This window comes from Equus quagga, chromosome 13 (assembly GCF_021613505.1).
Source record: "Equus quagga isolate Etosha38 chromosome 13, UCLA_HA_Equagga_1.0, whole genome shotgun sequence".
Classification (NCBI taxonomy): domain Eukaryota; kingdom Metazoa; phylum Chordata; class Mammalia; order Perissodactyla; family Equidae; genus Equus; species Equus quagga.
Window position 1 is genome coordinate 83,708,384 of NC_060279.1, and position 71,915 is coordinate 83,780,298.

Consider the following 71,915-nt stretch of genomic DNA (forward strand, 5'->3'; position numbering starts at 1 on the left):
CATATGGTGTAAATGCTGCTTGTTTGTGGCCCACATGTTGAGTAGCAAGACCAAACACCTACTGAATGTGACACTCTCTGCCATGAAGCCCAGGAATCTGCAATGATTAAATGGTGCCAGATGATTCTAATCCAAAGTAACTGAAAGCAGCCCCTACATTGAATAACTTATCTAGTGCCCACCCCCCAAAGTAAAGGGTGGTAAAAGTGTGTGTGGTTGTTGCTGTAGGTTTAGGTCCAGTTGCAGAATCTGGACGTGAACACTGCAGCATGTGCTTCCCTCCACGACTGACCCAGTAGTAAAGGAAATAATGCCCCATTCTATATCACATGTTATCTCTGTGTTAAGTTTCTGATGTGGCTTAAAGAAAGGTACACAGTTAATGTGGATTATATGAGCTTACTGGAATGTGTAATGCACTAAAATCAAGATGCCACACCAGACCTACCAGACTCCCAGCCCAGCCTCACTGGAGGCACCAAGTCTTCCTCACCCTCTGTCTCATCCCTGAGCCTCTTACAAGGGGTGATAGAATCAGTGGTGGCTGTGTTGGTGGAAATATAATGCACATGCTTTGGTGCATATCCCAGTCCACAATATCACTGTGAAATTTGCTTTCACTCCTTGCAAACTTGCATTTGGGGTGGTGAGACCTGATCTAGATATTTTTGTTCTTGAAAAACTCTGCTCAGAGTGTCACACAACCCAGCATATTGTATTGAGCCAGGTCATGAAGGACATCATTGGTTGTCAGTCTAGAGGGCTACGTGCTGAGGCTCAAGTTGGCTCCACCCTTAAGGTCACATTAGGACAAGCAGCCTGTGCCCTGATCTGATAAGGCAGGTCTAGTTGGAGATGGCAGCATCCACAAAGCCATTCATATCCTTGAATCCCTCTACGTTTGAGCACTACCCCATGAAAGTCCTGGTCCAAATTGCTGCCAAAGGGCATTTGTGTCTGGTTCCAACATCCAACTCTCAGTCCTGTTGAACTGAGGGGAGCCCAGGTCATATAACCCGAAGCTGAAGCTCTCAGCATGCTTTCTTGCGTCTGTTTGATACACCCACATCTCAGCCTCCTCAGGTCATCAGAAATGATGAGGTGAGCATTGGCTGTGCCACATTCAAGGTCATATCCATTGTGGAGATGAAGGATGTGTTTTCACAAATGGACGGACCCATGGCCCAAATAGCCCTGTTTCATTTTAGCCCTATTTTATTACTGTTCTCCCTGCAGACGATAAAACTTTTCCACACAAATTTTTCTTGAACTCCTCAATAAGGACTAAATTCATGACCCACAATAACACAGATTCTGCTTCACAATAGTTAACTAGTTAATTGGTAAACATTTTTGAACAAAGGATGGAAGCAATATAGAACATAGGAGAAAGAATCATTTTTGAAATACTGAATTTTGGTTTCCTTTTTCTTTCTATGTTTTGCCCAAATACCTTTCCCAAATCAACCTCTTGGTTACAGTATTGGAATTACAGATATGTTTTTTTTTTTTTCTGACCCCATAGGGCTAAGAGAAAAAACAAGATTATGTCAGGTGTCTTTTTTTTTGTTTTTGTTTTTTTGAGGAAGATTAGCCTGGAGCAAACATCTGCTGCCAATCCTCCTCTTTTTGCTGAGGAAGACTGGCCCTGAGCTAACATCCATGCCCATCTTCCTCCATTTCATATGTGGGACACCTACCACAGCATGGCTTGCCAAGCATTGCCATGTCTGAACCTGGGATCCAAACCGGCGGACCCTGCGCCACCGAAGTGAACTTGTGAACTTAACTGCTGTGCCACCAGGCTGGCCCCTATGTCAGCTGTCTTGTAAGACAATCAAGAACAGATTCAGAGGTACGTCCCCCATTCTGCAAGCGACGCGCTTCACCTTGGACACAGGAAGGGAACATTTGAGGGTGTTGTTTCCTGAAACTCTTTCACCTTAACAATGTGAAGAGTCAATGTGCCCTGATTACATGCCTTTCCTATTGCAGAGCAATGAGCACACAAATATAAAGGCGACACGGTCAAAACCTAAAGATGTTTGAAAAGCAGGTTGGAATAAAAGACTGAAATCATCCTTGGCCCTGAGCTGAGGTGAAGAAGGGGCCAGACTCATGAGGGCACTCAGTCCTCCTACTGGCCCACCTGGCTGGAACATTAATCTGGAGCAGAGCTGGGAAATATAAGACCTTGGGTGGCACACAATTTCCCATCTTCCTCAGCAACAATACGTAGAGACCGAATAGAGGGCCCACAAGTAATTTTGAATTTTCTAAGACTCATTAGATGGGAAAAGGAAAAAGCAAAATAAATTTAAATAATATATGCTATGTAAGTCAGTACATCCAAAATATTATCCTTTCTACATGTGTCAGCAGCCACGTTTCAAACGTTCAACAGCCTTATGGAGCAGCGCCTCGCATATTGGACACCACAGAAATTTGGATTGGACAGTGCCTTCCAGAACACCCCAGGCAGTAACTTGATCTTTGAAAATAATGAAATAGTCCAATTCTTCAATCTGGGTATCACAATTTAAATCTATGCTCACTCCTGCTATAGGACCCAATCAGTCCGTAAAAATTTCATATGCATAGTTGCTATTCTGTCAGTAACAGTTTAATTATGGATGTCAACATTCTCCGTCTGGCTATCTCCTAGCCAGTTTTTAGAACTCTGAGAACATTTTTTTAAACAAGGTTATTAGAGCTCTCGTCTGCTCCTGTCGAGTCCTCCTCTGCCCTCCACGTGCTTGCACAATGAGTTTGGCTCTGGGATGTGGGGCTCATATTTGGAGAGTTCCTCTCCCATGACATTATTCACATCCTTCTGCTCCCTTTTATTTTGATTTAATTCTGGTACAAAGTAAAATGTTAAACCCTAAAAAGGTATTTTCAAGTTAACTGAAATACATTATATTGGCTTCCAGTGGTTCCTATTTGAAGGATGATTTTGTCCCCGCTTGAGAACACTTGACAACATCTGGAGACATTTTTGGTTTTCACAACTTGGAGTAAAGGGGATGCTACTGGAATCTAGTGGGTAGAGACCACGGATGCCATTAAACATCCTATGACTCACAAGACAGCTCCCACAACAAAGAATCTTCCACCCCAAAATGTCAATAGTGCCAAGGTGGGCAGACCCTGGGTTAGATAACACCCATTGGGTCTCTGTAGGATAACTGGGGTGTTATGAGAGGTCTTAATCCTATATTGAGGGATTAACATCTATCCCTAGGAAATATAGTCACAGACTCAGTTGCTGACAGAAGGAATAAAAATCTTCTCATATTTAGATCATGAAACATAACCAGAGCTGCTCAGAAATGTTCTCTAAAGCCTCACTCAATGGACAGGATAATTTCTACCAAAGCCTTTTCCTCCATGATTGCAAAGATTATTCTCAGAAGTTTGTTTACTTCTTGAGAAAATACTAGAAACTGTCCTAAGACCACCTGAAAGCATGCAGAACAATAACCTTCCTTTTGAAACATTTTCTCAACACTATAACATATGTAAAGACACATGAAAATTTCAATAAACCATATCCTCTGTGTTTTCTGAAAGCCTAAAACTCATATCTTTTTAGATCTTAAAGAATCTATCATGGTTACATCGAAATGAGTATTTTTCACAAAATTGAGTTGTTTAAAAGTTCAGGATGAATGGTCCACAAATACATAAAAAGTAATATTAATGAAGTAAAAGGTGAGAAATAATTTTATGTATAAAATAAATTACCTCTCACAGGTGAAAACAACATTAATAATTATTGGACATAAGAAATGCTTCATGAGCTATGCAAACCACAAAAAAAGGAATTTCTCGTAATGGAATTAATTTTTACTTGAAAGAAAATCTTGCATAAGAATATAACACAGAGGCCAGTCCTGTGGCCGAGTGGTTAAGTTCAAGCGCTCTGCTTCAGCAGCCCAGGGTTTTGCCAGTTTGGGTCCTCGGCGTGGACCTGGCACTGCCCATCCAGCCATGTTGAAATGGCGCCCCACACAGCAGAACTAGAAGGACGTACAACTAGAATGTACTACTGTATGCTGGGGGATTGGGAGAGAAGAAAAAAAAAAACAGAACAAGATTGGCAACAGATGTTAGCTCAGGGCCATTTTTTTTTTTTTAAAATGTGCTTATATATAACACAATTGGAAACACTAATTTCTAAAATAACATTCTTAAAATTATCTGTACATAATGAAAGAGATTTAAAAGTCCAATTTGAGGCTATTGTTAAAACAAAGGAACAGTTACACATGGTGATTCCTACATGATGTTACCATCAGTATAGCCATGAATTGAAAAATTATTTCTGCAAATTAGTAACCAAAATCCAAAAGGATTGGATTTTACTATTGACATAATATTTTTGTCATTTTAGTATTCATTTCTCAAGAGAGGACCTTATGCCAGAGATAGAGTGAAAGCAATTCAAGCTTCTCTTCAGAGTATTCCTTAGAGTTTCAGACTTCTAAGACATTTCAAATGTAAAAATTCTAAGAATAAGATTTTATTTAAGGATATTACTGAAGACCAAGATATTATTTAAGCAGAGTCACATAATACTACTGGAGACACACGATATGTATTAAATTATGAAAGATGCACTTTCAGTAAAGTCAGGGGGACATGGTGTCCTGACACCTGGAGGAGCTGAATGTTGAGTTAACTCTACAAGTTGCAGCTGCCATGACCTTGAACAGAGTGTGGAATGAGAGCAGAGCAGCTCCAGTCACTGGATCCCTGGGTTCCATGATACCCCTGCAGGGAGGGACAAGAGGTGGTGAATCTGTCCACATTAGGTGGGATATTGAAATGCAGGGTCCCTCAAACATAGGAGACTCAAGACACTGCACCCTAATGACAGTGAGCAAGGAGAGTGTACCACTGCCCAGGAGAAGGCAGGCAGCTCTTCTATGTCCAAAGTTCCAGCTGGAAACAAAGACTATAGGTAACCAACACTCAAGGTCAGCTCCTCCAGTGAGTGGGCTGGGAAACCTAACTTGCCCTTTTCTTCTCCTTAATGGAAGACTTTCTGACCCAAGATATTACCATACATGACTTTCCAGGCTGAGGATATTTCGACAGAATTTCATAGGAGCAGATGAAATCACATAAGTTGGCCTTTCCAATCACAAGCGTCACCAGTTTTTCCCAAAGAGAATATAAGCCCTGCTCATGTTCAGCTCAAAATAAACAAATGGAAAACTCAACAGGAATCAGTCCTTCATGAGTAAGAGTTAATGAAACCAGAAGCGTGAGAATGGATACTCCCAGAAACGTGAAAACATTCTAGAAAGACTGTAAAATAATTTAATTTAAAATAATAAAGAATCCTAAAATTTGTATGGAACAACAAAAGACCCTGAAGCCAAAGCAACCCTGAGAAAAAAGAACAAAACTAGAGATATCACACTCCCTGATTTCAAAATATACTACAAGCCATAGTAACCAAAACAGCATGGTACTGGCACAAAAACAGACACACAGATCAATGGAACAGAATCGAGAGCCCAGAAATAAACCCACACATCTATGGACAGCTAATATTCAACAAGGGAGCCAAGAGCATACGGGGAGAAAGGAGAGTCTCTTCAATAAATGGTGTTGGGAAAACTGGACAGCCACGGGCAAAAGAATGAAAGTAGACCATTCCCTTACACCATGCACAAAAATCAACTGAAAATGGATTAAAGACTTGAATGTAAGACCCGAAACCATGAAACTTCTAGAAAAGAACATAGGCAGTACGCTCTTTGACATCAGTCTTAGCAGCATATTTTCAAGTACCATGTCTGACCGGGCAAGGGAAACAAAAGGAAAAATGAGCAAATGGGACTACATCAAACTACAAAGCTTCTGCACAGCAAAAGAAACCATCAACAAAACGAAAAGACTACGTAACATTTGGGAGAAGATATTTGCAAACCACATGTCAGATAAGGGGTTAATATCCAAAATATACAAAGAAATCATACAGCTCAACAACAAAAAAACCAACAACCCGATTAAAAAATGGGCAAAAGATCTGCACAGAGATTTCTCCAAAGAAGATATATGGATGGCCAACAGGCATGTGAAAAGATGCTCAACATCGTTAGCTAGCAGGGAAATGCAAATCAAAACTACAATGAGGTATCACCTTACTCCAATCAGAATGGCTATAATTAACAAGACAGGAAACAGCAAGTGTTGGAGAGGATGTGGAGAGAAGAGAACCCTTGTACAGTGCTGGTGGGAGTGCAAACTGGTGCAGCCACTATGGAAAGCAGTATGGAGATTCCTCAGAGAATTAAGAACAGATCTACCATATGATCCAGCTATCCCACTGCTGGGTATTTATCCAGAGAACTTGATGATGCAAAGGCATAAAGATACTTGCACCCCTATGTTCATTGCAGCATTATACTCAATAGCCAAGACTTGGAAGCAACCTAGGTGCCCATCAAGGGACGAATGGATAAAGAAGATGTGGTATTTCTACACAATAGAATACTACTCAGCCGCAAGAAGTGATGAAATCTGGCCATCATTTGTGACAACATGGATGGTCATTGAGGGTATTATGCTGAGTGAAATCAGTCAGAGGGAGAAAGTCAAATACCATATGATCTCACTCATAAGTAGAAGATAAAATCAACGACAAACAAACACATAGCAATGGAGATTGGATTAGTGGTTACCATGGGGGAAGGGGGATTGAAGGGCAAAAGGGGTAATTAGGCTCACATGTGAGGGGCTGGACTATAATTAGTTTTTGGGTGGTAAACATGATGTAATCTACACAGAATTCAAAACATATTACGATGTACCTCGGAAAGCTATATAATGTTATAATCCAACACTACTGCAATTAAAAAAATAAAATAAAATAAAATAATAAGGAATAAAAATGTCACACAAATATGTATGTGTGGTTTTCAATTCCCCTTAATATGACAGACTTAGAAGCTCCTGCTGATCCTCTGCTTTGGATGTGAAATGATAGGGGTATCCAGCAAACAGCGGCCAAAGATTACTATGGAATGATTCTTTAAAAACCTATTTAACTTAATCACCTAAATCTAATCTAACCCCAACAACCCCAAACCAATCCCCATCATCTCCCAATTTTTTATTTGATCCCCTAAACTGTGATCACTCATGAGTCATTTAAAACCACCAGGGAGAATTTTTGAACACGTTTTAAAAGAAATTTATCTCATTTTATAGATGAGGTGATACAAGGGAAATAGTAATATTATAAGAATATATTTTATCTTAGATTTTGTAACTCACAAAAGCAGAGCCTTCACTGGCCGACTGATTGTCAGGGAACAGTTTGGGGGTTTATTTATCAAAATTCTCAAGAGAGATCTTCACATTTGTGGAGAAGTGCCTGTGGTCTAGCGAATGTGATTTTAGGACAGACTTCTGAGTAGCTTTAATTAATTTTTTTGATCAAAATGGGAGATTTTACTTTCATGATCAAAAGCTATTTGAAACTACTCCCATTTGGTTTAGGAGGATTAATAATGACAACAAATTTTTTTGAAGGGTCAATCTTCAAGTTCTTATCAAGTGATATAATATTCAAGATCTTATCTAGAATGATAATACGGCAATGCTTTGTTGATATTAGTTTTAAAATAACACTTTCAAGATGCAATTATCTGCTTTGTTTGCGGTAACTGTTTCCTGGTGTGAGATAAATCTCACTAATGTCTGATTAAATCAAAAACTGATTGGATTAAAGAGGAGACTGGGACGTGAGTGAGCCCCAGCAGTCTGCAGTGTTTAAAAGCTCCCAAGTGATTTTAATCCACAGTGAACGTGGGCAGTGGATGTTCCCCATGCCGCAAGCCCCAGGCGAAGGGTAGTAAAGCGCATGCGGTTGTGTCTGTAAGTGTAGGTCCTGCTGCAGACTCTGCACCTGAGCCCTGCAGCCTGTGCTTCCCTCCCTGACCCGGAACTCAGAGAATCATGCCTGATTCAGTCTCACAGCTCCGAGGTAAGGCGAATCATCACGGCTCAGCTGCAGGTTTAACATGCTCAGGTCAGGATGCTAGAGCAGACCTCCCAGGCTCATTGGAGGGTGCCAAGCCCTTGCTCACCTGGTCTCTCTTCCCTCGGTCTCCTATAACAGTGATGTAATCAGTGGTGGACGTGTTGGGTGTGAATGGGGTTTGAGGGGTGAGCTTTGGTAGGTGTTCAAGTCTGCAACGTCATTGTGAAAGAAAAAAATTCCTTTGTTTTTTAAGTGATTTTACTTCTTGCTCCATGCAAACTTGAATTAGGGATGGTGAAACCTGTCCCAGAAACTTGATGTGTCTTGACAATTTCTCTGTGACAGTCAGAAAGTCTGAGCATCTCCCAGAGAGGCGTGCTATAATGAAACCATGTAAAGTAATTGGTCTTTGGTCCAGAGGGTTGATTTCTGAGACTCCACTGGCTTCGTGCACATGGGCATGTTAGGACAGTCAGCTCTATGTACCCACCTTCATAATTAGGGTTCTTTGGAGATGTTGTCAATATGCACGTCATTCTTCTCCAATTCACCTGCCCCTCTGAGCACTGCTCCATTGAGTTCTGGGTCTAAGTTATTCCCAAGATCCCAGCACATCCCTACTTATGTCCATGGGAATCCCTTTCTCTGCCTTGACTGTCCAGAGTTACCCATCTCATCTCAGGACTTCTAGAATTTCTTTATAATATTTTATTACAACTCTAGGAAAGAAAAAATAGGTCTTCAATGCAATTGCCTATTCAACAATAGTAAATGAGGAAAGTAATTGCAAAAGAAGAAAAAAGAAAAGAAAAACTTCAATATTTCAATATTATTCTGCAATAAGTAAAACATTTTCCATCGTTCAAAGTATTTATTCACTGTCTATATTTTGACAAAATCTATGTTACTTTGTCTACATTGAGAAGAAAACGATAGTTATGATCTCTTTTTTCCTGTATGTTATGTACTAAAGAGAAGAAAGATAATCAAACAACTTGATATAAAGAGAACATGTGATGAATAAGAAGGACTTGGTTCTGTTATAATCATTCATTCTATGTATAAAATGTGATTTCATCAAGGGACCAGGGAAGTTTGTCCAGGAAAGCTCTGATTGGGGAAGAAGTGTATAGTTGAAGAAGGAAAGTGAAGAGATATTTGGGCCTTTGCAGCAGACATGAACAGTGGTGTACAGTGTATGTACATGCTGATGTGCTTATGTTTCTCCCACAGCAAATGTGACATTCGATGTTTACACAGCCAAAAACCTCACCATTGCTGAGGACCAGAGGCATATCCGCTGTGGTTATTTCAAACAGAAACAGAGGATCCCTTGCTAACAGATCCTTCTATGCATTTTTGTCCTGGGCCCTCCTTGTTTCAGATCTGGCTGCCTTTACTGGGAGGCGGACCTGCTGATAAGAAAGAACGGCATGTGGCATTTGCAGGGAATCCGTTAATTGACAAGGGGTAATTAAACTGTCTTCAGAATTTGGCTTCTGGACTGTGGGTTTTAGCAATGGATATCTCTTCTCAGCCAGCACTGTGCCTTTGACCATTCTCTTGGTGAGAGCTTGTTTATGTGAAATAGGGATTTTCCTCGATATGGATATTGGGATCATCTCCTTTCATCACATTAGTGATGGATCCCATGTTTTGATATTCACTAAAATTTCTGCTGCGGAGCCTCTGCGTCCATCTTTTGCTTCTGCAAATCCATCTAAGAATGATGAGCGCTTCACAAGAATCTATCCTGTGATGAAACCAGGCACTGCTAGTGCTAGGACTTCCAATGAGTCCTGGGCAAGGGAACCTCTGACTGCAGAAACGTTCATAGAAAATTCCCGTGTGCTCATCACTTTAGCTAGGAAGGTTTCTACTTGCTACACATATGGTACAAAAGTATAGCAGAAAAATATGGAAGAGTTCATGAATCATGAACACAAATTAATTATTTATTAGAGAAAATTTAATATCCAATATTTAGTATTGTCATGGTTGTTTCCTTTAGGACGTGTCTACATTTCTATTCCAATTAATATGTTCTGAACTTTCAGATCAACTTTCAAATGTTTTCCTTTTTATTTTCGGTAGGATCAACTTAGTGTGTAATGAAGGTTATCAATTAAATACAAATTTGAATATAACCCAACTGATTAATTGATTTTTCTATATGATACAGAAATAAGACCTATATAAACTGTAAAAGTGTATGTGTTTATATATTCAGTTTCACACAACTGAAAAACATTCATTTTAAGAGCACATTGAACATTCACCAGGAAGACATATTTGGCTGTAAGACAGAACTCGTTAATTTTCAAGTTGATATAATATACACTTTGTTCTTTAATGGTGACAGAATTGAACTAGAAATCATAACATAAAGATATCTGGGAAGTCCCCAGGTGTGAGACAATTAAATAGCAAGCTTCTACATAAAACAAAGATAAAAAATTAAATTATAAGGGGAACTAGAAAATATCATGAATTGAATGAAAATAAAAGCATTGCTTATCAAGATATGTAGAAGCAGTTAAAGCTTTGATGAAAATGTACGGCATGAAAAACACAAGGAAGCATGAAATTACCACCATCAGTTATGGAAGCTCCCACTTTGTTAGCAAACTTAGAACAATGCACCTGAGTAAACAGAAGGAAATACATAATAAAGACCATGGTGGCAATCAATAAAATAGAAAATAGATGAATATTAGATAAAGTCAAGAAACCTAAAGTTGTTTTCTATCAGATCAAAGAAATCGATAAATCTTTATTTACAGTGAGAGAGAGAACACACATTACTTGTAGGATGAGGAAAGAAGAGACATCACTACAGATTCTATAGATTTTAAAAGGAGAAGAAGAGAAAATAAGAGGGAAGTGCCTACAGCTATTGCAAAATATTATAAAAGGTACAGGACGGCCCTCCACAACAAAAAGTACTCCAGTCCAAAATGACCATATTGTTAAGGTTTAGAAACCCAACCTTATGAATGATATATCATTTCTCTGTTGCAACTTTGAAGATTTTCCCTTCACATTTGGCCTTTATTAGGATGACTATGATAACTTCCAGATATAGTTGTCTTTACTTTTTTAGTTAGGTTTTGTTGAGCTTCTTGGATTAGTAGATTGATGTTTTTACCAGAATTGAGAAGTTTTCAGCCCACAGTTGTTCAATCAATTTCTGCCCTTTTTTCTGTCTACACTTTCCATGATTCTAATTACATGTATGCTGTAGGCTTCGTATTGTCCCACAGACCTTTTTTTTTTCTGGTGAGGAAGATTGTCACTGAGCTAACATCTGTGCCAATCTTCCTCTGTTTTGTATGTGGGGCGCTGCTGCAGCATGGCTTGATGAGTGGTGTGTAGGTCCATGCCCAGGATCTGAAACCACGTGCCCCAGGCTGCTGAATCGTAGCACACAAACTTAACCACTACACCACTGGGCCACTCCCCCTACAGACCAGTTTTAATCTTTATTCAATCTTTATGTTTTTAAACAATTGTAGCAATGTACAAATAATATGAAATTTATCACCTTAACTATTTTAACTATACAATTCAATGTATTCTTGTGCAACCATCACTTGATCCATCTCCAGGACTCTTTTTGTCTTGCAAAACTGAAACTCTGTCCTCATTAGACAATAACTGTCCACACCCCCTATTCCCAGTCCCTGGTAACCACCATTCTTCTTTTTATCTATATAAATTGGAATATTCTAAGTAACTTATAAAAGAGGATAATAGATCGTCTTTTTGAGACTGGCTTATTTCACATAGCTTAATACCTTCAAGTTTCATCCTTGTTGTAACATGAGTCAAAATTTCTTTGCTTATTAAAGCTGAATGATATCTATTGTATGGATATACCACATTTACAAATAACTCTTCAAGACTTTGCTTTCAATTCCTTCAGGTGCATACTCAGAAGTCTGATTGCTGGATAATATGGAAATTCTACTTTTAATTTTTTACAAACTGCAATACTGTTTTCCACAGCAGTAGCTCTCTCTTCCATTCCCACCAACAGTGCACAAGGGATCGAATTTCTCCACAGCTTGGCAAACACCTATTCTTTTCTGGGTTTTGTTAATAACACTCACCCTAATGTGTGTGAGCTGATATTGCCTCACAGTTGTGATTTGCATTTACCTAATAATTAGTCATGGTAAGCATCTTTTCAAGTGCTGCTTGGCCATTTGCATATCTTCTTTGGAAAAATGTCTATTCAAGTCTTTTACCTATTTTTGAATTGAATTGCTAATTTTGTTGTTAAGTATTAGTAGTTCTGTGTTTATTCTAGACATTAATCGACCTGTCCACCTGAAGCCTGCTCCAGCTTGCTCCCCATGACATCTGCCCCTGGCCACTCTCAGATTAGGGAAGCTGAGCACAACTACTCCAGACCTGGATCATGATAGGGCTTCATCGGTCCCTCATAGGCCAGTGAGGATGCTGAGACTTGAGGCAGCAGAATGCCTAAAAGATAAGACTCTGGGATCAACAGAAAGATGCCTGGATTCCGACTCCTCTCCTTCTTTCTCCTGACACTGAAACTCATGAGTTCCTTCTCTTCTCAGAAAAATGCTGCTAAGAGAAGCACGTAATAATCTGAGAATGTATCTAGCACACATAAAGGATTCAACAAATAAGTGTTGTAAGACCTCCTACCTCTCTACTCCCTGGATGACTCCCTGCCTGGTTCAGGGATCTGCTCAGTCCACACCTGTTAGAATCCTTCTCTTACAGCCCAGCCCTAGGGGAGTTGAGATTTCTGGATGGTAAAAGAAGTTATTGAGAGTAAGTGATGCTCTCAGAAAGAAACTGTAAGGCATGGAGAATGGTAGATAGGGCAGAAGCAGCAGCTTAATCAAGAAGGTGGTTTTCAGCTGAAGCCTGATCTCTGCCTAATCTCACAGGGGCTCTGAAGTGGGAATGAAAACACAGTTGTCCCACCTGAAAGCAAGAGGTATGGACTTTAGCCACTCCCAATATTAGCCCCCTGCCCCTATTTCAGTCCAACATTTCCTGCAGGCCATGGGGTAAAGTGAGGGTAACCTCCCAGGATTTCCACATGAGCCAGCGGCTGTCAGTCCAGTGCAGTTCTTTAGAGACTGGTGAGTCTGTCACTGCAGGTGGGCTGAGTGTGTCATCCAAGTAGAGGGGATCTGAGTGCAGATCCAACCGCATCCACCAGGGTGGCATTTTTTACATTTATATTTTGTTCACGCGTTCAAATGATCACTATTTTCCTCTATTGCATGGACTTAATGATGCTTAGTTAAGTTTAGGTGTGCAGTTGGAGTGAGGAAATTTGAAGTGATTAATTGGAACATTCCTTAAGGCAACACAAAGAGATGATGAAGCAGTCATACCATGAGCCTCTCCCCTATTGTTCGTTCCCCTTTGAATGCATTGATTACTTTATGCAGATATCCCCCTATGAATGCATCATATCTTTAACAGTAACACTAAACTATCCCCAGTTAGTGTAAAATCACCATTTAAAAATTCTCCAGGGGAAGGGACTGTGAGGGGACATAGATGGAACTAGGTCTTCCCAAGGTAAACGATGTTTGAAAGTAGACAAGGTGTTCCTGAGGTGTGTATATTGGGTTGTGTTCTATTTGGCTATGGTTTTGTGTGCTTGAAAAAGTCCATTAAACCTTGTAATTTTAGGGGGTAATCCTTCATCAGTGCTCTTTGAAATCATTAATACTCAAAATAAAATAAAATAAATTGTGTGAATGAAACAAAACCTTACAGAATCAATCCTGAAATTTGAGGAGAAATCCCCCAAGGGACAAGGAGTTGTGGGCAGCAGACTCCTTGGGCCACGTATTCTCTATCATACACACTTCATGATGCCATTGTGATGTGGAAGCATTCTAGGGGCATTATTGTGCTACAATAAAACTTGATTTAACAAAACAGCAGCAAATCTGGGGCCTTAGTTTTGGGACAACTGCGTCAGAGTGTTTTGTGATGTGTTGGTGGGTTTCCCTTCTATACAGCAAAGGGCATGTTGCACAAACTGGAATGAAGGCAGTGCTGGGTCCCTCATGGCAGTGAGGATGGTGCTGGAGACAAACCAGGAGATAGTAGGCATCTGAAAATAGAGAGCAGACAGTCTGAAGGAAAGAAAGCATTTTGATTTTATGGGGAATGTGACATAGAGGGGGCACCAGAAGAACCCAGTGGACTTGAACTGAGTCCACTCTTATGGAATTTCTTATTCACTTCTCAGATTTCTACAAATACTAGATATAACGAGAAAGGTCCTAGGAATGGAGTGATTTATTAATTCAGCAAGTGCTGTCTGAGGTCAACTCAATGCCAGGCACAGTGTGTGCACTCAGGGACCCTGGACTGAATGCTCTGACCTGGGAGCAGTAGGCAGACTCTGATTTTTATACACAGGCTGGAGAAGTGACACTGTCTTCCTCTTCTTTAATTAACATGGCTTGACAGACACTGTAAGATGGGGAATTGCTTTTCTCCCATTGACTTCTTCAATCTCTCCGGTTCTGCTAGGCGTTTTGCTGCAGACTGGTGGGTCCAGCTTTGGAGTTTGAAGGGTTTCTGAATCTGCCCAGCAATGTCCAATAGAAATGGAACATGACCCACACGTGTAATTATAATTTTATTTTCTAGTAGCCACATTAAAGAAAGTGAAATGAAACAGATTAAATTATTCTTATACAATAGGTATTGTCATTTCAAGCTGTAATCAGTTCTGAAAAGTTCTGAGAAAGATTCTTTACATTCTTTCCAATTTATTACACCTTGGGAATCCAGCATGTATTTTATACCCAAAGCATCTGTGTGTTCAGTGGAGCCCATGTCAGGTGCTCAGCAGCCACATGTGACTGAGGGCCACCACACTGGACAGCCCAGACCTAAACCCTTTCACCACCTCAGCTAAAAGCTTTACAATGAATCATGTCTTTCAATTCAACCAACATTTTCAGATATTGGAACCAGTGTCATGAGTATTTCTGCTTGCATGTTCATTACCTAGTCGTAGGGATGGCACATAGTATGTCCACAGTATCTCCACATGTTTAGTGACAAGGCTTCATGATGAATATGAATAATTGCTCAACATATTAAAACCATCATCATGCACATTTCTTCCCAGACAGAGTCCATGGTTGGCCACTTTAAGAAGCAGTAGTTGTCCTGTTTGCTGGTACATCTTGAACACCCCATGTACCTGAAATGTGGATGTGTCTGCTGCCTCTGGTGCACCAATTCACTGCAGAAGGAGGCCAGTGGGCAGGGTTTGCTGTGCCACTTCTTCTCCGTGGTCTCTCAGAAGAAGGACATCAGGACAATTTGCCAGCTGAAGGCATTCGCTTCCAGGATCCAATTGTCAATGGAAATTTCCAATTATTGACTGATAATTCCAACGATCAATTATGAAGAATTAAATATTGTCTCTCTATATTTCCTAATCAGTGCTTTCTCCTAATCCCTGTCTATGTGTCCAGGAATGCTTCTATCCAGTGATCATCACAGTAAACTTGAGAGGAAGCTCCAGAGATTTCCCATATATCCCCTGACCCTACACACCCCTAGCTGATCTAAAGAGTTGACACATCCTAACCATGATCCCATCCTGCTTGTGTTGTCATTGTTGTTGCCATTGTTGAAAATGGTGAGCTCATTCTAAAAATAACATGAAAATGCAAAAAATATAGGGTATCCAAACCAATCCAGAATAACAACTAATTGAATGACTTGACGTAATTAACATACATAGGATTCAGGGATGTCTTTTCATTTATTTTGTGAATTTTCCCCTTACTACTTTGCCCAATTTTCACTTTGGTTCTTCGCCTTTTCTTGATTTTAAAGAATTCTGAAACTATCCATTTATCTATCCTATGTATTACTTTCCACTGAATCCTATCTGTATGTCCAGAAAAGCTTCTTCCCAGGGAAAACCCTCAAAAAAAGGACAGCCTCGTTGTCCAATGAGGGACAAGTGAGCAGTGCTCTCTGGGTGACTAAGGAAACGTGTCATGATGTCTTGTGGGGTCATGTGGACTTTAGGAAAACCCAGAGATTCTGATGTGGGTAGGAGTAGCTTCAAATGGAATATTCTCCAGGCTTAGAAGTTGTGGGTCATAAGTAGCAAGAACTGTGGTATTGAAGTTAAGGGAGAGACCAGATTCCACATCAAATGGAGATGATCAGTATGAGGCAGTCATGGGTGTCAGCCTGATTTTGGAATCATGAAAGTCTCGAGGAAAATGCTCATTTGGAAATATTGTATAATTGTGTGTTAAATAGTGTAAAAGGAAGCCTGATCCAACCTCAAGTTTCAATTCCACCACAGATCACAACCTTGACTCTGAACTTAGGTTCTTCCACAGGGAACATAGAAAACTTTCTCTGCCTACTGTTCAGCTGCTCATTAGGATCTTCTCATTAATTACCAAGCATTACCATTAGTCACCAGAAGTGGCTGGTTGTGATTTGCAAGGGGGATCAAGTTGGCTCCCTATTGGATATGCCCCAGACTCTCCATGCAGACAGTGTCAGCGATACTGCTGATGTCATGATAATGACATTTCTGTGGGGAGATCAGGTCCAGAAACTCTGTGCCTATAACTATGGACTCAGATTCCCTGGACTTCTCCTGAGTGGCACTTCCTTGCACAGGGCTCTGGAGCAAAGTCCAGTCAGGTGAGTGCTTCCTGTTGTTCAATCTCAGGGCAAAAACCAGCAGAGCAGGGCTCTCCAACAGGAGAGGAACTCAGAACTGGGTTTGTGCAGTGACACTGCGGAGGACAGGGGCTAACCCTGTCCCCACCTAAGCAGCCCCAGCCAGGCTTTGGCTGGGCTGGTGGCTGGTGGGCACGTGCTGGGGAGTGTCTCAGGGTGGGACCACAATAGTGAGGTTCACTGAAGATCTCTGTGTGCTAGAGTCCCGGATGATGACAGAAAAGAGGATGAGGACCTGTTTGGAGACTGAGCCAGGTTTGGATGACCAGAACCTCTGAATTCCTCGCCCATGGACAAAAGGGTCTGCTTATTTTCTCAGACCTAACAGATTTTCAGGTTCGGGTGTGAATACAGATGGAAAATTGATGTGCACGTTTGGGTTGTAACTTCAAAATCCTGAAGCATAACATAGGCCCATTGACACAAACATACGTGTGCAAACAGATATTCTCAGAGAAAAAGTCTGTGGTATAATGACATTATGATATTATGACTATTTTTTTCCTTTCTGAAATCCTACTTTGGTAGCGCGCAGTTGTCTCATTATTCCTCCGAAGACTGTTTCTTTGTGTGTTCTCTATTGTGCGCACATAAGTGTTGCTTCGTGTGTGTGTGTGAGGCAGCAAGGGGAGTGGGAAAAAATGTTACTGAGATGAACTCTAATTTTCAAGTCTCAAAAATCATTTGACTTGTGAAACATACCTGATCTAGTCTTTGCTTTTTACATTTTATTTTCCTTTGCTCATATCCCTGGTAGTGACAGGTAATCCAAACAAAGAAACAAATAGTATCTACCATCACCAGGGTTTCTGTTAGTACTAATTCTATGAACACAATATGAGAACTACCTTTGTCCTAGCCATTGCCATCAACAGTTAACATGAACGCACATCGTGTGTTCATGCCAGGCTTTAGACCTCTTCTCTGTATTAAGGCCTCCTGTACATTTTTAAAGGAGAAGATGGAGGCACAGAATGGTAAACACAATTCCCCAGGTTGAACTAGGCCAATAAGTGGGTGATCTTGACTCACAATAAGAGCTGTCTGGTCCCGAGGCTGGAATTGTAACGACCTACCCCATGCCTTTACCACAGTCCTATCAATGTCCTATATTACAAATGATGGAACAAAGTTTTGAGAACTCATGGGGGTGTTCTAATGTCCCAGCACTAGTGAGTGGGGAGTTAAAAAAAGAACCAGATCTGTTGAATCCCAAGCTGCTGGTTATAAGCTATTCATTGTGCTGCTTCCTGCATTGTTGGCATAGTAGTTTCATAAGTTGGATCCGATTTTCCTGAAGAGGAAGGAATTTTGGAAACTCTGGGCTTTTGTTCCAAATTCTCGTCTCCTTTCCTGTACCTGACAATGGCTTCTGAATCCTACAGGAATAATAAAGATTATTGCCTCTGGAAGACCTGACTCTTTTAACCAGAATATGTCAATCTTTGTGTTGTATCTGATGGAAGCTTGCTACTCATCCATAAGGGCTCAGATCAGACTTTATTCTGACACCATAGGTGCTATGGGTGATTTTGAACTCAGATAGCTAGACTGACTCTCCTTTGTAAAATCTGGAACAAAGTAAAGAGCCTGACAAGATGTAGGAACCCCAAATCAAATGAAGATATAAAACAATCTGCTGTGGACTGGGTCTTAGGATCATAGTGTTTGTTTCTTGGTGTGGACTGAGGAGGGCTGGAGACTACTCAGAAAAAGATCTTCATACCTGATTTTTCAGCCTGTTCAGGTCTGTGGACTTACTAATAGTTAAAATTCCTTGGCCATTTTGGAGCTTTTCTATATTGAATAGACTATATAAGGTCATTTGAGGGTCATCTTGAATATTCAGAAGGCTACTGATTTTTTGGCAGGTATTTGGATCCAGTCACGATGATGAATAATGTTAAGAGTTCTCAAAAGTTAATTGATTATCTCGTGATTTTAATGTGTTGGATAACCTTAAAATTTGAACATTAGTTTGCATTTTTCCATTTCATTATCTTAGGTTAATGTGTTATTATGCCTGACAGGATGATTGTGAATTCTGAGAGGGGTACAGTGCACCTGTCTCCTTTCACTTATTCATTAAGTACACATTTATTTAACACTTATTTTGTGTCAATCATATTTTGGGACAATACTGCATTGGTTCCTAAGTTCATGATGTCTTACATTCTGGTGAGGAGTCAGAATATAAGAGTAAATAAAAATAAATACAAAATAATCATGATGAAAAGTAAACTATTGTCAGGTGTGTGATCCCCAGGTTGAGTCTTTCTGTGGAGTATGACAGTGCCTCCCTTTTCAGGAGAAGAAAAGGCCAAGAATCCTTTTATAAGGTTGTATAACTAAGAAGAGTCCTGCTGCCTGCACAGTCATAGCCTTCTCTTCACTCCAGGCCACTCAGAAGCTATCTTCATGTCTTTTCTGAAAGGTTTCCTAAGCACCACAGGGGACGTGGCTCTGAAAACCATCATCCTTTCTCTGTTCGGGATTGGAGCTCCAGCCAATGTTGTTCTCTTCTTCCATAATGTCTCTCCAATCTTGCTCGGCCAGAGGCAGAGGCCCACACACACAATTCTCACCCACATGGCCATGGCCAATGTCTTGGTTCTTCTTTGCACCGGGATTCCCCACATGATGACAGCTTTTGTCCTAAGGAAACCGCTCTCCAGTCTTGGGTGTAAGCTTGTCTATTACATCCGCCAAGTGGCTTGCAGCACCTCCTTGTGCTCCACTTGTGTCCTGAGCACCTATCAGTTCTTCACTCTCGTCCCTGAGAGAGTGATGTGGATGATGCTCAGAGGAAGAGCCCCCAAGTTCATTGGTCCTTTCTGTTGCAACTGCTGGATGTTCAGTTTCTTAATAAATATTTACATTCCTGTAAAAGTCACTGGTCCACAGGACATGGGAAATGACACTGACACCCAAGGGAAGTGGTTCTGTTCATCCTCAAATCCCAATGCAAGCATTGTCATCTTGTGGTCTGTCTCTGATGCCATGTTTATTGGCCTCATGATCTGGGCCAGTGGCTCCATGGTGCTTCTGCTCCACAGACACCACCAGAGAGTGCAGCATATTCACACTCGAAACACCTATCAGAAATACTCCCCAGAGACCAGAGCTGCCTACACCATCCTGACGCTGGTGGTCACTTTTGTCATCTTCTACATGCTGAATTCCATTTTTACTTTTTACATCACTGCCTTTTTAGATTCTCGTCTATGGTTGATGCAGACCTCTAGTGTTTTGGTTTCTTGTTTTCCCACTCTCAGCCCCTTCCTGCTGATCATTAGGGATCCTACAACTCCAAGGTTTTGCTCTTTAATTGTTAGATATCGTGGTTAATGTAATAAATATGTAGAAGACAGCTTCAATAATAACCATAATTACTTTATGCAGTACTCATTTACTGAGTACCAGTTTTTTACGTAAAATCCACAAATATCTTGGAAGGTTGATCTTATTCTAGTGCTGCATTGATAGTCTATAGATGAAATCATGACGTCAAAAAAGATCCACACCATTATTGAAGAAACCTCTACTGCTACAGCCATCTGAAGGAGTTATCCTTTCTTCAGGAATATTTGAAGTGTTTCTGTAAATTATATCTCAGTGTGGGTATTGCTAACATATATAACATAACTAATACACACTGGCACATAATCCAATATTGGCCCAGATAAATATTACTGCAGAGAGAGTAGAGATTTTATTTCAAGGATGAAAGTAAGAAACCTAGAAAATGGAGAAGGTATTTTTTCTACATTATTGTGTTACTATATTTCACTCATATTTCTCCAATATGCTGTAGTGTTACAGAGAAAAATCAATGTTGGCCAGTGGGTTGCTTTGCCTTTAAACCTGGATTTTCTTTACACAGTTGACCCTTGGTGAAGTTTATTGATTGAAAAGATGACGTCATGTGAATGAGCATGCAGAGCTACCATCTTGGTATTTGTCAGTTGGATGTTTAGTTCATCATTGAAACACAGAAACTGGGCACTTTGTTTTCTCTTTGTCCTATCTGCTTTTGTCTGTTTTTCTTTTGCCTTCTTTTGGGACAGTCTGGAAATTTAAATTCCATATTTAAAATTAATGATGTTAAGATATAACTTATTTTTAGTGGTTTTTGTAACCACTATAAAATGGATTTCCAAAGTATTATATTCAAGTTAAAACTACTGTTGACCATTTCAGAGAATATGTAAGAATCATACATTAGCAGAATTCTGTATACCTTCTCACATGCTTCATGAAATTTAATTCATATATTGTAATTCTATATGTTCTTACTCACAATAAATGATAATATTTTTGCTGCCATGAACCACTTGTCTTATCTAGAAAATAAGAAATGCAAAGAAAGTATAGATTATGCGAGTATCCATGATACCTACTTCTTCCAATTATACTTCATTTCTGTGTGTTTTATTCTCATATAATATTTCTTCACTGTGAAGAAATTTCTTCACTTTCTGGAGGCAGGTTTTCTCTAGATGAATTGTCTCAATGTTTATCTAAAAATATTTTTATTTCACTTGCTGTTTTTCCTGTTAAATTGTACATCTTAAACACACTAATGTGATTTCCCCTATAGCAGAGACACACTCCTAGACAGGAAATATCCTGCCCTCGATTGAGAAAACCAATGTAGATACAACACCACTGCTATGTTCTTTCTAAAATGACCACAATATGTTGTCCTTACAATTAAAAAAATCTATTTGTTTATCTTTCCATCAGAGCATACAAATGGACCTCTGGGCTCCAAGAGATCTTGGATTGCTCATCATATTTATTTCTTTCATGAATTCAGTAACACATAAGTTTTCTTTGATCTTTTCTACTGTCTTTCTAGTCTCTATTTCATTTCCCTCTGCTCTGATTTTTGCGATTTCCTTCTTCTGCTAACTTGGGACTTAGTTTTTTTTTTGTTTTAGTTCCTTAAGGTATAAAGCTAGGTTGAGATTTTTTTTTCTTAATGTAGACATTTATTGCTATAAACTTCCCTCTTAGAACAACTTTTGCTGAATCCCGTATCAGTAAGTTATGTATCCATTTTCATTTGTGTCAAGATATTTTTAATTTTCTTCTTTGACCCTTTGGTCGTTCAGGAGTCTGTTCTTTAATTTCTACATGTCTGTGAATTTTCCAGCTTTCCTGCTGGTACTGATTTCCAGTTTTCTATCATTGAGGTTGGAAAAGATGCTTGATAGGATTTCAATCTTCTTAACTCTGTTAAGACTTGTTTGGGACTGAGCATAAGGTCTCTCCTGGTGAATGTTCCATGTGCACTTGAGAAGAATGTGTTTGCGCTCCTGTTGGGTGGAATGATCAAGATACACGTTTTAGGTCCAAGTGGTCTAAACTGTAGTTCAAGTTCAATGTTTCCTTATTTACTTTCTGTCTGTATGGTCTATCCATTGTTAAAGAGGGGTATTGCAGTTCCCTGCTATTATCTTGTTGCCGTCTATTTCTCCCTTTAGGTCTGTGAATATTTGCTTTGTATGTTTAGGTTCTCTAATGTCGGGTGCATAAATATTCACAAATTTTTAATAACTATTTTATTAGCGATTGTTGTAGCTATCACACTATGCATCGCTAACAGATGACATTCTAATTAAAACTACTGTTTACCACTTCACAAAATATTCAAGAAACTTAAATTAGTATAATTCCATATATCCCTTCAAATGCTTTATGGTGATGTTTTTCAACATTTTAATTCTCTGTATGTCATAACCCACAGTTCATCCTTTTTCTTTCCTTTCTTGAGTCAGTTTTCTCTCGAGAAATTAAGATTTGAAGATAACGCAGAGCTTACACACATATCCACAATTGCCACTTATGGTACTCATGTCTTTTGATAGATCTGTCCCTTCTGGCATCAGGGCCTCAGAGCAGAAGACTTCCTTTCACTTCTTCTGCCATGCCAACCTGCTATGGGTAAATTATCTCTCTTGTATTTATCTTAAAATATCTTAATTGAACTTTCATTTTTCCAACATGTCGAACAAAATTCTTTCTTTTATAAAACGGTAGTAGAATGCTATAAAGATAACCAACACCCCAACGAAAGTTTGTTGTCTTTCATAAGCAGATGATTCAAATTTGCTTAGGGAAAGACAATAGTGAAAATATATTTAGCAATGTAAAATCCTTTTGTACAAATAAAAGAAATGCAGTGGCAATGTATCATTTTTGATTTTTAAATAATGGGTTCAAAATACTTTAAATACATAGAAATATGGCAAGAAGAGTATTTAAAAGTTCCATGTTCCTTTCACAGACTTACTATTAGCATTTTGGCTCATTTACTCCATCGCCCGTTTTCTCTGTGTGTAATCCCATGATCAGTAGTGTTTTTCTGAACCCCCTGAGAGCAAGTTGCCTGACGTGTTTCACAGCATCCATAAATCTCTAAAGTAATTTTCACTACAAAAAAGACACTCTCCTGGGCTGGCCCAGTGGTGCAGTGGTTAAGTTCACACATTCCACTTCTCGGTGGCCTGGGGTTCCCCAGTTCAGATTGATGGTGCGGACATCACCCGCTTCGCAAAAGCCATGCTGTGGTAGGCGTCCCAAGTGTAAAGTAGAGGAAGATGGGCACGGATGTTAGCTCAGGGCCAGTCTTCCTCAGCAAAAAGAGGAGGATTGGCAGTAGTTATCTCGGGGCTAGTCTTCCTCAAAATAAAAAAAAAAAGATACTCTCCTATGTAAAATCCATACTGCCATTCAATTCAGTGAAGCAACATGGATGCAACACTATTACTCAATCTACAGGCCCCATTCAAATTTCCCAGCTGACCCCACAATTACTCATTTTCCTTTCTGGTTCAGGATCCTCACTGATCTGGGATCCTCACTGATCCTGGACCCAGTAGTTCTAACTCATAATCACCCCCAGGTGATTCTAATCCACTGAAAGTGTGCAACCACTAGGATTGACAATTTATCCCAGTGCTCAGGTTGCCAGGAAAATGGTGGTAAAAGTGCATGTGATTGTCACTGTATGTTTAGGTTCCATTGTGGACTCTGGACCTGAGTACTGCAGCATGTGCTTCCCTCCATGACCGAACCAGTGTTACAGGAAATAATGCCCAGCCCAGTATTACATGTTAACTCTGTGCTAAATTGGTGATGTGGCTTAAAGAAAGGCATATGATTATTGTGGATTATGTGAGCTTAGCTGCATATGTAATGCACTAAGATCAGAACACCAGACCAGATCTCCCGGACTCCCAGCCCAGCCTCATTGGATGCACCGAGTCTTACTCTTCCTCTCTTCCCTGTGCCTCTTACAATGGGTCATGGAATGAGTGGTGGCTGTGTTGGGTGGGAATACGTTGTGTGTGTTTTGGTACATATATCAATCTAGAATATGAACTGTGAAATTTGTTTTTGCTCTATTCAATCTTGCATTTGGGAGGGTGAAACCTGATCTAGATATTTTTGTTCTCGGTAATCCTTCTCAGAGGGTCAGATACAAGACAGCATTTTCTATTCTGCCAAAGCATGAGGGACCTTAGTGAAGTCATGGGTTGTGGGTCCAGAGGGTCCCCTTCTGAAGCTCATGGTAAGTCCACCCTCCAGGTCATGTTAGAACAAGCATCTTGACTCTGACCTGATAAGCCAAGACTAGTGCAGATAGAGGCATCCACAAAGCCGTTCATGTCCATGATTCACTCTTCCTTCAAGCATTACTCCATGCAAGTTCTACGTCTAAGTTGCAGCCAACAGGTATTCATGGCTGGTTCCCATAACCAACTCTCAGTATTGGTGAATAGAAGGGAGCCCAAGACACAGAATACAAAGCTGACTTTCTCAGCATCTGCATCAGCTTATTATGCATCTGTTTGATATGCCAACATCTCACCCTCCTCAGGTCATCAGAAATGATGAGGTTAGTGTTGACTGTGCCCCATCCAAAGTCATATTCACTGTGGAAAGAAAGGAAGTACTTTCACAAATGGATGGACCTAATGGCCTAAATAGCCCTGTTTCATCTTTGCTGGTTTATTACTACTCTTTCTGCAGCTGATAAAACTTTTTCAGAAAAATCTTTCATGAACTCTCCAACTGAGATTAAATTAATGGCCCACGTTAACACAGATCCTGCTCACCATACTTAACTAGTTAGTGAGTAAACATTTTTGAATAAAGGAAGGACACAATGCAAAACATATGAAACAGAATCATTTTTGAAATAGTGAACTTTGGTTTTTCCCTCTGTACTACCCAATTATCCTTTCCCAAATCAGCCTGTTGGCCATGATATCGGAATTACAGAGATTTTTTGTTGTAGTTTTACTAAGGGTCTAAGAGAAAAGACAAGATTATTTCAGGAATCTTGTGAGAAAATCAAGAACACACTAAGAGGTTCTTACTCCAGTCTTCGAGGGATGCCCTTCAGCTTGGGCTTGGGGAGGAGAACAGTCGAGGTTCTTCTTTACTGAAAGTCCTTTACCCTCACCAATGCAGGGACTTAACATGCCCTAAAAACATGCTGGTCCTATTGCAGAGCAGTGAGCTCACAAATATAGAGGCAACATGGTCCAAACCTAAGGATGTTTGTAAAGCAATTGGAATAGGAGACTGAAATCGTCATTGTCCCTGAGCTGAAGGGGAAGGGTCCAGACTCATGAGGACGCTCAGTCCCCCTGCTGGGACTTTCTGGCTATAACATTAATCCAGAGCAGAGCTCAGAAACATAAGACCTCAGGTGTCACCCCATTTCCCATCTTCCTCAGCAACAGAAGGTAGAAATAAAATTGAGGGCACATGAGTAATTTTGAATTTTCTAGACATATTAGAAATAAGAAAATGAAAAAGATGAAATAAATTTAAATAATATATTCTATTTATGCCAATATATCCAAAAATTATCCTTTCTACATGTGTCACCAGCCACATTTCAAATGTTCAACAGCCTTATGGAGGGAGTGACTATCTTTTTCGATACCACAGTTATGAATCATATCCATCACAGAATTTTGGATTGGACAGTGCCATTCAGAATATTCTGGCTGTAATTTGAGTTTTGAAAATAATGAAATAATCCACTTCTTCAATCTGGGTATTAAAATTTAAATCTACGTACCTAAAAGATTCAGTCAGTCTGAGAAAATTGTGTATACGTAGTCGCTATTCTGTCAGTAATAGTTTAACTATTATGGATGTCAACATTTTCCATCTGGGTATCTCCTAACCAGTTTTTAGACTCTGAGAACAACTTTTTTCAACAAGGTTATTTAGAAGTCTCCTATTCTCCTTTTGAGTCCTCCTCTACTTCCAAGTGATTGCACAGTGAGTTTGGTTCTGGGTGTAGGGCTCATGTTGGAGAGTTCCTCCTCTTTGACATTATTCTCACCCTGCCATGACCTTTTAATCCAATATTATTTCAATTTAATTCTGATGCAAAGTAGAATGCTAAATTCTGAAAAGATATTATTGACGACCAAGATATTATTTAAGAAGAGTCACGTAGAACTACTGGGAACGTAAGATATATATCAAATTACGGAAGATGCACTTTCAGTAAAGTCAGGGAGACATGGCATCCTGACACCGGGAGAAGCTGAATGTCCACTTAGCTCCACAAGTTGCAGATGTCATGACCTTGAACAGAGCCTGCAGTGAGAGCAGAGTGGCTCCAGCCATCGGAGTCTTGGGTTCCATGACACTCCTGCAGCTACAGGAGGTGGAGAATATGTCCCCACTAGGTGGTATATTGAAATGTGGGATCCCTCAAACATAGGAGACCCAGGACACCACAGAGTGCCAGTGTAACTGAAAGTTCGGTCTCTGAACCCGACGCCAATCCAAATAACGAGAACAGAATCTTGAGTGGAAGAGGAAAGGTTTTTACTATGCCAGGCACAGGGAGCAAAGCAAGGGCTCATGCCTCAAAAATTGCTAGCTCCCCGATGAGGAATGGGTAGGGATTTTTATTTGGGGTTTTGGGTAGGGGAGGGGGTGTATGTAGCTGTGCAGGCTGGTGGTTTCCCACCAGCCTGCGTTTGGCCTTGAGAGGCTGCTTGCAGCAAGGCGGAGGCGGGGAGGGTGAGATAGGAGGATGGCAGGTGGGCATCCTTCGCCGTTGTCTCGTCTTGTTGTTTGAGGCGGCTTGGAGTGCCGGGAGTCAAGGATTTGAGGTCTGAGAAGCCTCCGCTCCTTGATACTCTTGAGACAGCGGCTTTCCCGGCAAACTCAAGGACACATGATTAGCTAAACTTTAGCGTGTCTCCAACTCCAGGTCACCTGGGCTTTTAACAATTTGTAACTCCCATTTAGTTGTAAAGCTCAAAGAGTCCAAGTTTAAAGAAACAGGTATTTACATATGAGTGGAGCTAGAGAAGCAGGAAAGGGGGTGGTGGGTTTTAGTTTTAACCCCATATACGCTGGGTTCGATGTGGGGGAACTGATATCAGGGCTGATGTTAAGAGCCTGTAACACCAGTGACAGTGAGCAAGAGAGTGTACCACTGCCCAGGGGAAGTCAGGCAGCTCCTCTCTGTCCAAATTTCCAGTAGAAAAAAATACTACAGGAAACCAACACCAAAGGTCAGCCCCTCCAGTAGGCTGGGAAACCTAACTCAGTCTTTTCCACTCTTTAATAAAAGAATTGCTAACCCAATATATTACCATAAATGCCTTTCCAGACTTAGGGTATTTAAGGGGAACCTAATAGATGCAGATCAAATTACAAGGTTCGGCCTTTTCCGCAACAGGGGTCACCAGGTGTTACCAAGGATAACACAAACCCCGCTCATGATCAGCTCAAAATAAACAAATGGAAAACCCAATAGGAATCAGTCTTCTACTAGCAAGAGTCAGCTAAACCGGAAACATGAGAATGACTACTCCCAGAAATGTGAAAACATTCTAGAAGCGTTGTAAAATAAATTAAAGTTTGTTAAAATAGTAAGATAAGGAATAAAAATATTATATAAATATTACCCACCATCCTCCAATTTTTTATTCCACTCCCTGAACTATGATCACCTATGAATCATCTGAAACCACCAGGAACAATTTCTGAACATATTTTAAAAGAAATTTATCTCGTTTTATGAATGCTGTGAAGGGAAATAATAATATTATAAAAATATTTTTTATCTTAGACTTTTAACCAGCAAACAACAGGACCTTCACCTGCTGACTGATAGTCAGGGAACAGTTTTGGGGTTTATTTACCAAACTTCTGAACAACGATCTTCACATTTGTGGAGACAACACTCTTTGGAAGAAGTGACTGTGATCCAGTGAGTGTCATGCTGGACAGACTTCTGAGAAGTTTTAATTAATTTTCTTGATCAAAATGGGAGATTTTACCTTCATTATCAAAAACTGTTTGAAACTAGACTCACTCATTTTAGAAGGATTAATAATGATTAAGTTTTTAAAAATTTTAATCTCAATTCAAATTCTTTTCATCAACACATATAATATCTAATATCTAATCTATAATGATAACACCGTGATATTTTGTTTGTATTAGTTATAAAAAGGTCAATTTCAACATACAGTTATCTCCTTTGTTTGTGGTAACCTCTTTATGATGTGAGAAAAATCTCACTAATGCTGGAATTCAATCAAAATCAGATTGAATTAAAGAAGAGAATGGAATGTGATTGAGGTGGGAGAAGGGGCCCTGTCTAATAAAAGCCCCGTGTAAGTTGATCTCACTTCAGAACCGAGCTGTCAGGACAAGCAGATGGAGGCCAGAAGAGGTCCTACTGGAGGAGAGGTGAGTTCAGTCTCACAGGATTTCATTTTTACTTCTCAAATTTCTCTGAAAACAAATAGAAGAAATCAAAGTCTCAGACTAAATTATTAATTCAGCATTTTTCTGAGGTCAACGCAATGTCAGGCACAGCGTGTGTACATAGGCTCATGGGGACCTCTGATGGGAGCAGTAGGCAGAACTTAGATGTTCAATACCCAAGTTGTAGAAGTAATATATTCTTCCTTGTCCTAAGTCAAATCAGAACCTGGTAAACTCCGTGAGATGGTGAGTGGGATTTTAGACATGGGCTAATTCCATATCTCAAGCTGTCCTCTGGGTTTTTTCCACATGCAGGTTGGATAGCTGGAGGAGGAGGAGGTATTCTGGGGTAGATCAATGCTGCAAAAATACAAAGTGGTTACAGATGTAATAATTATATATTTGTTTTGTAGTAGCAACACAAATTAAAATCAAACAAATCTAATTTTACGGGCAAAATGTAATCATTTCAAGATGTAATCAGTTTTTGAAATTTCTCAATGAGATTGTTTATTCTATTTTTCTCGTTATATTTTCAACATTGAGTGTGCATCTTATACTCACAACCCATTTCTATGTGGAAAAGCCCACTTGAGGTGCTCCATAGCCACTTGTGCCTGGTGGCCACCATATTGGACAACTCAGATATATTACAGATCTTCCCCCAATGTAACATAAAGCCCAAGGATGACTCACGTCCTTCATTCCAACTAGCATTTTAAATATCAGAAGTTCATGTCAAAGATCTATCTTTATTTGTACTTATGTCGTACCTTTATTACCTACTAGTACCGTCTGCAAATTACGATGCCTGTAAAGATGAAAGTCTCCCAAAGACTAATATCCATTCAACTCATGGAAATTCCAATATCATGTACATTTTTCTCCAGACAGTGGCCATGGCTGAACACTTTAAAGGAGGAAGCACATCTTGTGTGCATGACTTATCTTGAAAAATGCACGAACCTGAAATATGGGTATGTCTCCTGCCTCTAGCGCATCAGCTCACTGCAGAAGGAGCCTGATGGGGAGGGTTTATTGTGCCCCTTCTGCTACTTGGTCTCTCAGAAGAAGGGCATCAGGCCTGGCAGCCAGCTGGAGGTGCTGTTTTCAAAAACCAAGGAGTTAGAGTCCCAGCTGAAAGCTGTTATCCAGATGAACCTGCAGAATTTTGAACATAAGGCTTGATACCTTCCCCACCCCATAAAGCGCCTTGGAAAAAGCAACGTTTCAAAAGGTCTCCATTTAAATAAGGGCTTTAGCTGAATACTGTCGCTGAAAATTTTTATTCTTTCAAAGCAACAGCTGTTCTCACCAGTAAGTATAGACTAGAACCGTCCATAGGTTTTTAAGAAAGTATAATATTTAGGGTCACGCCCTAGACCTGTGCTATCCAATATTTCCAATAGCCGGTAACAGACATTGATTATCTGAAATTTGGCTATTGACACAAGTAGAAATCAGATTCGGATATACTGGATTATATAAAATGCATTATTAAAATCAATTATAGCTGAATCTTGGAACTATTTTTTTAATGTGTTTACAAGAAATGCACATGGGGTTACAATTTTTTGAGGGGGAGCAGCACTGGCCCAGAACAATGATTCTCAGACTTCAGTGGACACAAATTCCCCGAGGATCTTGCTGAAATGCAGATTGTGGTTCAGTGCACTGCCCTGGCCTATGAAGCTGGATTTCTCACAAGGGCTTTTGTGGTGCTGAGGCTGCTAGTTCATGGGCTCCCCTTTGAATAGCAAGACTCTGAACCTCCTGATTATGACCCTTCTGGCAGTGAGACCCAGGAATCTGCAAGGTTTAAAAGACCCCAGGTGCTTCTAATCTACAGGGAGTGCGGGTAATGAATGTTCGCCAGACCTTGGCAAATGTTCCCGAAGCCCCCAGGCAGAGGGTGGTGAAAGGGAATCATCATGGCTTAACTGCACGTCTAATATTCTAAATTCAGGATGCCAGATCAGACCTCCCAGGCTCATAGGAGAGTGCCAAGTACTTGCTCATTCTTTCTGTCTTCCCTGCGTCTCCTATATTGGGCCACGTAATCAGTGGTGGAAGCCTTTGGTGTGACTGGAGCTCTATGAGAGTCCTTTGGTAGATCTTCCAGTCCACAAGGTCATTGTGAAAGACACAAATTGCTTTGTTTTCTAAGTGAGTTTACTTCTTGCTCCATACAAACTTGTGTCAGGGATGGTGAAACCTATTCCAGAAATTTGACAAGTCTTACCAATTCCCCTCTGATAGTCAGGAAGTCTGAGCACTCCCAGTGTGCCGTGTTATAATGAAGCCAAGTAAAGTAATTGGTCTTTGGACCAGGTGGTTGATTTCTGAGGCTCCTTGGGCTCCATCCACATGGTCATGTTAGGACAGGCATCCTCATAATTAAGGTTAGTTGGAGATATTGTCAACGTACACAGTCATTCTTCTACAATTTTCCTGCCCCTCTGAGAACTGCTCCATTAAGTTCTGGGTCTAAGTTGCTGCCAAGATCCCAGCACATCCCCACTCATGTCCATGGGAATCCTTTCCTCTATCTTGACTGTCTGGAGTTACCCATCTCATCTCAGGACTCCTAGCATTTTTTTCTGAATATTTTATTACAACTCTAGGAAATACAAGAAAAGGCCCAGAATACAATTGCCTCTTTAACAACAGTAAATGAGGAAGGTAATTTCAAAAGAAGAAAAAAGAAAGAAAGAATAATATTTCAGTGTTATTCTGCAATAAGTAAAAGATGTCCCATGATTCAAAATATTTATTTGTGGTCTATATTTTGACAGATTCTGCATCACTTTGTATAATATGAGAACAAACAATAGTCATGGCCTCTCTAATAATGTACATTACCAACTAAAGAGAGGAAAAATCTTTAATAAAATAATCAAATAACCTAAGGTAAAGAGAATACTTGTGATGAATAAGAAGGACTAATTCCAGCTATGAACATTCATTTTACATATAAAATTTCATCTAATCAAGGGACCTGGGAAGCTTCTCCGGGAACATCCTGATTAGGGAAGAAATGTAGAGTTAAAGAAGGAAAGTGAACGAGATATTTGGGCCTTTGCAGCCTGTGTGAAGAGTGGTGTATAGTGTACGTACTTGCTGATTTGCTTATTTTATCCCCACAGTGGATCTGGCTTTAGATGTTGACACAGCCAACAACCACCTCATCATTTGTGAGGACCTGAGGAGTGTCCACGGTGGGTATTTCAAACTGTATTGCATGGTCTGTACTGAGAGATTCATCTATGCAATATGCGTCCTGGGCTCCCCTCGGTTCACCTCTGGCCACCATTACTGGTAAGTGGATGTGGGGACGAGCAAAGAATGGGATGCAGGCATTTTCAGAGAATCTGCGCCCTCATGTAATGCAGGTTTGCTGCTTCTGTCTCCCCACCAGCCACATCACTGGGTTTGTTGTGATGAAAACACACAACCATACAGCTGCTTTGCCCACTTCTGCCCTCACTTCCCTGTATTCTAGGGGGTTCCTGTCCCACTACCAATGTGCCTCTGCAGCTATGCTAGCTCCATCATAGCCTGAGAGTTGGAGGAAATGACAAGAAATGAAATGAGAAAAGAGGGACACAGGAGAAAGAGGTGTCACCATAATGTCTGAAGGTCTTTCTCACTGGATGCAAAATTCTGGGTTGACCTTTCGTCTCTTTCCTTCCTTTCATTTCTCAAGATTGCACAGCTGGAGTGGCAGAGCCAGAATTCAAAGATGGATGGATCTGGGGGCACCTACTAAATGTAGAAGGAATGAGGAAATTAGAATATCACCATTTGGCAACCATCATAGAAAAAAATATTTTATGATGTTTTTTGTTTTAAACGTTTCTGGCATTTTCATGTGACTAGATCCAGAAGGATCCACTTTACTTCAGCCTCAAAGTTGTTTTTTGTGGCCATTCATTTCAGACGTGACGTGTGGCCGCCAAAGGCCATGATAGTCTCTGCTCTGATTTTCATACACTTCTGTGTCCTGCACTTTCCCAACTCTACAGAATGTGCCACATTGACCATTGACAGACAGGCCATAATTCTGCAGCATTTTCCTGTGGCTGTGACAGGCAAGGTCTCTCTTGGCTCCACACACCATGTTATTGGAACCAGAAGCACTGAAGTTCCTCTTACTTATCTCCCGGTTCTTAAAGGTTTGGCACTTGAGAGTTCCCGCAGGTTTGACACCACTGATCCCTTTAGAGGAAAGCTGACACAGAGATCACCATGCCTGGGGCACAAGGAAACGACTTGGATAATGAGTATCTGTGACTGATACCAAATTCCATCTCCCAAAATAATCAGCTCTGACCATGTCGGATGTTACCACAGGCAAGAGGACAGCATCTGTACATACAAAATCCTTGCTGTTGACTTAGACCAGCACAGGTCCAAGATCATTGGAGAAACTGTTCTCACTATAGTGACTGTAACAAATCACCCATTTGTGAACCCTTTCCACCAGAGCATATCAGTGTATTTCTGGGCTACATGAGCTCTTGTGCTCCTAACATTTACTCAACTACATGATCACTGGGGTTATTCATCATGTTTTTTTCTTTCACGGATTCGGTAACAGGTAAGGTAACAGTTAGGAGCAAATCAAGCAAAAGAGAATAATGGAAGTCACGGTGAAAGTCCAGGAAAGACACCTTGGTACCCAAAGTTAATCAAAGCCTCAAAGAAGATGTCAATTCCAATATTTAATCCTCATCAAGTAATTTGTAAACATTAGTTTTAGATTATTAAAGTCTGATTTCTGCTCTATAGGAGGATCCATATTTTCTGCTCTAACATTTTAAATATGTGAACACAACAGAAATCTTATTAGCCAGAGGGCCCATAGTTAACTCATATGTTCAGCTTTTGGAAGACAGAAAATCATGAACCCCAGGATGTTTTGGAGGAATTTCAGTCTACGGATTCTTCAGGGCACAGTTTTTTAGGAGAACTTCAACACCATTACGTGACTTGAAAGAAAACAGAATGGGCACAAGTGGCTCAGAAGCCAAAATGTGTATCAATGTGAAGATACGAATCCAGTGATTATTTCAAAATAAGCAAGATTTCCAACGTCTAAATCCAGAAAAATGTCCCCTAATTGCACTTTGAGGTCCATACAGATGGTACTCCCTAGGCCTAGTGTAGACCAGGAAGTATCATTTATTCTTCTTAGGTTTCATTGAGCTTCCTGGATCAGTAGGTTGATGTTTTTCAAAATATTTGAGAAATTTTAAGGTCATATTTCTTCAATTAATTTTTCTACCCATTTTCCTGTCTCTGCACCTGCCCTGACTCCAATTACATGTGTGTTGTAATGCTTAGTGTTATTCCACAACTACTCTTGTGGGTTTTGTTGTTTTTAGGAAGATTAGCCCTGAGCTAACATCTACCACCAATTCTCTTCTTTTTGCTAAGGAAGATTGGCCCTGAGCTAACATCTGTGCCCATCTTCTGCTATTTTATATGTGGAACTCCTGCCACAGCATGGCTTGATAAGCAGTTCATAGATCTGTGCCCTGGATTTGAACCAGTGAACCCTGGGCTGCTGACGTGGAGCACATGAACTTAACTGCTATGCCACTGAGCCAGCCCCTGTTAATTGTGATTTAGTCTTCGTAAACTGTTCTTCAATTCTATGACTATTCATACTCTATCTTCTAGTTTACTGACACTTTTTTCTGCCAGATAAATATGACAATGAGTCCATCTACTGAACTTTTCATTTCAGTTGTTGTCAGCCTTAGATTGTCCATTTTTATTTTCTTTATACTTTCCATTTCCCTGTTGAGAATAATTTATCCACTCATTCCTATGATACTTTTTTCTTCATCTTTGAACATGTATTTCTTTATCACTAAATATATGAATACTAGCTACTTTGAAGTTTTACCTGTTAAAGGGAACATCTGTGGAGTCAGTTTCTATTCATTGATTTTCTTGTTGGGTAATAACCCAATATCCAAAGGTCTCTTTGCTTGTCTGGTAGTTTTGGTTGAAGAAGGGACACTACAAGAAGTGTGCTGTAGTAACTATGGATTCTGTTTTGTTTTCTGAGAGTGTTTTTCACTGGTTCATTTTTATTTGGATTTGTTTGCTTGTTTTTGTAGGCAAAAAAATGTCTTGGGCTCAAACTACAAAACGTATCTCCCAGCAGTGAGCAAGTACTTATGTCTACGCTAAGCTTTCCTCAAAAATCTGGCTATGCAGGGATCTCCTATGCACCTTTAAAATTAAATGTTCAGTCAATGATTTGGTCAGAAGTTATGCTCACTAATCCCAAGCCAGCAAGGTGTTGAGCCTCAGCCTTGAGCTGTGTGTGGCTTGAGGAGCACATTCAAAGTGGGTCACATTTGCAAGGATGCTGAGACTTGTCATTTGTTCTGGGGTCTCCCACATGCATATGTAATATAGTGATCAACCAGAGATGCTTGGAAAGTTTATTACTTCAGCCCTTGTCTGGCTCACTCACAACACTATCTCCCAGGGTGCAGAAGTAGAGAAGCGAGGCCAGGCCACATCTCCTCTTGCTGTCCTCAGTAGTATGGGGGAAGGTATTACCACTGGGACAGGGACTCACAGGTGCTAAGCCAGGCCCCGTGCCAAGGGAAGGCATGTAGGTCATTGGTACTCCACAGACTTGGTAGAGTGACAAGTATGAGGTTGTGCAATAGAGGTCAAGATAGAGCGAGAGTAATGTGAGTGAGTGTGTGTGTGTGAGAGAGAGAGGATGTCTTTCTTTAGAAAATGTGGGTGACTGTATTAGTTTGCTAGGGCTACCGTAACAAACTCAACAGATTGGGTGGTATAAACAGAGATTTATTTCTGACCGTTGTCAAGGCCAGAAGACCAAGATCAAGGTGTTGGCAGAGCTGGTTTCTCCTGAGCCCAATTTGAAAAGCTGATTTTTGAAACGACATTCTTAGAATTATACGCACATAAGAAAAGAGATTTAAAAAGCCAATTTAGGGCTATAATTAAAACAAAGGAATGGTTATACATGGGGATTCTTAAGTGATGTCACCACCAATATCTCAATGAATAAAAAAATTATTATGGAAAAGTAGGAACCAAAATCCAAAAGTATTGGATTTTAGTATTGAGAGATAATATTTTGTCATTTTTGAGATCTATTTCCTGAGAGGACCTTGTGCCAGAGATAGAGTGAAAGCAATTGAAGCTTTTCTTCAGAGTCTGCCTAAGAGTTTCACACTTCTGAGACCTTTCAAATGTAAAAATTATAAGAATAAGATTTTATTGAAAGTTAAGATATATTTTAAGACCCAGATATTACTCAAGAACAGTCACATAGAATACTGGAGACACACTATAAATGTATGAAATTATGTAGAGATGCATTTTCAGTAAAGTCAGGGTGACATGGCATCCTAGACAACTGGAGGAGCTGAATGTCCAGGTAACTCCACAAGTCACAGATGTCATGACCTTGAACAGAGCCAAGAGAGAAAGCAGAGCAGCTCCAGTCATTGCACCTTGGGTTCCATGACACCCTTGCAGGGACAGGAGGTGGAGAATTTTTGCTAGCTGGGTAGAATATGAATAATGAAAAGCAGGGCCCCTCAACATAGGAGACTCAAGACACCAAACTACCAATGACAGAGAGCAAGGAGAGTGTACCACTGTCCCAATGGAAGGCAGGCAGCTCTTTTCTTTCTAAAGGTCCAACAGGAAAAAATACTACATGTAACCAACACCCAATGTCAGCTCCTCCAATGGGCTGGGAAACCTAACTTGCTCTCTTCCTCTCTTTAATGGAAGAATTCTTAACCCCAGATATTACCATACCTGCCTTTCCTGGATGAGAATATGTTGAGGGAACCTAATAAAGGTGGATCAAACCATAAGATTAGGCCTTTCCTACCACAGGACTCACCTGGTGTTCTCAAAGAGAATATGAGCCCTGCTCATGATCCCCTCAAAAGAAACAAATAGAAAATTCAACAGGAATCAATCCTCCATTAGCAAGAATCTGTGAAACCACAAGTACGAGAATAACTACTGTCAGAAATTTGAAAACATTTTGGAAGTAGTTGTAAAATAATTTAAAGCTTATTAAAATAATAAGATAAATAAAAATGTAATACAAATATGTGTCTTAATGAGACAAAGGGGCTTGAGAGCTGGGAATGAGCCTCTGTTTGCAGTGGAATGACAGGAATATCCAGCAAACAGCAGCCAATGATTACCGTGGAATGATTAAGTGGAAGCCTATTTAACTTAATCATCTAAATCTCATCTAACCCCTTCCACCCCACAGCAATCCTGACCATCTCCCAGTTTTTTATTCCACCCCCTAAACCATGATCTCAAACGAGTCACCTATAACCACGGGGGGAATATTTTTTAAACAGGTTTTAAAAGAAATTTATCTTATTTTACGTATGTTATGATGAAATGCAAATGATAATAGTATAAAAATATTTTTTTTATCTCTGAGTCTGTAACTAACAAGAAACAGGATAATCACCAGCTGACAGATGGTCAGGAAATAGTTTTGGGTTTATTTACCAAACGTCTGAACAAAGATCCTCACATTCGTGGAGAAAACACTCTTTGGAAGAAGCAACTGTGATCCAGTGAGTGTGACTTTAGGACAGACTTCTGAGGAGGTTTAATTAATTTTCTTGATCAAAATGGGTGGTTTTACCTTCAGGATTAAAAAGTATTTGAAACTAGTCCCATTCATTTTAGAAGGATTAACAATTGTGACAATTTTTTAAAATTTTGATCTCAATTAAAATTCTTTTCATCAACAGATATAATACTCAAGATCTAATCTAGAATGATGATATAGTGATATTTTCTTCCTGTTAGTTAAAAAGTAACAATTTCAAGATAGAAGTATCTGCTTTGTTTGTAGTAACCTCTTTATGATGTGCAAAAACTCTCCTTGATAGCAGAATTAAGTCAAAATCTGGTTGGATTAAAGAGAAGAGGCAGGATGTGAGTGAGGTGGGAGAAGGGATTCTGTCTAATCAAAGCCCCTTGTAAATTGATGTCATCCCGTAACTGAGCTGTCAGGACAAGCAGTCGGAGGCCAGAAGAGGACCTAGTGGAGGAAAAATGAGTTTGGTCTCATGGGATTTTATTTTCACTTCTCAAATTTCTATAAAAGGCAGAGATAAGAAAGAAAGATCTCAGGCTAGAGTAAATTATTGGTTCAGCAAATGCTGTCTGAGGACAAGTTAATGCCAGGCACAGTGTGTGCACCTAGGGACATGGGGACCTCTAATGGAAGCATCAGGCAGAACTTGGATTTTCAATACCCAGGTTGTAGAAATTAATGAAGTCTTTTTTTTTCTTGATGAAAATCAGAGCTTGGCAGAGTCTGTGAGATGCTGAATGGAGTGTCTTCCATACACGTATTCCACCTCTCCAGTTCTGCTATGGATATTTGCCACATGTAGGTTGGACACTTAGGAGAGTTCAAAGGTTTTCTGGTCTAGACCAATGCTGTCCAGTACAGATATAAGATTACTCACATATGTAAATATAAATTTATTTTTTTAGTAGCCAACGAAAGTAAAACCAAACAAATCTAATTTTACAGTAAAAATGTAATCATTTCAATATGTAAGCAACTTTTGAAGTGCACAATGAAATACTTGATTCTCTCTTTCCCATTATTTCTTCAAAACTGAGTGTACATCTTATACTCACAATACATTTCTATGTGGATAAGCCCACCTCTGGTGCTCAATAGCCACATTTGACTGGTGGCCACCATATTGGACAGCTCAGTTATAATATAGAACCTCTCATCACCTACTATATAGTCCAAAGATGGATCATGTCCTTCATTCCAACTAGAATTTTAAATATCAGAAGTTCATGGCAATGAATCAGCTATATTTGTACTTATGTTGTACCTTTATTACCTGGTAGTAGCATTTCCAAATCACTATGCACGGAAAGATGAAAGTGTCCCAATGACTAACATCCATTCAACTCATGGAAATTCCAACATCACATACATTATTCTCTAGACAGTGGCCATGGCTGAACACTTTAAAGAAGCAAGTAGATGTCCTGTCTACATGATTTATCTTGAAAAACTATGTAATTAAAATGTCGGTATATTTCATGCCTCCAGTGCATCAATTCACTGCAGAAGGAGCCCAGTGGAGAGGGTTCATTGTACCCCTGCTGCTCCTTTGTCTCTCAGAAAAAGGAGATCATGCCTGGCAGCCAGCTGGCCGTGCTAGTTTCAAATTTCAAGGAGTTAGAGCCTTGGCTGAGACTTGTTTTTCAGATGAAACCAAGAATGCTGAAGTTCCAAGGTGAAACATCTGTACAACCTGCCCCCAACCCATAAAGGGCCCTGGAAAAAGCAGCTTTTCACAGCTCTCCATCAAATAAGGACATTAGCTGAATTCTGTGACCAAAAATTTTTATTCTTTCAAATCAACAGAAACTAAGAGCTCTATGATGTCTAAGGATCAACACTAAGGGGCTGAATGTGGGGAAACTTAAAGCCAAAATATTAGAGATCTGCATCAACCATAGATGAGTATCAAAAAAGATAGTCATGTAAAAAACAAAACCAGAATTCATTATGTAAGTGAAGATAAAAGTGACCACCAGCATCAGGATGGTGTGGGTGGCTCTGGTCTCTGGGGGGCATTTGTGGTTGCCATTGGATGTGTGAATATGCTGCACTCTCTGGTGGTGTCTATGAAGGAAAAGTGCCATGGAACCACTGGCCCAGCCCATGAGGCCAATAAACATGACATCAGAGATGGACCACAGGATGGCAATTCTTTCAGATGAATTCAATGAACAGAACAACTTTTCTTGGAAGTCAGTATCATTTCCCACATCCTGTGCACCATAGATTATCATGGGAATGTAGCAATTCATCAAGAAACTGAACATCCAGCAGATGGAACAGGAAGGACCAATGACCTTGGGAGATCTTCCTCTGGGCATCATCCACGCTACTCTCCCAGGGATAAGTGTGAAGGACTGATGGGTGCTCAAGACACAGGTACAGCACAGGGTGGAGCTGCGAGCCACTCTGTGTATATAATATACAAATTTACACCCAACACTGGACAGAGGGTTCCTCAAAATAAAACCTGCCTTTATGTGGGTAATCCCAGTGGAGAGAAGAAACAAGAGATTGGCCACAGCCATGTGGGTGAGAATTATTTGTGTGGGCCTCTTTCTGTGGCCAAGCAAGATTGGAGTGATATTATCAAAGAAGAGAATGACATTAAAGAGAGTCCCAACCACAGTCTGCAAAAGAAAGGTGGTTGTCACAGCCAGTACCCCTGTGGTTCTTAGGACATCTTTCTGAAAAGACATGGTGATAGCTTTGGAGTGTCCTAAAGCAAAATGTGGTTGTGCTGGTGATGACATCAGCAGTCCTCTTATGTAACCAATGTTGGAAGAGGACTTTTGCTCTTTCTTCTATGGAGAAAGGAGTCACTGTCATACTCCAAAGGAAGGGCTCAGCCTGGAGAACATACACCTGACACCAGGAATAATTTTCACAATTATTATTTTCTATTTACTTTTATATTCTGATTCTCCAAAAGAATGTAAGGCTGTGAACATAGAAACCATGTCTGTCTTCTTCAACAATAGAGTTGACATACGTTAGGTCTTAAAAAATATGTACTGAGTGTATGAGTGACAGGAGACAGACAAGAAATCACTGCACCCCCTCTTAGAATTCATAGTCCTCCTGCCTATTATGAGAATGTCATAACTTAAAAAATGAAATGGAAAATGCAGAAATATTGTTGTTTATAAGATTATCTAACTAAATTTAATAGAGTTGCAAGAGAATCAGCAGTCCACATTTGAGAGACACAATTCATCATTGTTACAGAGTTAAAAAATCAGTTGTGGACTTCTAGTTTCCAGTTATCCAGACAAGGAGCTTGGAACTCACCATTCTACTGTAACAACAAGAAAAAAAAAAAACTGAAAATGCAGTCTCTCCGAATCCACTCTCTTGGATCCCTAAGAGAAGTGAGGACACAGGGGACATCGCTGCCTCTGAAACTGAAAAGAAGAACAGGTGAATAGAAGGAACCAAGACTTGCTGGTGCAGACTCATGAAACCAGGTGGGAATGAAGCCTGAGGTGGGAAAACCCACCCTACAATCAATGGATTGCTGGAGGTGAGTGTACACAAGTATGAGTAGGAGACTCCTGGTAAACCAAGTTATAGAGTGATCCCCACACATCTGTGAGTTTTACATCCAGAAGCTTTAGCAGGTGCTGTCAGCAAATATCAGGGAAAGTCTCCATTATGCTTGCAGCAGGGAGAGGGGAAATGCAAAAGCATTCTGGTTTTGAAGAACCAGAGCACTGTGCTCTTCTTAACAAGATCCGCCCTCAGGAGAAAGGAGTTAACTGGAGCCTACTGTGCTGGGGTATTATCAGTGCCCAACTGACATAGAGAAGGGAAATACCCACTCTAGTCATTCTGTTCCACCCAAGGAAGGATGAAAAAAACTGAGAAACACTTGGGCAGTTCATAATCCAGAGTCACAGGCTCAGTGTAATACTTAGCCCTAATCCAAGGACTATAAGGTCTTCTCTCTCCCTGAACCTTACCACGTTAATAAAGGCCTGTTTATATCAGTTCCTTTCACCCAGTATATCATGTCCAGCTATCGAGAAAAATACAAGATGTTCTAAAAGGTAAAAAACACCATTTGAGGAGGTAGAGCATGTGTTGGAACCAGATATGGCAGGGATGTTGGAATTATCAGACTTGGAATTTAAATCAACTATGATTCATACGCTCATGGCTCTAATGGATAAATTAGACAGCATGCAAGAACAGAGGGGCAATGGAAGCAGAGAGGTTGAAATCATAAAAAGAACCAAGAGAAATGCTAGAGATCAAAAACACTAACAGAAATGAAGAGTGCCTTTGATGGGCTTCTCAGTAGACTGGACATGGCTGAGGAAAGAATACCTGAGTTTGAGGCTATCTCAACAGAAAACTTCAAAAACTGAAGAGCAAGCTGATAAAAGACTGAAAAAACAGAACAGGGTAGGCAAGCACTGTGGGACATCTGCAAAATGTGTAACACATGGGTAATTGGAATAACAGAAGGAGAAGAGAGGAAGGAACCAAAGATATAAATGAAACAACAATGACTGAGAATTTTCCCAAATTAATATCTGACACCAAATGACAGATCCAGGAAGCCCAGAGAACACCAAGCAGGATACATGTAAAAAAACTACAACAACAACAAAACTATAGCTAAGAATGTAGTCTTCAAACTACAAACAATCAAATATATATATACAAAAAATCCTAAAGAAGCCAGAGGAGAAAACAAACTTTACTTATGGGGGGAAAAATTTAACTTCCAGCTACTCCTCAGAATCCACACAAGCACAAAGAGAGTGGAGGGAAATAAAGTGTTGAGAAAAAAAATCCCACCAATCTAGTATTCCATGCCCTGTGAAATTATCCTCCAAAAGTAAAGGAGAAATAAAGACTTTCTCAAAGAAAAATGGAGGGAATCTGTTGCCAGTAGACCTGCCTTGCAAGACAAATGAAAAGAATTTCTTTAGAAAGAAAGAAAATGATGTAGATCAGATACTCAGATCTATGGAGAGAAAGGAAAAGCTTTGGAGAAGAAATAAGTGAAGGTAAATTAATAACATTTATTTTTCTTATTTTTAATCTCAGAGATAAGTTTGTTCAAGATAGTAGCAGCAATGTATTCATATATGCGTACACATGAATATACATGTTTATGGATGCTTATACATATGTCCCACCCTATCCTTGATTGATTCCACACAGCTATCCCTCACTGTAGTTCCTTTGATGAACCTGTAGTATACAAGACTCTAATCAAAAATTGTAATTATCCAGATCTCTCCTTTGAGTTACAATTACCTGTACAAGTCCATGGTTCTCCCGTGGGTTAAATCTCACTTTAGCCCCAGTGAATCCCACGGAACCTTGTTTATTTGCAAAAGAGCTGATGTGAGTCTCATGCTCCACAGATCCTCATATGACCTCTCTGGAACCCCCACTCAGTGCTGCCTAACTCACACCTGTAGTGGCTTCTAGCACATGCAGTTCCCCTCATCCCCTTGCACCCTCCTTCTACAAACATGGCCCATGGCCTCCTCCATATGTGGTTGGAAGTTTACTTAGGTGAGTGATATGGTCACACCTGCTAGTTGTACATTCTGTGGGGCACAACAGAGAGCAGCCCCGTAAGAAGAGTGCCTCCCTTGTATCAACAATCACCAGGCAGAATGGAGAAGGACACACTTGTCCTTGTACAGAGGATGTCCACAAGCTCCATACAGTCACACACAGGGGCACCGCCACAACCAGAGTCAGAAGCCAAACCACAGAACGTGCCCTGCACAGTCAGAGGAATGCACATCCCAGTGCCTGCTGCCCCTCAGGGACCTCTCTTCACCCTCAGGAACAGAGGGCCTAGTGGGGACAGGTTACATTCCATGGATTTGGACAAGCTGGGGCAAGCAATTCATGAAAAAAAATACAGAGAGGACTGTGAAGCCCTATTTTCCAACCACTCTTGGGATGAACTCAGACCCGCTTTCACTAAAAAAAAATTGAGAGGCAGTTGTGTGTCTCTCGTGTCTGAGCACTTTTTGCTCCATTGGCTTCCCCGTACATTCTGGAGTTTTGTAACAGCTGTGATTGAGAATGCAAACAATACAGGGGAATCCGCCAGAATTAATTCTGATGCTGAGTCAGGAGGAAGACTGTCACTCAGCACAGGGGAGCCCAGAAATCAGAGCTGGGTGGTAGACCTCCTAGGAGAGAAAGAGAAAGCCCTGGTAACAGAGCTCATCATATTCCCAGGGAAAGGGACAAAGAAATGCAGAATAGGACCTGAATGGAGAGATACATGAGAATTGGGGAAGGTGGAAGGACTTTGCTTCCAGTGTAGAATCACTAAGCCTTTTTGCAGAAATTGCCTCGGATGTTGTCATGGTCTTAGCCATCACCACCACTTTTGGACACTGTTTGAATATTGACCTGTCTTAGTCCATTTGGGCTGCTATGAAAAAAATTCTCACTGACTGGATGGCTTATAAACGACAGAGACTTATTGCTCACAGTTCTGGAGGTTGGGAATTGCAAAATCAAGGCTCCAAGCTGGATGCCTTCTGGTGAGGGCTCTCTTCCTAGTTCGTATCTGATGCCTTCTTGCTGTACCCTCACATGGTGGAAAGCGGCTTGGGATCTCTCTGAAGCCTCTTTTATACACACTGATCTCGTTCATGAGGCCTCCAGACTTATGGCCTCAGCACCTGCCAAACCCCCACCTCCTAATACCATCATCTTTGGGGGTTAGAATTTCAATGTATGAATTTTGAGGAGACACAAACATTCAGACCATAGAATGGCCCAAGTTACATTTCACCATAGTTCCAAATATAAAATGCACTGTTTTAATTACCACAGAGGTTTTTGTTCTAATTCCTAGTCTGAATTTTTAAAAAGTGTATACTCCTTATTTAACAACATTCACACCATTTTGGTGTGCTTGAAAATTGACTGGACTTCATTTTGCTACAAATTCTCTTTACTCCCTTCTCCTGCTTCAGGCTAAGGAAAGACAGAGGGATGTTTTCCCGTTCAACTAGAGAGAGAAAATTCTGGGCCACACTTACACACACAACACAAATAACAGAAAAGTGGCACTGAAATTACTGAGATGACTGAATCCTACCAAAGTGGAATTTGAGAAAGGAAAGATGCGTATATCATCAAAGTGCAGACTATTTCTCTCTGTGTAGCTCTGTATCTGTTACGTGTGTCTGTCATAGGACGTTACATCATGTGCAGGATTTTTAAGTCACAACCCAAACTCTGCACACCAATTTTTCCTCCTCTATTCACACTCAACTCTATCACTTCAGTCTGAGACAATGAGTAGACTCTTTTGCACGTGGCTGAGGAACTCGCTGGCTCTGGCTACACGAGTCTTGGCACAGATTCCAAGAGGAGCTGTCCCTCTTTGTCTCTTTGACAGGTATTCCAGGGCACAGGGACCTGCAAGGAACCTCATGACTCTGGTCACGCTCTGAAACACACCCCAACACATTACACCTTCTGCCAGGCGGGGCACAAGTGGGGCAGCTCTGGACAAGGGAGGGTTAGTACCTGCCCTGCCCAGTGTTAGTGCACAAACACAGCTCTGAGTTCCTCTCCTGCTGGAGACCCCTTCCCTCCCGTTCTCTTCCCTGAGATTAGACAGAAAGAAGCACTCACCTGGCTGGTCTTTGCTCCAGAGCTCTGTGCAAGAAAGTGTCGATCAGGGTAGGCCACAGTTATAGAGACCTAGTTCCTGGGCCTGCTCTCCCCATAGAGGTGCCATTATCCTGTCATTTTCAGCGTTGCTGACACTGTCTGCATGGAGAGTCTGCAATGTCTCCAATGAGAGAAAATCTTATCCCCTGTGCAAATCACCCTCAGCCACTTCTGGTGATTAGGACAAGTCTTGGCAATCTTTGGGAAGATCTAATGAGCAGCTGAGCAGAGGCAGAGAAAGTTTCCTACTTTCCCTGTGGGAGAATAAGTTTAGAATGAAAGTTGTACTGGGGATGGAAGGGACACTCCAAGTGTCTCAGGGGCTCCCTTCACTATGCTTCCCATTGGACACTTTCCTTCACGCTTTTTCACTTTTCCAAAACCATTCCAAGCTTTTTCACACTGTGAGGGGGAGAATTTGCCGTGCCAAAATGCGTCTCTTTGGCTTGAATTTTTTTTCAGAACAGAATACTCCAAAAGAAACTTTGATGTTCCCTCTAACTACCTAATACAATTGGAGATAGAAGGCCTGTTCCTAGAAGGGGCTGTCACCATAGACATCCTCAGTAAACTATGCACTGGGTGTGATAGACAGGAAGGAACCTAGCAAGGCCCATTTGATCAAAGTCCTCCCCACATCTCATTGTCTTCACCAGGCATAGCAAACATTTGTTTAACAAACTTTACTTTCCATCTTCATGTGAGTTACATGCCTCCCTTGGATGTCCTAACCCACCCCCCATAACATCCTCCTTTCCTTCTAGCTGAAGATAGTATTTAAGGTGGTGGTTTTGGCCATTTTAATGAGTTACTCAGTTTTCCTGGGTTTCTCCCACATTTACATGTTAAATTTGTTTGATTTTCTCCTATCATTTTGTCTCATGTCAATATAATTTTTAGGCCACCCTGAAGATCCTGGACGGTAAAGGAAAACTTCTTCCTCCCATACAGCGCTGATCATCAGCATATGGCCTGGAGGCTGCTCTTTCCCATGAGTTTAACTTCTACAAGCTTGCTATTTATGGCCTTATGTCTCTTTAACCAGGAAAATATCCAATTTCAAGCCCGTGTTTCTCCTCAGAATGTTGTGGTGTCTGCGCATCCATGTGGCTCATCAAGAGGATGGCAGTTTTCTCTGACTCACACATGGAGCCCTGCTCCTTGATTCTGTCAGTGGACTAAGAGCCTGTCCTTGTGATCCAGATGATGAGAGCTAGAAGGAAGCATACCTGGACACACAGACAGGAATTTGATAAGGAACTGATTAAGAAATATATACAGATAACATTTAATTCTTTAAAATTGATAAATGTAATCAATTCATAACTTGAAATTTCAGCTCAAAATTGGATCTTGGAAACAAGCTCTCTCCACTGGCAAATGGGTCCCATGTCCTTCGTCTGAGAGACCAAGGAGCAGGAGGGCCACAATAAACCTCCTAGTCATGCTCCTTCTGCAGTGAATTTACGCACTAGAGGCAGCACACGTACCTGCATTCAGGCACGTCAGGTGTTCAAGATAAGCCAGAAGATAGGACGTCTGCGGGTTCTTTAAAGTGTCCAACCATGTCCTCTGTCTGAGAAAAAAATGTGCATGATAATGGTTTTAATGTGTTGAGGGGAAAGGAGAGTCTCTTCAATAAAGGGTGTTGGGAAAACTGGACAGCCACATGCAAAAGAATGAAAGTAGACCATTATCCTACACCATGCACAAAAATCAACTCAAAATGGATTAAAGACTTGAATGTAAGACCCGAAACCATGAAACTTCTGGAAGAAAACATAGGCAGTACGCTCTTTGACATCGGCCTTAGCAGCATATTTTCAAATACCATGTCTGACCGGGCAAGGGAAACAAAAGAAAACGTGAACACGTGGGACTACATCAAACTACAAAGCTTCTGCACAGCAAAGGAAACCATCAACAAAACAAAAGGACAACCTAACAATTGGGAGAAGATATTTGCAAACCACATATCAGATAAGGGGTTAATATCCAAAATATACAAAGAACTCATACAGCTCAACAACAAAAAAACCAACAACCCAATTAAAAAATGGGGAAAAGATTTGAACAGAGATTTCTCCAGAGGAGATATACGGATGGCCAACAGGCATATGAAAAGATGCTCAACATCATTAGTTACAGCGAAATGCAAATCAAAACTACAATGAGATATCACCTCACTCTGGTCAGAATGGCTATAATTAACAAGACAGGAAACAACAAGTGTTGGAGAGGGTGCGGACAGAAGGGAACCCTCGTACGCTGCTGGTGGGAGTGCAAACTGGTGCAGCCACTGTGGAAGGCAGTATGGAGTATCCTCAGAAAATTAAGAATAGATCTACCATATGATCCAGCTATTCCACTGCTGGATATTTAACCAAAGAACTTGAAAACGCAAAGGCATAAAGATACATGCATCCCTGTGTTCACTGCAGCATTATACACAATAGCCAAGACTTGGAAGCTACCTAGGTGCCCATCAAGGGACCAATGGATAAAGAAGATGTGGTATATATACACAATGGAATACTACTCAGCCATAAGAGATGATGCAATCCGGCCATTTGTGACAACACGGATGGTCCTTGAGGGTATTATGCTGAGTGAAATAAGTCAGAGGGAGAAAGTCAAATACCATACCATCTCACTCATAATTAGAAGATAAAAACAACGACAAACACATAGCAACGGAGATTGGAGTGGGTTACCGTAGGGGAAAGGGAGAGGCGGGAGGGCAAAAGGGATGATGAGGCTCACATGTGAGGTGATGGACTATAATTAGCTTTCGGGTGGTGAACATGATGTCATCTACACAGAATTCGAAATATATTACGATGTACATTGGAAAGCTATATAATGTTATAACCCAATGTTACTGCAATTAAAAAAAATTAAAAATAAATAAATAATGTGTTGAGTGATTATTTATCACGAGGGTCTTTCCCCACATATTTAAACTCATAGAGGTACTATGGACATACTGTGTGCCATCTCTAGGACTAGTTGGAATGAAAGACATTATTCACTGTAAGGCTTTCAGCTGAGGTAGTGAAAAGGTCTGGATCTAGGCTGTCCACTGTGGTGGCCCCCAGTCACATGTGGCTGCCGAGCGCCTAACATGGGCTCCTCTAACTGAGAGGTGCTGTTGGTGGAAAATATACCTGGGACTTCAAACATGTAATAAGATAGAGAGAATGTGAACTAACTTGTCAGAACAGTTCAGAATTGATTACAGGTTGAAATAACAATATTTAGGGTATTAAGTAATTTTAAGTTCTTTTCATTGTCTTTAATGTGACTACTAGAAAATTTATAAAATTATAATTATATCTGTGGGTCATGTTCTATCTCTATTGCATGCTGCTGGTCTAGACTCATAAACCCTTAAACCTCCAAAGTTGAACCAACCTGGCTGTGGCAGAATGCCTAGCAGAAACTGAGAGGTTGAGTAAGTCAGTGGGGGAAAGGCAATTCCCCATCTTGTGGAGACTGTCAAGTTTTGATGACTAAAGAAAAGGAAGACACCGTCACTTCTCCAGGCTGTGTATAAAAATCAAAGTCTGCCTACTGCTCCGAGCGCAGAGCATTCAGTCCAGCAGCCCAAAGTGCACACACTGTGCCTGGCATTGAGTTGGCCTCAGACAGCACCTGCTGGATTAGTAAACCACTCCATTCCTAGGATCTTACTTTCTTATAGCCGCTTTTATAGAACTCTGAGAAGTGAATAAGAATTTCCATCAGATTGGACTCAGTTCATTCCCACTAGGTTCTCCTGCAGCCTCCACCCGCTTCCACTGGCCACTCTGTTCTGGACCAGAATCCCCCACAAGGGGCTTTTATTGGAGATGCTCCCTCCTCCCTCCTGATAACACATCCCACATCTCTTCACTAAAGAGGTTTTGATGTAATTTTAGCATATGAGATTTTCATGAAGACCTTGTCAGTTTATCATCTAAAAAAGAGAACAATTCATCCTGAGAATTTTTATTTTTATTAGTATGGGTGAAATATTGTGTTATCATTCCAAATTACATCTGTAACATTATGATTATTGATGACTGTTGATATGGAATGAGGGAAGAGACTTTTAAAACCAAATACTTGGCATCAATTTTAATCCTCAAGAAATGAAGATGGCTTGTTTCAAAGTCCTCTTGCTCACAAATGTAAAACCTCTTCATATTTATGTTAACCAAAAATGAGCAGATTTATGATGCAAAAATGAATTTTTAAAGGAAAGAGAGGCTTTATTAAAAATGTTTGGAAGCCAAGGAAGTACACTTCAACCCTCAAGTTGAACCTCCCCTCCAGGTCTTGGTGTAGCTGGTTTTTTAAAGGCTTAAAGTGCAGAGTTCAAGTTTAAGGCTGAGTCCAGTTCTACTGGGTTGCCCTTTCCACAGCAGGCACCGAAGGCCCACCCAGTCTCCTTGGAAACCTAAGTCCGTCTCTACTGGTGGAGCAAAGTGGACCAACCGGTACCACCTGTTTGTCATCTGTGTTCTTTCTCTGTGCTGGACCCCAGTGAATCCACAGACCACCCAGCAATGTTTCATGTCCATGTAAGATGGACATCAGCTTATTCCAGGCCCTGAAGCCCAGGGGACTCAGTCATGGGAACTCCTTCTTATGGGACCACCTTCTCAAATACCTGGAGCCAGGTCCTGACTGTGTGGTTCATTCTCTCAGTGACTCCTATTACAAATTAGGCTTTAAGGTCCTGAGGGGAAGGCTGTGCTGGAGTCTGGGCACCCTGGGTCAGGCAGCCTCTGTTCTTGCCCAGGAGCTGCTGTGGGCAGGAGGTGAGGGGCAGGCAGGTGCAGATTCCTAAGTAAAAGGGGCCCAGAAGTCAGCACGGAGGCCAGCTCCAGGAGCCCCCTCCCTCTGTGATCAGGTCTAATCATATCTCCCGTGGAGGTTGCTGACTTGAGGGGGGTGGCCATTATAATGGCAGTCCCCAGGTGGATTGTAGAATAAGAGTGAGTACACACGGGTGAAGTGGGTGGTCAGACTTCTTGTCCCTCCCAGGGGGTAGATGGGTCAGAGCAGGCTGCCCCTGCAGACCTGGGATGATGGAGGGATGGGATGCTGAATGGACAAAGAGTGGGTGACTACCACAGTCAGAGGGGCAAGGGTCACAGGGATACTGGAAACACATGGGGTCAGTTCAGTATTCAAGGTGCCAAGAGGGTGCCTCAAGGGCTTAGGAGAGGGGCAGCTGCTTCTTGGTGGCCCCCCACCTGATGCCTGGACTGGCCTGTGGGCGTTAGGATACAGCTGGGGTCGAAGTGGGGCTTTGCCAGCATGCAGGGTGCCATTCCTCTGGCTGAAGTCAGCCCTGCTCGGGATGCTGGGGTGTTCTGGGCACGGTGCCTGGCCCAGGAAGGCTCTAGGTGGGCTGTAGGGAAAGGAGCTCCTGTGTATCCAAGATAAGGGACCTTCCCCTTCCAGCCTATAAGTCAGACCCTCAGTTCACTGAATTAAGCATGTGATTCATTATTTCATGCCTCAGAGCTTTCCCCCCACCTCTTTTAACAGAAGCAGAGGAGGCGATAACATAAAATGTCCTACTTTGGTTTCCTCTAGTGGAGGGTTAAAGGTTAGAGACTTTAATTCTCTCCCCTGTTTCCTTATTTGTCAAATGGAGAAAACAATAAAAAACAACAAAGCCCCAGACGAACATACCACATAAATTAGGGGCTCAGCATTGTCTCTTCAGCATTTTCCTTCCTTATAGTATGGAAATACACAATAGTCCTGGAAATCTTGTATCTCTTCACATATTCTTCCTTCCAGAACATTCTGGTCATGACTTCTAAATAGAAGCTGCCATTTAAGGGGTTCCCCCCATTAAGCCTGAGCACCTGGGTTTGTGGTGACCCATCCATCACTGAATGTTGAATGAATGCAGTCATTCATTCCTACCTCATAGGCTCACTCTTGCTATATATGCTTCAATCATTTCTTTCAACAACAAATTTGTCTCCAGGGCCCTGGGAGTCAGATGTCATGCTCTCAGCCAGCTGCTCAGCTCTTTGGGCTGCTGAGGTGGGTCACGATGATGCCATTCTGACCAGGGCGTCTCTGTCCTCCAAGCTGAGGTGGACAAGTATATACCAATGGGTTTTCTTCTGGAGGACTGGGCAGGAGGGCACTGGGTTCTGGATGGGTTTTGGGTCTGGGATCTGGGCAGCAAGGGAGTGTATGAGTCTCAGACCTGTAAGTGGCCCCAAAGATGAAGCCTGGCCCTGGTCAGCATGGTCGAGTGGCCTTGACTGTTGCTCAGGAAATCTCAGCCATCAGCATTGGACACACTTCCTGAACGCCTCTCTCCCACAAGACACACTGACTGCACAAGCATGCTCGCTCCATACACACTCACACACACTCTCACAGGAACCTTCCCTCTCACATATGTGCTCCAGATTGTTCTCACACATACAGCTGCACACACGTGCACCTTCTCATGTGAGTGCACACTTGTAGTTGACTGCGCCTGGTTGAACATGCTCGCAGGTTTTCAGTCTCACCCTGTCTCTCTGTTTTTCTCACACAGAAACTCCACCTCACACACACACGCGCTCTCTCAGCCAGCGCCTCCTCTGCCTCATGTTTCCGTTAAAACAGAAATGCTTTCTCTCCTTCAGACTGTCTGCTCTCTCTTTGTAGATGCCTATCAGCTCCAGGTTGGTCCTACCGTGGTGTCCTGCCTGCCATTTGGGACACATCAGCCCCTTCCTAAAAGTTTCTGCAACATGCCCTTTACTGTGTGGAAGGGAAACCCACCCACACATTACAATGCACCCCTACTCTGGGGTCGGAGAACTGAGTTCTATGGGCCAGCCACCTTTTTTGCAAACAAAAGTTTATTGGAACTCAGCCACTCTCATTTTCTAAGGCTATGGCAACTTCCTCCTCCAAAGGTGGGACCAAGTAGCTGTGACAGAGATCCCGTGGCCTGTGAGCCTAAATATTTACTATCTGACTCTTTGTGAAAAAGTTTGCTTCCTGCAACTCTTTGTACTGTGCAGGACTTCCTGTGCCTCCACTCGCCCCATTTGCAAATCCTACTGCCACCAACTCCCGGCACAATCACATACTCCTGTGGGTTTCCAACAGAGTTTTATGAGAAACTGGCTCTTTTGCTGTCTTTTTGTTTCCTATTGAGTATGTCTTCATGTTTTTATTCTATTTTTAGGGCTGCTTATAGTCTATTCTTTAAATTTATGTTTCACCCATATTACTTCAGTTCACATATTTATAATTTCAAAGAAGATTATTAAATGTTTGCTTCTTAAAATACATCTTTAATGGGCATTTTGAAGCACACAAAAATATAGACAATAGTATCATCTCGCCACCCACACTCCTTGGGAACATCTTGTCTACTTTCAACCATCCTTTACCTTGAGCAGATCTAGTTTGATCTAAACCCCTTCACAGTCCCTTAACCAGGAAAATTTTAAAGAGATAATTATACTCCGGCTAGGAACAATGGGGTGTTACTGTTAAGAGATATACTATGATGCATTTCTGTGGGGGAAACCCTGCAGCAATTAACCCAATGTGTTCAAAGAGGAACGAACTATAAGGGCAGAGCTCATGGTATAGCTGCTGCAGAATTGCATCTGTGTTGCCTTGAGGAATGCTCCAGGTGACCATTTCAAATTTCCTCCCTCCAATTACACACCTAAACCTAATTAAGCATCGTTAACTCCAAGCATTCTAACGAAAATAGTGATTATTTGAAAGTGTGAACAAAATGGAAATGTTAAAAATGGCACCCTAGTGGACACAGTTGTATCTCCACTCAGATCCCCTCTACCTGGGTGGTGCACTCAGCCACACCTGCAGTGACAGACTTGCCACTCTCTAAAGAACTACCCTGAGCTGAAAGCATCATTCTGACAAACTGCAGAATGTGAGAAAAACGTTGTGAATCTTATACTGATAAGGGATCAACACCCAGAATATTTAAAGTACTCCTCAAACTAACAAGAAAATACAACCCAGTACAAAAATGGGCAAATGACTTGAATAGGCATTTTTTCCAAAGAGACAAATGCCAAAAAGTGTGAAAAGATGCTCAACATTCTATGTCATTGGGGAAATGCAAATCAACACAACAATGAGATCCCACTTCACACCTGCTAAGGTGGATATACAGTAATCCAAAAATGGCAAAGAACAAGTGTTGGTGATGATGTGTAGAAACCGGAACCCTTGTGCACTGCTAGCGGGAATGTAAAATGATGCAGCAGCAGTGGAAAACTGGTGATTTCTCAAAAGGTTAAACATAGAACTAACCTATGGGACAGCAATTCACTCCTAGGTAAATATCCAACAGAATTGACAGTGGGGACTTCATTGAGATTTGAAGGCCCATGTGTATAAACAGCCAAAAGTTGGAAACAACCCGAGTGTCCATCAACAGATGAATAAATAAACAAAACTTAGTATATACACAGAATTGAATAGATTTAAGGCATAAAAATTAATCAAATATTGATATGATACAGCATGGAACGATCTTGAAAATACTATGTTAGTGACATAAGGCAGATACCGAAGGTCAAAACCTGTATGATTCCACTTATATGAAGTAGCAAGATCAGACAAATTTACAGAGGCAGAAAGTAGAATAGAGGATGTTTGGGCTTGGAGGAGAGAGGAAGCGGGACTCTTTTATGGGGCACCAAGTTTTTGTTGGGGATGATGAAAAAGTCTTGGGTGAAGATAGAGGTGATCATTCCACAACATTGAATGTGCTTAATGCCGCTGGATTGTACACTGACAAATGATTAACATCATAGATGATGTTCTGTATATCTTATAACAAAAAGCTTTATGAAAATGCATAACTAGTAAATGATTACTAAATATTATAATCCTGGATGGTATAAAAGCTGATTTCTATATATTTACCCTTTCAACAGTGATTTCAATAATTCAAGAGCAGAAACTGGGAGCTCTAGAATCCCCAAAGATCAGCAGTAAGGGGCTTAAAGTGAGGAAACATAAAGCCAAAATATAAGAAATCCACATCAATCATATAAAAGGTAATCATGTATAAAGAAAAAAGGGAATGCAGCATGTAAGGGATGACAAAAGTGACCACCAGCATCAGGATGGTGTGGGCAGCTCTCAGCTCTGGTAGGAATTTGTGGCAGCCACTGGGGGTGTGCATATGCTGCACTCTCTGCTGGTGTCTGTGCAGGAAAAACACCACAGAACCACTGGCCCAGCCCATGAGGCCAATAAGCATGGCATCAGAGATAGACAACAAGGTGAACATGCGTGAAGTGAGATTTGAGGATGGACAGAACCACTTCCCTTGGAAGTCAGTTTCATTTTCCATGTTCTGTGAACTAGTGACTTTCACAGGAATGAAGATATGCATGAAGAAACTGAATATCTGGCAGCTACAACAGGAAAAACCAATGACCTTGAGTGCTCTTGCTCTGAGCATCCATTATCCCAGTGATCAAAGTGAAGAACTGATAGGTGCTCAGGACGCAGGTGCATCACAGGCTGCCGTGGCAAGCCACTCTGTGTATATAATAAGAAAATTTACACCCGAGAGTGGACAGGGGTTTCCTCAAAGCAAAAGCTACCATTGTGTGAGGAATCCCACTTGAGAGAAGAATCAAGACATTGGCCATGGACACATGGGTGAGAATCATGTGTGTGGGCCTCTGCCTCTGGTCAAGCAAGATTGTAGAGACATTATAGAAGAAGAGAATGACATTGGCCAGAGTCCCAACCCCAATTTGTAAAAGAAAGGTGATTTTCACAGTCACTTCCCATGTGGTTCTTAGGACATCTTTCTGAAAAAACATGGAGATGGCTTCAGAGTGGCCTGGAGCAACAGGTGGTTATGCAGATAATGACAGCAGCCTTCTTACATACTCAATGTTACAAAGAGTTCTCACACTTTCTTCTTAGAAGGGAGACACTGCCCTACTCAGTGGGAGGGGCTCAACCTAGAGAACATATGCCTGATACCAGTTACACTTTTCACCTTTATTATTTTGTGTTTCTTGCCTTTGACTTTTATATTCTCATTCTCCACCAGAACATAAGGCCAATGAACTTAGGAACCATGTCTGTCTTCTTCCAAAATAAGTTTGAACAGAATCACAGAATAAGCGATAAATAATACATACTGAATATACGAGTAAGTGACAGGAGACAAAGATAGGAAAGCAATGTCTCCCCCTTAGAATTCATCGCCCTCCTGTCTATTATAAGAAAGTGTTAACTTAAGAAAATGAAATGGAAAATGCAAAAATACTGTTCCGATTATAATTTTATTTAACTAATTTTAATAGAGTTTCAAGATAATAAACTGTCCACCTTTGAAGACTCATAATTCATCAGAGATACAGGTTTAAAAATCCAGCTTTGGATTTCTGGTTTCTGAGTTTTCAAGTAAGGGGCTTGGAAGTCACCACTCCATCCTGACAACAAGAAAAACCGAATATACTGAAAATTCTTGGATTTGTAATGGAGGTGAGGCCACAGGGGACATTGCTGCCTCTGAGGCTGGAGAGAGTGACAGATGAGTAGAGTGAGTCCAGGCTTACTGGAGCAGAAAATCGTGAGCTGAAATCAGGTGGGAATGAGGCCTGAGGTGGGAAACCTGCCCTATAGTTGACAGATTGCTGGAGGTCAGTGTGGACAAGCCTGAGAGTCAGAAACTCCAGGTAAACCAAGTGATAGGGTGATCCCCAAATGCTTGTGAGTTTTACGTCTAGGAGCTCCACCAGATCCTCTCAGTACATATCAGAGAAATTCCTTGTGCTTGTGGCAGAGGAAGAGGAAAAGAAACCATTTTGAAACCCACCAGAGCTCTGTGTTCTTCTTAACAAGGTCACCACTCAGGAGAAAGGAGTTAACTGGAGCCTCCCCTGCTGGGTTATTATCAGAACCTAACTGACCTGGGGAAGGGAAATGCCCAACTCCAGCCCATTCCAGTCACCCTGTCCCACATAGGGGAGGATGAAAAAACCTGAGAAACACTTTCAAAGTTCGAAGTCCAGAGGCACAGGTTCAGAAAAAGACTGAACTCTAATCCTAGGACCGTAGAAAGCTTACCTCTCCCCAAACCTCACCACCACATTACTAAAGGCCTATTTATAGCAATTCCTTTTACCCAGTATACAATCTTAGGTAGTTGATAAAAAATACAAGACATACTAAAAGGCAAAAAATTCAATTTGGAGAGACAGAGCAAGTATCAGAACCGGACATGGCAGGGATGTTGGAATTATCAAACTGGAAATTTAAAATGACTATGATTAATCTGCTCATGGCTCTAATGGGCAAGTCAGACAGCATGCAAGAACAGATGGCAATGTGAGCAGAGAGGTGGAAACCCTAAAAAGAACCAAAAGGGAATGCTAGAGATGAAAATCACTGTAAAGAAATGAGTAAGGCCTTTGATGAGCTTGTCAGTAGATTGGACATGGCTGAGGAAAGGATCTCTGACCTTGAGGATCCATCATTAGAAACCTCCAGAACAGAAGAGCAAACAGAAAAAAGACTGAAAAAACAGAACAGGGTAGACGAGGACTGTGGGACACCACAAACTCTGTAACTTACGGATAAGGGGAATAAGAGAAGGAGAAAGGAGAAAGGAACCAAAGACACAGAGGAAACAACTGAGAATTTTCCCAAATTAATTCAGACGCCCAGCCACAGATCCAGGAAACTCAGAGAACACCAAGCAGGATAAATGCCAAAAAACTATAATAAAAAAATGGCATGTAATTTTCAAACCACAGATAATCAAATATAAAGAAAAAATCCTGAAAGAAAGCCACTTTCCTTATGGAGGAATAAATTTCAGAATCACTTGCAAATACTCCTCAGAATCCAGACAAGCAAGATGAGAGTGGAGAAAAATAAAATGTTGAGATGAAAAGCTAACCGACCTAGAATTACATAGCCTGTGAAATTATCCTTCAAAAGTGAAGGAGAAATAAAGATTATCTGAAACAATGAAAAATTGAGAGAATCTATTTCCAGTAAACCTGCCTTGCAAGAAAAGTTAAAAGAAATTCTTTGAAGAGAAGGAAAAATGGTGTACATCATACACTTGGATTTAAGAAGAGAAGGGAAGAGCTTCAAAGCAGAAAAAAATGAAGCTAAAACAATAACATTTATTTTTCTTATTTTTAATCTTAGAGATAAGTTTTTCAAGCTAATGGTAGAAACCATGTATTTTTACGTATATATATGTATGTTTTTGTATGCTTGTATATATGCCCCACACTACCCTTGATTGACTCCACACAGCTATCCCTGTCTGTAGTTCCTGTGATAAACGTGTGCTATACAAGTCTCTAATCAGAAATTGTCATTATCCAGATATGTCCTTTGAGTTACAATTACCTATACAAGTCCATGGTTCTCCTGTGTGTTTAATTTTACTCTACTCCAGTGAATCCCACAGAACTTTGTTTATTGGCAAAAGAACTGACCTGACTCTCATGCCTGTCAATCCTCATATGATGCCCCTGGAGCCCCACTCAGTGCTCCCTAAATCACACCTGCAGTGGCTCCAAGAGCAGATAGGTCCCCTCATCCCCATGCACCACTCCTCCCACAAACATAGCCCATGGCCTCCTTCAAACGGGGCGGAGGGGCTATTCAGGTGGGTGATGTGGGCAGACCTGCTGGTCGTACATTCTGAGGGGCACACAGAGATTTACCCCATAAGTGATGCCTCTCCCTTATACCAACAATCACCAGGCAGAATTCAGAAGGACACAATTGTCCCCACACAGAGGATGGCCACCAGCCCCCTACAGTCACACATCAGGGGACCACCACAGCCAGAGTCGGAAATCAAACCACAGAGGGTACCCAGTGCTTTCACAGGTACACACATCCCAGTGCCTGCCTCCGCGCAGGAAACTATCCCCACCCACAGGCATGGAGGGACCAGCAAGGACAGGTCACTTTCTATGCATTTGGATAAGCTGGTGCAAACCATTCTAGGAAAAAACTCGAGAGGAGACCCTGAAGCCCTGTTTTCCAACTAGTCCTGATGACCCAGCTCTGCTTTCATTAAACAAAACTGACAGACATTGTGTCTCTCTCGTGCCTGAACTGTTTTTGCTCCACCTGCTTCCTAAGACCTTCCAGAGTTTTGTAAGTGCTGTGATGGAGAATGCAAACGTTTCATGGGAAGAAGCTAGAATTAATTCTGCTGCTGAATCAGCAGAGGAATGTGTCACTCAGCACAGGGGAGCACAGACTTCAGAGCTAGTTTGTACACGTCCTAGGAGTGAAGGAGAAAGCTCATCTAACAGAGTTCATCCTGTTCCAAGGGCAAAGGACAAAGGAGTGGGGAATAGGCCCTGGATGCAGGGGGACAGTAGGAGTTGGGGAAGGTGGAAGGACTTTGCTTCCAGTGTAGAATCACTAACACTTTTTGCAGAAATTGCCTCTGATGGCATCTTGGTCTTAGCCATCAGTACCACTTTTGCAGTCTGTCTCCGTATTGGCTTGTCTTAGCCTGTCATGACTGCTATAAAAATATCACCAGTATAGCTTAGAAACAGAAGAAATTTATTGTTCACTGTTCTGGAGGTTCAGAAGTCCAAGACTAAGGCTGCAGCGTGGCCACCTTCTGGGGAGGGCCCTTTTCCTGGCTCAACGCTGTTGGCATCTGACTCTCTCCTCCCCTGGTGCAAGAGGCCAGGGATCTCTCTGAGGTCTCCTTTTTACAGACTAATCCCATTCAGGGAGGCTCCACCTCATGACCTCAACACCTTCCAAAAGGCCACTTTCTAATACTATTGTCTTTGGGCTTATAATTTCAACATACAAGTTTTGGAGGGACACAAACTTTTAGACCATAGCATGGCCCAAGGTACATTGCACCACACCTCCAGATATAAAATGCGCTTTTGAATACCACAGAGAGTATTGTTCTAATTCCTTACTTCCCAACATTCGCATAATTTTGGCAGACTTGAAATTTACCTGGACTTCATCTCACTGCCAATTCTTTTTTTTCTCTCCTCTGTGGCCTCAAGTTAAGGAAGGACAGAGGGGTGTGTTCCCATTCAATTATGGAGACAAGAATCTGAGCCACTTACAAGCACAACACAAATAACACACAGAAGAGTGACACAGAACATCCTGGCAGAAATTGCTGAGGTGACTGCATCCTACTGAAGTGGGATTTGAGAAATTAAAGACGTGCGTGTAATTCGAGGGCAGACTATTTCTCTGTGTGTGTTTCTATTTGTACGTGTGTGTGTGTGCCATTGGATCTTATTTCCTGTTTCAGGATTTTTAAGTCATAACCCAAACTCCGCACACCAATTTGTCCTCCAATATTCACACCCAACCACAATCTGTTAGGTTTGAGAAAATGAGTAGACTCTTCTCCACATGGTTGAGGAGTTTAGTGGCTCTTGGCCATACAAGCTGTGGCACAGACTCCCGGAGGAACTGTCCCTCTTTCTCTCATTCTTGGGGACTCCAGGGCACAGGGATTTGCAGTGAGCCTCATGACTCTGGTCCCACTCTGAAACACACTCCAATAGATTCCCACCTTCTACCTGCCAACCAGGGCATGAGTGGGGCAGCTCTGGACCAGGCCGGGTTAGCACCTGTCCTGCGCAATATTAGCGCACAACCACAGCTCTAGGTTCCTCTCCTGCTAGAGACCCCTCCCCTCCTCTTTTCTATCCTGAGATTGAACAGGAAGAAGTGCTCACCTTCCTACTCTTTGTTCCAGAGCTCTGTGCAGGGAAGTGTCAATCAAGATGGGCTATTGTTATAGGAAGAAGCTTCTGGACTTGACCTCCCCACAGAGGTGCCCTTTTCATACCGTTTGCAGTATCAGTGATGCTGCCTTCATAGAGAGACTGGGGCAGCTCAAATGAGGAGCTAATCTGATCTCCTATGCAAATCACCCTCAGCCACTTCTGGTGATTAGTGACAACTCTGCAATTATTGAGAAGATCTACACAAGCAGCTAAGCAGAAGGCAGGGCAAGTTTTCTATGTTCCCTGTGGGAGAATAAGTTGAGAATGGAAGTCTTGCTTGGAGGTAGAAGAGATGCTCCAAAGAGCATCAGGAGCTGCCTTCACTCTGTTCCCATTGGGCGTTTTCCTTCACGCGCTTTCACTTTTCCAAAACCATCCCAAAGTTTGTTCACACTCAGCAGCGGCACGTTATCTGAAGGCTGATCATTCACACGAGTTTAAGTTCCACAACACTTGCCATTTATGGACTCAGGTCCGTTTAATCTGGAAAATACCCCATTTGAAGCCAGTGTTTCCCCATCAGAACCTTGGGGTCATCCTCATGTCCATGTGACTCTGCAAGGAGATTGTAATTTGATCACAGTCACCCATGGAGTCCTGCTCCTTGTGTTTCTCATTTAACTGCCACCCTGTCCCTGGGTTCTGGATGATGAGCACCGAAAAGAAGCACTTCTGGTACCTCAAAAAGGGATTAGGAAAAAATATTCATTAGGAAATATAAAGATATACTATTTAATTCTTTAAAACTGATCATTTGATTTATCAATAATAGTTGGAAATTATTATTGATAATTGGATCTTGGAAACAAATGCCCTCTGCTGGCCAGTGGGCCTGATGTTTCCATTCTGAGAGACCATGGAGCAGAAGGGGCACAATCAACCCTCTCCATGAGGCTCCTTATGCAGTGAACTGATGCGCTGGAGGCAGCAGACACATCCACGTTTCAGGCATACCAGGTGCTCAAGATGAGGCAGCAGATGGGATGTCCACTGCTTCTTTAAAGGGTCCAACGATGGCCCTGGCCCCTGTCTGGGCAACAAAGTGCATGATAATGGTTTTAATGTGTATAATGGTTATTCATCTCAGGGATTTGTCATCTGTAAACACATAGAGATACTGTGGACCTACTATGTGCCATCGCTATGTCAAGGAAATGAAGATCCAAGCAGAAATACTCATGGTTCTGGTTCTGATATTTGAAATGCTGGTTGGAATGAAAGACAGGATTCATCCTAAGCTTTCAGCTGAGGTGCTGCAAGGGTGTAGGTCTGGGCTGTCCAATGTGGTAGCCCCCAGTCACATGTGGCTGCTGAGCACCTGGCATGGGCTTATCTGAAATGAGAGGAGCTGTGGGTGTAAAATGCACACCATATTTCAAACATGTAATAAGATAGAGGGAATGTAAACTATATTGCCAAAACATTGCAGAATTGATTACAGCTTGAAATGACAATATTTAGGGTTTTAAAATGTTTCTTTTCACTTTAATGCAGCTACTAGAAAATTTATGAAATTATAATTAGATCTGTGGGTCATGATCTCTTTCCATTGGACATTGCTGCTCTAGACTCAGAAACCCTTCAGTCTCCACAGCTGAGCCCATCTAGCTTTGGCAAAATGCCTAGGAGAACCTGAGAGCTTGAATAAATCAGTGGGACAATCACAATTCACTACCGTATGGAGTTTGTCAAGCTATGATAACTAAAGAAAAGGAAGAACTCTCACTTCTTTAGCCTGTGTATAAAAATTGAAGTCTGCCTACTGCTCCTCGGTAAGAGTATTCAGTCCAGGGTCCATAAGTGCACACACTGTGCCTGACATTGAGTTGACCTCAGCAGGATTTGCTGAATTAATAAATTATTCTATTCCTAGGACCTTACTGTGTCATATCTGTTGTTAGTAGAACTCTGAGAAGTGAACAAGAAATTCCATCAGATTGGACTCAGAGTCCCACGGCCTCCACTTTCTTCCACTGGCAGCTCAGTTCTGGATGAGAAGCCAGCGCTACGGGTTTTATTGAACATGGTCCCTCCTCCCTCTCTATTCACATCCCTCTTCTGCTCTTTAATCCAAACAGATTTTGATGCAATTCTGTCATATGAGATTTTTCCTGAGGACCTCAAGCATTTGCCACTTAAAAAGGAGAACAATTCATCTTCAGAATTCCTTTATTTTTCTTAATATGAATGAAACATTGCTTTATTATCATTCCAAATTAGATCCGGAACCTTATGATTCTTGATGACTGTTGATTGGAATAAGGGCAGAAATTCTTAAAACCAAATTTTGGCCATCCATTTTAATCCTCATTAAATAAACGCAGCTTGTTTCAAATTCTTCTTGCTCACAAATGTAGAAGTTCCCGATATTTAGGTCATGAAATTAGTAAACCTACATGGAAGCATTTCCTCATATAACTCTCACTGGATCACAATTGCGTCTTCCAAATGGCATTTTCCCCATGGCTGTAAGTCCTTGTTAGAAGTTTGGCAAATAAGCCCCCAAAACCACTTTCCACCATCTGCAATCCCCATGTGATCTCTTGCTCTCACACACACCGTCCCTCTCACATACCACTTCTAGAGTGTTCTCTCACATGCAGCTGCACACACGTGTGCCTTCTCATGTGCGTGTGTGCAACTGTAGCTCACTGTCCCTAGCCGCACATGCTCACAGGATTTCACTCTCACCGTCTCTCCATTGTTCTCACACAGAAATTCTACCTCAGACACACACATCCTCAGCCAGCGCCAACTCTGCCTCACATTTCCCTTAAAGCAGAAATGCTTTCTTTCCTTCAAACGCATCTGCTCTCTCTTTGCGGATGCCTATCATCTCCTGGTGGGTCCCTAGCACTATCCTTACTCCCAAGTGGCACCAGGCACCCCCTTCCTGCCAGTTTGTGTAACATGCCCTTTGCTGTGTGGAAGGGACACCCACCCACACATCACTTGATGTCCCAATTCAGGGGTCTGCTAACAAAGGCCCCAGGTTTGCTGCTTGTTTTTGTAAATGCAGTTTTATTGGAAATCAGCCACTCTCATTTTATACTTTCTAAGGCAGCTTCCACCTACAAAGGCTTAAATAGCCCTGACAGAGACTATATGCCCTGTGAGCCTAGAATATTTCCTTTCTGACCCTTTAAGAAAGAGTTTGTTCCCTGAAACTCCTTGTACTTTCCAGGACTTCTAGTATCTACCCCCACGTCTGCAAGCCCGTAGTGCCCCCAACCCCTGGGAAACCCACACACTCCCTGTGGGCTTCCAACAGGCTTTTCACTGAAAAATTGTTCTTTTTACTGTCTTTTGTTTCCTATTGAGTACGTCTTCATGTTTTCACTCTAATTTTAGGGCTAATTCTTTAACTTTATGATTCATCCATATAATGTCAATTCAGTTTGCATATTTATAATTTCAAAGAGACTATTTAACATATGCCCCTTAAAATACAACTCTAATGGAGATTTTCAATCACACCAAATTATAGTATAGTACCATCACCCCACTCCCACACTCAAGAACAACCTTGTCTACTTTCAACCATCGTTTACCTTGAGCAGATCTAGTTTTGTCTACGCTCGCTCACAGTCCCTTCCCCTGGAGAACCTTAAAGCGATCATTACACTCTGGCTAGGAACAGTGGAGTGTTACTGTTACGAGATATACTATGATGCATTTCTGGGGGAAAATCCTTGTAGCAATTAACCCAATGCCTTCAAAGGGGAATGAAAAATAGAAGCGGAGCTCATGGTATGACTACTGCAGAATTGCTTCTGTGTTGCCTTGAAGAATGTTCCAACCGACCATTTCAAATTTCCTCCCTCCAATTGCACACCTCAACTTAATGAAGCATCATAAACTCCCAGCATTATAAAGAAAATAGTGATCATTTGATAGTATGAACAAAACAGGAATGTTAAAAACGGCACTGTGGTGGATGTGGTTGGACCTCCACTCAGATTCCCTACACCCGGGTGAGGTTCTCAGATCCATCTGCAGTGATAAGCTCACCAGTTTCTAAAGAACTGCCCCAGTCTGACAGCAACATTCTGACAAACTACGGAATGGCAGAAGATCTTTGTGAATCTTATACTGATGAAAGATAAATATCCAGAATGTATAAAGTACTCCTAAGCCTAACAAAAAAAGACAACTCAATACAAAATTGGACAAATGACTTGAATAGGCATTTTCCCAAAGATATATAAACTGCCAATAAGTGTATGAAAAGATGCTAAACATTATAGGTCATTTGGAAAATGAAGTCACACCACAATGAGATCCCACTTCACACCTGCTAAGATGGATATAAAGTAATCCAAAAATGGAAATGAACAAGTGTTGGCAAGGATATGGAGAATTTGGAACCCTTTTGCATTTCTGGTGGGAAAGTAAAAGAATGCAGCAGCTGTGGAAAACTTTTGGTGATTTCTCAAAATCTGAACGTAGAACTAACCTATGGCACAGCAATGAACTCGTAGGCAAATATCCACAAGAATTGGAAGCAGGGACTTGAAAGATATTTGTATATCCATGAACATAGCAGTGTTATTCACAAAAGCCGAAAAGTAGCAACAACCCAAGTGTCCATCAACAGATGAATGAAGAAATAAAACGTTGTATATATAAAGAATAGAACAGATTTCAGTCATAAAAATGAATTAAATTTTTATATAAGCTACAACATGGAATGACCTTGAAAACATGCTTAGTGAGATGAGGCAGACATAGAAGGACAAATACTAAATGGCTTCACATGTAAGAGGTACTGAGAACAGGCAAATCCACAGAGACAGAAAGTAGATTAGAGAATCTCTTGGACTGGGAGGAGAGAGGAAAGGGGTATGTATTTATTGGCCACTGAGCGTTTGTTGGGTATGATGAAAAAGTCTTGATACAGATAGTGGTGATGGTTACACAACATTGTGAATGTTTTTGATGCCACTGTATTGAACACTTACCAATGGTTAAAATAATTGATGATGTTATGTATATGTATAACAATAAAAAAGGTTATGAAAATGGGTAACGTAAATGATTACTAAATATAGTAATCATGGATGTTATAGAAACTAACTTCTAAATATTTACACTTTCAACAGTGATTTCAACAATTCAACAGCAGAAATTAGGAGCTCTAGGATCCCTAAGGATCAGCAGTAAAGGGCTAAAAGTAGGGAAAAATAAAGCCAAAATATGAGAGATCAGCAGCAACCATAGACGAGTATCTAAAAAGGCAGTAATGTAAAAAGTAAAAATGGAATTCAGCATGTAAGGGATGATAAAGGTGACCATCAGCATCAGGATGGAGCGGGCAGCTCTGATTTCTGGGGGGCGCTTGTAGTTATCATTGGAGGTGTGAATATGCGACACTCTCTTGTGGTGTCTGTGCAGGAGAAGGACCATGGAACCACTGGACCAGATGATGAGGCCAATAAACATGGCATCAGAGATGGACCACAAGATGACAATCCGTGCAGTGGAACTTGAGGATGGACAGAGCCACTTCCCTTGGAAGTCAGTATAATTTTCTGTGTCTTGTGGACCAGTGACTATCACAGGAGCATAGATATGCATTAAGAAACTGAACATCCAGCAAGTACAACAGAGTGGACTAATGACCTTGAGAGCTCTTCCTCTGGGCATCATCCACGCCACTCTCCCTGGGTTGAAAGTATAGACCTGATAGGTGCTTAGCACACAGGTGAAGCACACATTGGTGTTCCGAGCCACTCTGTATAGATAATATGCAAATTTACACCCAAGGCTGGACAGAGGGTTTCTGAAAAGAAAAACTGCCATTGTGTGGGGAACCCCACTGGAGAGAAGAGTCAAGATATTGGCCACTGCCATGTGGGTAAGAATTGTATGTGTGGGCTTCTGCCTTTGGCCAAGCAAGATTGAAGAAGAGTTATGGAAAATGAGAAAGACATTGGCCAGAGTCCCAAACCCCACCTGTAAAAGAAAGATAGTTTTCACTGCCACTTCCCCTGTGGTTCTTAGGACATCTTCCTGAAAAGACATGGAAATGACTTCAGAGTGGCCTGGAGCAAAATGTGGTTATGCCAGTGATGACATGAACCGTCTTCTTACATAGCCAATATTGGAAAAGGATTCTTGCTCTTTTCTTCTCCTGAGAAGGGAGGTGCGTCGTATTCCACAGGAGGGGCTCAACCTAGAGAACATAGACCTGACAGCAGTTATACTTTTCAACATTTTTATTTTGTATTTATTTCTATTTACTTTTATATTCTGATTCTCCACCAGAAGATAAGGTCCATGGTCTTAGCAACTATGTCTGTCTTGTTCAAGAATATGGCTGACAAATAGGTGGTAAATAATTTGTATAGAGTATACAAGTAAGTGACAGGAGACAAAGACATGAAAGCACTGTACCCCCCCTTAGAATTCATGGTCATCCTACCAATTATAATAATATGTTGAGTGACATCACCAAGATGGAGACATAGGACTTTCCTTACTCTCAGGGGTGCAATGAATTTACCTACACATTAATCAATTTCCTCTGAGAGAAATCCAGAAGCTAGTTTATTGACTTTTACAGACCAGGTGACTGAGAAAATGCTCACCTTGAAATGGGTAAGAAAGGCTGAGACACACTCTCATCATCATCCCAGCCATTGGCACAGAACCTTACAACCAAGATGAAACCTCCAACTCTTCATAGTCCTGTTTCTCACTGGAAGGAGTTTGACTACATACTTTACAGGCTCTGACCAAGGGTCTGGCTTCTAATCAGCCTGCATCTAGCAGCTGGCTGGGATGCTCCTGGGAGCCTAAAGTAGCAAGTGGACAGTTCCTCCACATTCTCCCTCTGGTTTACTCCAAAAATAAAATCAACTCTCCAGCTTCTCCGTGGAAGGAAGTTGTCCACACATCTAATGCCCCAATATTTTCAGCTTCTATCCAAAGGAAAGGCATTCAACCACAAAGCCCAAGGACCAGTGGTAATCAGAATTCACAAGTCCCACAGGACCATATGAAAAAAGGCAGTTTTCACAGTCACACACAGATTAAATTTGAAGGGATGAAAAAATATATTCCATGCAAATGGAAAGCAAAAAAAGTCAGAGTAACTATAATTATGTCAGAAAAAATTTATTTTAAACCAAAAACTGTAACAAGAGACAAAGAAGGTCATCATATAATGATAAAGGGGTCAATTCATCAAGAGGATAGAACAATTGTATATATTAATAAACCTGACTTTGGAGCACCTCAATATATTAAGCAAATATTAACAGATCTCAAGGGAGAAATAGATAGCAATACAACAATAATAAGGGATATCAACACCACAATTTCAACAATGGATAGATCAGACAGAAAATCAACAAAGAATCACAGGACTTACACCACATCTTAGACCAGATGGAACTAGTAGACATATGCAGAACATTCCATCCAACAGCAGCAAAATATACATTCTTCTCCAGTGCACATGGACCATTCTTCAGGACAGATCATATTATAGGCCACAGAAGAAGTCTTAACACATTTGAGAAGATTGTACTCATGTCATTCATCTGTTCTTACAACAATGGTCTGAAACTGGAAATCAATTATCAGAGGAAAACTGGAAAATTCACTAATATTTAAAGATTAAATGACATGCTCTTGAACAACCAATGGATCAAAGAAAAAATCAAAAGGGGAATAAAAAATATCTTGAGAAAAAAGAAAATGGAAACACAACATACCAAAATTTATGGGATTCAGCAGAAAGTTCTAAGGGGGATGTTTACAGCAATAAGCAGCAACGTTTAAAAAAGGAAGATCACAAATAAACTAAATTTACTCCTCAAGGAACTAGAAAGAGAAGAACAAACTAAGCCCAAAGTCAGCAGATGAAGGAAATAGAAAGGACCAGAGAAAAAATAAATAAAAAGAAGATAGTAGAAAAGATCAATGAATATAAGTGCCCTTTTTTTGGAAAATATAACCTAAATTGAAAAGTCTTTAGCTATACTAAGAAAAAGAGACAAGACTGAAATAAATAAAATCAGAAATGAAAAAGGAGACATTACAAATGATAATGCAGAGACACTAAGGGTCTTAAGAAACTACTATGAACAATTATACACCAGCAAATTAGACAACCTAGAAAAAAATGGATAAATTCCCAGAAACATATAACCTACCAAGAATGAATCATGAAGAAATAGAAAATGAGAACTCATCAATTACTAATAAGGAGATTGAATCACAATCAAAAAACCTCCTGACAAAGGAAGTCCAGGATTAAATGGCTTCACAGGTATATTCTACCAAATATTTAAGGAAGAATGAGCACTAAGCCTTCTCTAGCTCTTCCCTCCAAATTTGAAAATTAAAATTCTCTCTGTTTGCAGGTGACATAATCTTATAGAAAACTTTAAAGACTCCACCAAAAAACTGTTGGAACCAATAGACAGATTCTATTAACGTGCAGGATATAATATCAATATACAAAATCACTTGCATTTCTATACACTAACAATGAACTCTCACAAAGAGAAACTTAGAAAACCCTCCCTTTGAATCAAAAATAACAAAATACTTAAGAATAGATTTGACCAAGGAGGTGAAAGATTGGAACAGGGAACTCCATAAGACATTGATGAAAGAAATTGAAGACATAAATGAATATAAGATATTCCCTGTACGTGGATCTGAAGAATTAATATTGTTAAAATATCCATACTACACAAAGTGATTTACAGAATCAATGTAATCCCTATCAAAATTCTGATGGCATTATTCTCAGGAAAAGAAAAAAACAATCCTAAAACTTGTCAGGCACCACAAAAGACTCTGAAAAGACAAAACAATATTGAGAAAGATGGATAAAGCTGGAAGGGGGCTAGCCCTGGGGCCAAGTGTTTAAAGTTCTGTGCACTCTGATTCAGAGGCCTGGGTTCGTGGCTTCAGATCCTGGGCATGGACCTCCCATTTGTCAATCACACTGTGGTGGTGACCCACGTATAAAGTAGAGGAAGATTGGCATAAGCTTTAGGTCGTGGTGAATCCTTCTCCACACACACACACACATACGCAAAGCTGGAGGCATCACACTTCCAGATTTCAAATTATATTACAAAGCTATAGTAACCAAAACACTGTCGTATTGGCATAAAACCAGACACGTACTCTAATGAAACAGAAAAGAGAACATATAAATACACCCACACATCTAGGGTCAATTAATTTTTGATCAAGTCACCAAGAATACACAATGGGGAAAGAATAGTCTCTGCAACAAACAGTGTTTGGAGAACTGTATATCCACATGCAAACAAACGAAATTGAATCTCTATCTTACATCATACACACAAATAAACTCAAACAGATAGAGACTTGAATGTAAGACCTGAAACTGTAAAATTCTTAGAAGAGGGCCAGCCCAGTGTCATAGTAGTTAAGTTTGCCTGCTCTGCTTCAGCAGCCTGGGGTTCATGGGTTCAGATCCTGTGCACAGACCAACACACAGTTTGTCAAGCCATGCTGTGGTAGCATCCCACATACAAAAAATAGAGGAACATTGGCATGGATGTTAGCTCAGGCACAATCTTCCTCATCAAAAAAAAAATTCTTAGAAGAAAATGTAGGTAGTAAGCTCCTTGACATAAATTTGCAACAATTTTTTGGATATGGTACCAAAAACAAGCTAGACTTCTGGTGGTGATCATTTCATAACATATATAAATATTGAATCACTATTATGCAAAACTCATGTGAATAAGATATTGTATGTAAATTATATTTCAATTTTAAAAAGCAATAAAAATAAAAATAAACATGTGGACTACATCAAATTAAAAGGCTCTGTTCAGCAAAGGAAACCATCAACAAAATGAAAATGCAAACTATGGAATAGGAGAAATATTTGAAAACCATATATCTGATAAGGGAATACTATCCAAAATATCTAAGGAACACATACACTTCAATAGCAAAATAACAAATAACTCAATTTTAAAATGGGCTGAGGACCTGAACAGACGTTTTTCCAAAGAAGACATAGAATAGCCAAGAGGTACATGAAAAGGGGCTCAACATCACCAATCATCATGGAAATGCAAATCAATACCACAGTGAGATATCACCTCATGCCCGTTTGAATGGCTATGACCAAAAAGGCAGGAGCTAGCAAGTGCTGGAGAGAATGGGAAGAAAGGGAACTCTTGGGCATTGTTGGTGCAATGCAGACAGGTATGGCCACTATGGAAAACGGTATGGGTGCTCCTTGAGAGATTAAAAATAAAACTACCCTATGACCCAGCAATCTCAGTTTTGTCTCTCTCCATAAGACATGAAATCATGAACTTGAGGAGATAGCTGCACTCCTGTGTTCATTGCTGCATCATTCACAGTCGCCAAGGTACTGAAAACAAACTAAGTGTCTGTGGACAGATGAATGGATCAAGTAAATGTGTTGTATATATACACTGGAATATTATTCAGCAGTAGAAATAAAGGAAATTCTGCCATATGTAACAACATGAATGAACTTGGAGGGAATTAGGCTAGGTGAAATTAGCCAGACAGAAAAAGTCAAATACTGCATGGTATCACTTATATGTGGAATCTTACAAAGAAATTCAATCTCACTGAAACAGACAGTAGAATGGTGGTTGCCTGAGGATTGGGCAAAGGGCACAAACTTCTTGTTATGTGATGAATAAGGTCTGAGGATCTAATGCAGAGCATGGTGACTACGGTTGATAACCCTGTACTGACTCATTGAAATTTGATAAGAGGGTAGAACTTAAGTGTTCTTGCCACAAAAAGAATAATGGTAAATATGTGAGTTTATGGAGGTGTTAATTAAGTCAGTTATGGGAATCCTTTCACAATATATACGTAAATGAAATCATCATGTTCTACACTTTAAATATATTCAAATTTTTGTAGTCAACTATACGTCAATAAAGCTGAAGAAAAGAGTGTATTAACTTAATAAAATTAAAAAGAAAATGTAAAAATACTGTTGAAATTATAACCTTCTAACTAATTTTAGATAATTAAAGTTAACAGAGAATCAGTTGTCCACAGTGGAGAACTTGTAATTCATCAGAGTTGTTGGATACAAAAAAAAAAAAAAAAATCAGCCACACTCTGAATACATAAGTTGAATCTAAAATGCACTGTCTTCTACTCTTTACAGAAAAGATCCTCTGTGGGCAATGTAATCTAATTCTCAATAATTCCCTAGATCCTAACTCATAAGTCTTTGAGGTCAGGTCCTGGACAGCTTCTCCTGAGTGGCCTCCCACCCTCAGTCAACACCACAAATTAAATATCTGCATCGTTAGACTGAATGCTCAGACAGATTGTTTTCATTCCTCATTATTTCTGAGAGCCTACATTTTTCTGCCTCTTTTCTTCTTTCTGAATTTTACAAAAGAGCATCATTCTAGTTCCCCCAGCTCAAAATAATCCATAGTCCGTGTGGGGGTCCCATCACAATAAAATGTGATCAGGCCCTTAAGAGTGAAGAAGGTTTTGTGGAAGACAAGCAAACATCAACTTAACCTAGTGAAAAGTGTGAATTTGTTCCAGAAGAAATAATTCTTAATTAAATCATAGAGTGCGGAAGTCATTGTTGGGTAAAAAAGAGAGAAAGGAGTTGGAAACCAAAGTGCAAAGTTACAAGCACAACTAATTCTGCAGGATAATAGTACCCAGCTTTTGAAAATACTAAGCAAAAAACACAGGCAGCAGTACAGTGAAGTGCTTAATAGCTTTGGGCCCCCATATCTGCACCCTGGTCCCACTCTCCACTTCTGGTGCTGAGATATGAGAATCCACCCATGACCTCTCACCACCTTGCCCCCTCATTTGTAATGTGGAGACAATAAGAGAAACTCCAGTTAGAGGCAGGAGAGCAGAGAGTCAAGAGTCCAGGCTCAGGATCAGAAAGCTCTTCTTCTGTGCCAAGATCATCCACTTATTAACTTAGTGCAAACTCACAAATGTTATTCAGCTCTCTGCATCACTATTTCCTACTTAAAAAGTAAAGTAAAACTAAAAGTTAACAAGCATCATAAGGTAGGTGTGAACATTCAGTGTGGATTGCAAGTTAACTGTTGACCAGGATTTCCGGAACAAAGGAAGTTGTCATTTCCTATTAGTAGAAACCATTCTTATTGTAAATATTGCTCCCATTTTGTTTTCAGTAGTTGCCACTGGCAGGAAGGTGAAGAAGACAGTGGAAAGCATCGTCAGGGACCCAATCACATTCCCACCTCACTAGAATCCTCTCTGGCTTTACTCACTAGATGAG

General features: G+C 40.9%; 3 protein-coding genes and 1 pseudogene across 3 annotated transcripts; 1 reads left to right on the top strand and 3 right to left on the bottom strand.

Moving 5' to 3' along the window:
- The first annotated feature begins 19,162 nt into the window (after positions 1 to 19,162).
- On the top strand, positions 19,163 to 20,092 carry LOC124249451 (vomeronasal type-1 receptor 4-like). The gene has a single exon (XM_046680422.1). It carries the CDS (start codon positions 19,163 to 19,165, stop codon positions 20,090 to 20,092), a length of 930 nt encoding a protein of 309 aa, XP_046536378.1.
- Positions 20,093 to 38,959: 18,867 nt separating this feature from the next.
- On the bottom strand, positions 38,960 to 39,862 carry LOC124251389 (vomeronasal type-1 receptor 1-like). Its single transcript, XM_046684148.1, has one exon. The coding sequence runs from the start codon at positions 39,860 to 39,862 to the stop codon at positions 38,960 to 38,962; it is 903 nt and encodes a 300-aa protein (XP_046540104.1).
- A 13,949-nt stretch (positions 39,863 to 53,811) lies between these two features.
- On the bottom strand, positions 53,812 to 54,679 carry LOC124250268 (vomeronasal type-1 receptor 1-like; annotated as a pseudogene).
- Positions 54,680 to 64,744: 10,065 nt separating this feature from the next.
- On the bottom strand, positions 64,745 to 65,653 carry LOC124250269 (vomeronasal type-1 receptor 1-like). The gene has a single exon (XM_046682094.1). The coding sequence runs from the start codon at positions 65,651 to 65,653 to the stop codon at positions 64,745 to 64,747; it is 909 nt and encodes a 302-aa protein (XP_046538050.1).
- Positions 65,654 to 71,915: the final 6,262 nt, after the last annotated feature.

What these genes read in the sequence shown, in the direction of transcription:
- LOC124249451 (XM_046680422.1), top strand. Translation starts at nt 19,163, where the DNA reads ATGTCTTTTCTGAAAGGTTTCCTAAGCACCACAGGGGACGTGGCTCTG.
- LOC124251389 (XM_046684148.1), bottom strand. Translation starts at nt 39,862, where the DNA reads ATGTCTTTTCAGAAAGATGTCCTAAGAACCACAGGGGTACTGGCTGTG.
- LOC124250269 (XM_046682094.1), bottom strand. Translation starts at nt 65,653, where the DNA reads ATGTCTTTTCAGGAAGATGTCCTAAGAACCACAGGGGAAGTGGCAGTG.